This window comes from Triticum urartu, chromosome 2, assembly GCF_003073215.2.
Source record: "Triticum urartu cultivar G1812 chromosome 2, Tu2.1, whole genome shotgun sequence".
NCBI lineage: Eukaryota > Viridiplantae > Streptophyta > Magnoliopsida > Poales > Poaceae > Triticum > Triticum urartu.
Window position 1 is genome coordinate 62,565,394 of NC_053023.1, and position 72,089 is coordinate 62,637,482.

Below are 72,089 nucleotides of genomic sequence, written 5' to 3' on the forward strand. Positions count from 1 at the left end.
TTTTTGACACAGCCACCCTTCGCATTGTTCTTCTTCTCCTTGTAAGCACTCTCTCCCTCCTTCACAAAGGTTTGCATGAGAGGAGGAGGTCATTTGGTCCTGTCATTCTTCTTCTTGTCCTTGGACTCGGGCACGTACCCAATCCCTTCCTTGGCCACAACTCCCTTTTGGTTGGTCAAGAGGTCGTTGAGGTTCTTCTTGCCTTGTATGCAAGACGCAAGACCTTTCTCAAGTTGCACCTTTAGCTTAGCGTTCTCCTTAATAAGATGCACATGCTCACAACACGGGTTAGTAGCATTTGCATTATCAATTAACATCATACGAGGAAAAGTGGCTTTTTCCTTGGTTAGCTTTACTTGAAGTTGATCATGAGACTCTTTGAGGCTAGCATGAGCACCCTTCAAGACCTTGTGAGCCTGGTCAAGTAGATCAAACTCCTCTTTGAGTCTGGCAAGATCAACCTCAAGTTCGGCCTTCTCGGATTTTAGCACACGAGACACAATGATAGCATGATCAAAATATTTCTTTAACTTAGAATGATCAACGTTGTGTGACTCCTCAAGAGCCAAACGAAGACCATGCTCTTCCTCAAGAGCATTGGAAAGATCCGAGATCTCATCGGCATAGTCACGACTATGCCCTTCCATCTTAGAGATGGTATCTTCATGACCCTCGATCATGTCATTGGCTTCACCAAGTTGTTCCAAGAGAGCAACAAAGTGCTTCTTGGATTTACCCTTAAGTTTGCCCAAAAAGGCATCAAACTCATTCACCTCCACATTAGCTCCCTCATGTTCATCAATGCTATCCGTCGAAGAAGGATGATTAATGATGGTAGTTTTGATGTTGGAGGTTACCTTGTTGGTGGCTTTAGCCATGAGGCACTTGGCGGTGATGCTCTCATTGGGTGAGTCGAAGAGAGACACCCGTGGAGTCGTCACAATGGCAACCGACTCACCATCTTCATCATACTCATTGTACTCTTCTTGTACCACCAATGCCTTGGGGGGAGTCTTCTTGGTGAAGTTGCTCTTGTTGGGGAACAACTTGGCCTTGTCCTTTTGGATGAGCTTGCCACCATTGTCTTCCCTCTTCTCATACGGGCACTCCGCGACAAAATGACTCACATTGCCACAATTTTAGCAAGTCCTTACACATTGCTTGCTCTTCGTGCCACTTGAGTTGTTTTTGTTAAAGTTTGGCCTTGAGTTTTTCTTGCTCCAAAATTGCCTTGAAGCAAGTGCCATGTGTTCATGATATGCATACTTTGTATCTTCGGGGTTGCTCTCCTCTTCTTCCTCTTCTTCTTCTTCAACGCACAGCTTGGCCTTCAATGCAAGGTTGGGCTTTGTCGGTGTCAAAACCGGCAGATCTCGGGTAGGGGGTCCCGAACTGTGCGTCTAAGGCGGATGGTAACAGGAGGCAGGGGACACGATGTTTTACCCAGGTTTGGGCCCTCTTGATGGAGGTAAAACCCTAAGTCCTGCTTGATTTATTCTTGATGATATGGGTATTACAAGAGTTGACCACAAGATCGGAGAGGCTAAACCCTAGAACCTAGCCTATGGTATGATTGTATGTTATTGTGTCCTACGGACTAAAACCCTCCGGTTTATATAGACACCGGAGAGGGTTAGGGTTACACAAGGTCGGTTACAAAGGAGGAGATATCCATATCCGTACTTCCTAGCTTGCCTTCCACACCAAGTAGAGTCCCATCCGGACACGAGACGAAGTCTTCAATCTTGTATCTTCATAGTCCAACAGGCCGGCAAAAGGATATAGTCCGGCTGTCTGGAGACCCCCTAATCCAGGACTCCCTCAGTAGCCCCTGAACCAGGCTTCAATGACGATGAGTCTGGCGCGCAGTATTGTCTTCGGCATTGCAAGGCGGGTTCCTCCTCCGAATACATCATGAAAGAATTTGAATACAAGGATAGTGTGCGACCCTGCAAAATAAGTTCCACATACCACCGTAGAGAGAATAACATTTCCACAAATCTAATATGCTGACACGTTTTGGCAACATGACATTATTCCATGGCCCGGTAATTATTCGAACCGTTTCCTTTAACTAGCCCCGCACACAACGCGAGGCAGTTTCTTGACACGTCTTGTCAAAGCAGAGATCGTGTTCCCCTTATTACGTGATTCTCATCAATACGGGCGTGGGTAACCCGACTGCGCCATCGATTACGGTGCTTGGGGGATAAGCGAGTTTTACCAGGCTATGGGGGTGCATGACTTCGGCCGCCCTTATAAAGGGATAAGGTTTAACCTTTTTCTACCCACGCCTTCCTCCTCCTTGCCTATCCGTTGTTGCGCACTCGAGCTCCAACGCCCAAGTCCACATCCTTCCCCTCAACCTTCTCCAAACATGTCTGGAGCGAGGGGCAAATGGATGGCTTCCTCCGTTACGGAGGGGCGCATCAAAAAGCTGCGCGGCACCGGATACTTAGCCGCGAATATCGCGCATCGGCTGCCCGCTGCGGGGCAGATCGTTCCTACCTCGGAACCTCATGAGAGGGTAGTTTTCCTCCACCACTTCCTTCGTGGATTGGGGTTTCCCCTTCATCCATTCGTCCATGGTCTCATGTTCTACTACGGGCTGGACTTTCATGATCTGGCCCCGAAGTTCATCCTCAACGTTTCAGCGTTCATCGTCGTCTGTGAGGCTTTCCTCCGCGTCCGGCCCCACTTCGGCCTGTGGCTGAAGATTTTAACATCAAGCCGAAGGTGGTGGGAGGCCAACAAGCAGAATGCGGCGGAGCCATGGTGGGCAAGATGCCCAATGTCACATGGCTTGAGGGCTCCTTTGTGGAGACCATAAAGAGGTGGCAATCGGCCTGGTTCTACATCACCGAGCCACGCGACACCAAATGGGCGGCGGCCCCCGAGTTTCGATCCGGATTCCCTACACGGCTCACTTCCTGGAAAGAGAAGGGCTTGTCACGGGGTTCATCGATGGAGCTGGATGGACTCCAGAAATGTATCCGGAGTATGGCAAGCAAGAAGCTCAAGCTTGTCAACATAGTCCAGGTCATGCTCATCCGCCGGATCCTCCCGTGCCAATAACGGGACTTCAACTTGTGGGAGTTCGACCCGGCCCAGCACCAGACTCTGAGCGAGCTCTTCGACACGACGCACAAGGACGTCTAGAAGGTGCTGTTCAAGGGCGCCGAGGTCCCTCCCTCTCTCACCAAGGACCGCGGGCTAAGCGTGAAGCGCCGAGCGCATCCAGTGAGTTTTATACATCCGGTAGGATATTTATTTCCCCTAGCTTAACCATGTGCGGGGTCTGATCTCCATGCCTTTGACAGGACTGGGTGGAGACGTCGGGGCAGATTAACTGTCCGGCCCCTCTGCCCGAAGACACTGCCGACGCTCTCTTGACGGAGATGCTGACTCTAGCTCCTTACAATGTGCCGGAGAAGACCAAGAAGGCCAAGGGAACCCGAAAGAGCTCCCGGCGATAGGTGTTATCGGACTCATCGTCCGATAAATCCGCGACGCACTCCTCCCCCAAAGACGAGGAGGAAGATGAAGATGTTCCCCCTCCAGTCGGGGGAGACAAGAAAAGGAAGGCCGCTCCTACTAGGGGGCCGAAGGGTCCAAGAAGGGAAGGACTCTCCTTCCGGACTACTCCACCACCGCCGCCAAAGGCGAAGACGAGTGGCTGCTCAGGGCCAAGCCCCTGGCAAAGTCGTAAGTATTCGGATACCAGAGTAACTCATAGCATTCCTTTATCGCACTGCTTCTCCTAACACCGAATTATGATTGTGCAGACTGCCCCGAACCCGTATCGACGTATCCTCGTTGGACGGCTCCCTGGGCTCGTCGGATATGGATAGCGATCCACTTCCGACTGCCACCTCCCCTTGCCCTACGGACAACGCCGAGGTGTTGTCTCAAGAGGCACTGGGTTGAGGGGAGACAGTCCTGGAGGCGCCTCAAAGCGACCTTCCGGACTCCGGGAGCAGGGGGAGCAAAGCCCCCGAGGGCTATGAGTTCGGCCCTCAGCCGAACACCGCGCCGGAACCTCCAGTGGTTCCGGACTCGGGCAGGCGGCCTCCTTCCAAGAGGGGAAAGACACCTGTGCCGGTGACCTCTGCCCATCCAGAGGCACCGGACAATCTGCTCGGAGCACTTCGCAACGCTTCCATTGACGAAGGGCACCGCACTATTATGAGTACGGTGGTCCAGAAGGTTCAGTCCGCCAAGAGCGGACTGATTGAAGCCTGTGCCAGCCTTCTAACAGGCTTTGAGGTAAGTTTTTGAAATATAGGAGAAATATTACCGCATAGACAGTAGCCCCTGATGCTCTATTCAGTGTTCACAAAGAAAAGCCGAACAGAGGATCAAACAATATCGCATGAGTCTAATATAAGTATGTCTATATGCGTATGCAGGCTTCGCTGCTGGCCTCTGCCGCACTGACTACGGAGGTCGCCGCACTGAAGCAGGACCTCGGGGGGTCCAAGAAAGAGCTCGGCCTTGCCAAGAGGCAACTCGAGGAGAACAAGGGTAAGTAATACCCTGTCTATAGATATGTATATATAAAAGAAGACACGATTGCAAAATGACAGGATCATCGTAAATTTGCCAGGGGCCACGACCGTGGTGGCGACCCTGAAGCAAGCGCTATCCGAGGCCGAAGACAGAGCGGCCAAGGAGCGCACCGAGCGGGAAAGGTAGGAGGCACGGGTGGGTGAGGTGCAGCAAGAGCTCCAAGCTCTCGTGTCGAAGCATGAGGCGTTGGAGCGTGACTCAAAGACGCGAGAGTCCGAGCTTGCTGCGGCCCTCGAAAGCGCGAAAAATGCCAAGGCTGAAGCCCAAAGAGCCCTCCAGGAGATTGAGGCGATGAAGAAAATAGCGGCGGGTAAGGCATTCTATATGCAAAGCAAGCATGTGAAAGTAAATTACTTGTTACTTACACGAATCCGGAGCTCTCCAGGAGCATTCGCAGATTTGCCCCGCAGCGTGTCGGATGCCATAACGTTTGACCAGGCCGAGGAGGGAAGCTCAACGGAGAAGTTGTTCTGGGCCTAATATACTGGGACCGAACACGCGGTGCCTATGAGCGACCAGCTAAAGCAGCTGGTCGAGCTACACAAGGCGGCCGAACAAGCCATGAAGGGCTTTATAGTCCGGCTGTGGCCTGGCGACGCCCTTCCGAACAGCTACTTCGGCCTGGTGAGGCGGCTTGTGGATGCCTACCCACGGCTGGAAGTCGTTAAGCGGTCCGTCTGCATCGAAGGTGCACGTCGGGCTTTCGCCCGTGTGAAGGTGCAACGGGCCAAGCTAGACGCCGTGAAGCTGATCAAGGAAGGGCCGCCGGAGGGCAAGGAGCATCGCCACCCCGAGATGTACTATGAGGGTGTCCTGAAGGGTGCTCGTCTCGTAGCGGACGAGTGTACGAAAGATATAATATTCGAGTGAACTCGCTCGTGTAATCCTGTAGTTATGAAAACTTGTTCATATGCGCTATGCAACGCTTGTTTAAATTTAAAATATTACCTTCTATTTGGCGGTTTATCAAATCTGAGAGATGGCTAGTCGTCGGCTTCTGCCCCCATGCCACGAGTGCTGGGGTGTTCGGGATAAACCTGAGCACTCTTATTCGCATTGTTGGGTCCTTCGAGGGAGGTGCTCAACACAACGAACAAGGCAATCAGACTATAATGCGTTATCAGTCTCACTTAGCCATAGAATTCTATAATTTTAAATTTCGGCGAAGCCCCTAGTATTCGGAAGGCCGAATTCGGGGCGCGATACACGCCTTAAGCCGGATAGGGCCGACTCCTCGCTCTAAGCGGCATAAGTCTTTAGGGACTCGAAAACCTCTCGAACAGCGACCAGTCTCTCGCCTTATCATGACAGTCAGTTTTAGCTTTCTCTACTAAGGTACCAAAACATGGGAGCCAGGCAAACCCAACTATTGACCAAAGACATGATTCGGAGCTGATGCATATAATGCTATAAGTTCGGGGTGCCGCACTTGTGAAAGTGTTCGGACTTCTCACACCATATTGTGGGGTACTTAAGCCCCTGGTGTATTGGCCGTACCAGAGTGTACGGGTGTTGGATGTCACGAATGAACATATATATATATAAAGAAGAATGCAATAAAAGCCTTAATGCAGTGCATTGTTTATTAAAAAACGTGTGTTAGAGCAGAATGATACAGGAAGTGCGATAAGAAAAAAGTAGGACTATGTCCCCTCCAAGGGCAAACTGAGGAATAATATTAAAGCAAGTATTTCACTTGTTATTGTAATCCACCTGGGAGTTCCGTGGTGTGACGTAACTTTCTGCCTCCTTGGATGTTGCATCGTGTGTTCGGCAATCACGCTGCCGGACAGGGTTTCCAGAGATTGAAGTCCTGAAAGAGAAGAATAACAAAGCGGTCTTGTCCAAAATGTTCATGGCCATAAACTCATCCAACACTTCGCTTGAGGTCAAAGTGTGGAAGTCCGGCCTTTGACGAATGAAGGAGGACATGGCCTTGTGGTAGGGCATTATTTCCTTGAGGAATTTGCGCTTGATCCAATTGTCATCCGTGTACTTGCTCCCGTGATCTCGGAGTGAGACCGCGAGTTTGGTTACTCTCCGATAAATCTCATGAGGTTGTTCATCTTCTTTCATTGCAAACTCATCAGCCTCATCTTGCACCACTTCATAGTTGGAGCGTTGAATGCTTGCGCTTCCCCGGTAGAGTGAGACAACACAAAGCCATGCGTCTTTGGCCAAGGCGAAGGGCCGAAGATGAGGTAGATCTTTGGGTGGAATTGCATCTTGAATGATGAAGAGGGCATTCTCATTGAATTGATTATCTGCGGCTTCTCAAGGAGTGAAGTTGCTTGGATCATGTGGATAGAAACCTTCTTCAATGATTCTCCAAAGATTAGTGTTCACATGATTTAAATGACATTTAAAGCGGTAAACCCAAGAATCAAAGTCCTCATTTTTCACAATCTTAGGGGGAGGACCGGCATGATTCAAATGAGTGGAAGGAACCGGTCCACCATAAACAAGTGGTGGTTCCACATGAGCAAAGATGCCGGTGCCATTCTTACCACTAGAAGAAGGAGCCTTTTCGCTACTAGCTTCCCCCTTATCGGAGGTAGCATCCGTCACCTTGTCGGTGGGATTACCCACTTTCAACGGTGCGGTGGATAGTTTAAGCCCTTCAAGGAATTTAGTAAACATGCTTTCAACCTCGGTCGTCATGGAGGTTTTCAGTGTCTCCAAGGCCACATTGAACTCCTCACGAGAGACCGAGGTTCCCTCATCGCCCGTAGACGAGATCGGATTCACACCGGAGTGTTCCTCCACACCGTCTACGGTATCAACCATACTCTTCGGATGGTGAAGTCCTTAATAAAGAGACGAGGCTCTGATACCAATTGAAAGGATTGATATGGTTGACTAGAGGGGGGGGTGAATAGGCAACTAACAATTTTTAACCTTTCTTTACCAAATTAAACTTTGCATCAAAGTAGGTTGTCTAGATGTGTAAATAGGTGAGCAACCTATATGATGCAATGACAACAAACAAACAAGCAAGCAAGAGAAGTAACACTAAAGAGCTCGCACAAGTAAAGGTAAGAAATAACCAAGAGTGGATCCGGTGAAGACGAGGATGTGTTACCAAAGTTCCTTCCTTTTAAGGGGAAGTACGTCTCTGTTAGAGCGGTGTGGAGGCACAATGCTCCCCAAGAAGCCACTAGGGCCACCGTATTCTCCTCACGCCCTCACACAATGCGAGATGCCGTGATTCCACTATTGGTGCCCTTGAAGGCGGCGACCGGACCTTTACAAACAAGGTTGGGGCAATCTCCACAACTTAATCGGAGGCTCCCAGCAATACCACGAAGCTTCACCACAATGGACCATGGCTTGGTGGTGACCTCAACCGTCTAGGCTGCTCAAACACCCAAGAGTAACAAGATCCGCTAGGGATAGGTGGGGGAATCGAAAATCTCTTGGTGGAAGTGTAGATCGGGGCCTTCTCAACCACTCCCGAGCAAATCAACAAGTTTGATTGGCTAGAGAGATAGATCGGGCGAAAATGGAGCTTGGAGCATTAATGGAGCTTGAGAGGGAAGAGGTAGGTCAACGGGGGACCCCCTTTTATAGTGGGGGCAACAATCCAACCGTTGCCACAGTAAACAGCCCCGCAGAGGGTGGTAGTACCGCTTGGGGGGGGCGGTACTACCGCTGAGCCAGCGGTACTGCCGCTCCAACTAGCGGTACTACCGCGTAGAGGAGAGAAGCGGGGACCTGGACCCAGAGCGGTACTTTCGCAGTGGTAAGGGCGGTACTACCGCTGCGAAGCGGTACTACTACCTCTACTGCCGCAACTAGTGCCGCAAAACACGACACGAGAAAAAGAGCCCTCGAGTCGAGGCGGTAGGAGCCAGACAGGCCAGCGGTAGTACGGCTGCGGAGTCACCGGCGGTACTACCGCTGCGGAGCGGTACTGCCGCTTGTGACCCCTCAGCGGTACTACCGCTAGGTAGCACGGTACTACCACTAGGACCCAGACAAGAGAGAAAAGATATCTCCATCGAAGCTGAAGTCGAGGCGGTAGGGCCAGGCAGGCCAGCGGTAGTACAGCTACGGAGTTACCGGCGGTAGTACCGCTGCGGAGCGGTACTGCCGCTTGTGACCCCTCAGCGGTACTACCGCTGGGTAGCACGGTACTACCGCTGGGACCCAGACAAGACACACAAGAGAGAAAAGATTTCTCCATCAAAGCGGAAGAGCTCTGAGGGTGAGAAGCGGATGTGTACGTGTTGATTCCACCCAAGAAATACCCCAGCGGACCCCCTCTTGATAGTACGGTGCCCTCTACGGAACTAGTCCACCGAAAGAGAAACGAAAGAGCTACACCGTCTTGAATGACACTCTGAGGGGAAGAAATCGTCTCGTGCCAAGGATGAAACTCTGAAATATCCAAAGCACATGATTAGTCCACAAACACGTTGTCATCAATCACCAAAACCACATCGAGAGAGATATGCCTCAACAACGTGTGTTCCTTTTGGCTAGTAAGAGATAATCATACTTAGGAGGGGGGGGAGTACTTGTGCCTATGATGGATTGAGGGATTATGGTACTTACAGGGGTGCATGTCACACGGAGAGAGAACAAGGGCGGAGAGTGTTGGATGGGTCTATATGTATAGCGCGAGCGAGACATGTGTCTCTGTGAACCAGGGAGATATAAGGCCAGTTTGGCTTGCGTCCTGAGCATCTTTTGCCTGGCTTGGGGTTGTGGCTGGATTTCATGCACGCTTGTTTGGTTGCTACCCTGTAAAAAAGAAAGCCCACCTGGCCTGGGTTCCCTTGCACTTTAATTAGCCTGGCTGAACTCCAGACACTGCAAGTAGCCTGGCCCAGGCGACCGATTTCGAACGCCTGGTCGTGCCTGGTCGTGTGGCCACGAGGCTAACAACAACATGGATGGATATTAGCATTAAATAATTGATGCATGGATTGATTGATGGGACGTTGATGCTTTGCGTGGCCCAATCATGAACCAAACGCTTAAGCACCACACAAGCCTGGCCAGGCAGAAATATTTTACATCTCACGTCCACACCAGGCAGTACCAGCCATCAAGGCATGAGGGTCAGGTCATGAACCAAACTGACCAATAAAGTTTGAGAGAGATTGAGGAGCCCCGATAAGGCTGAGTGGTGCATCAGATAGCTGAGAGGGGGAAAGAGATATTCCATCCGCTCGATAATGCAGTGCATGTAAATTTTTTAGAAGTCAAACTTTGGAAACTTTGATCAGGTTTACGCAAATGTTATTTATATCTACAATACCAAAGATACATCATACAAAACTACATCTCATGGTGAATCTAATGGCATATGTTTGCCATACTAGATGTAATTCTTTTTCTCCACGTACATGGTCAAACTTTGTGATGTTTGACTTTTCAATAAATCTATATGCTATGGACCGAGGAGAGTGCCTCAGTCGAGACAGATCAAGTGCGTGTGAAGGAGAATGAGTAAGTGTGCAAAAAGAGTATGTGTGTGAAAGAGAAAGTGACAACAAATGATAAATTAGAGAGAGAGAGTGTGTTTTTTCGTTTCTTATGCGAACATATCACGCATGCATCTCCGAGATGGAAAAGCGTGGCGAGGAGATACACGAAGATAGCTAGTGTGTGATTGTTTGCAACGGAGAGAGACACCCCTGTAGCACATGTCCAATAGAGGTGTGGCCAACAAGCAACAAAGGTCGAGAGGGACACATGGATGGCATGGACGCATGAGGAGGGAGAGAGGGTGTGTTTGTGATAGAGAGATCCCGCCGAGATCGTGAGGGGACTATATGGGTGGGAGATCGAGGGAGTGCGTGAGCGATAGAAAGATGCCCCGAGAGAAATCGAGATAGACCATGCACATGTTTGTGATGCAGACTAAGATTAGCTAGTCATATACATATCGGGGGGACTGCGTGTGCCTACAATTGAGTGAGAGACCATCATACTTGGCTAGCTGGGCATGAGATTGTGTGTGTGCGCGTGTGAGATGGAGAGAGAACGAGGGGGAGAGATAGATTTTTAGATGGTCCTATCGAGTGCGAGTGAGATATGCATGTGTATGTGTGACCCAGGTGGATGGAGTGTTTGAGAGAGGGGGGGGGGGAAGAGCTCCGAGACGACATAGTGGTGCGTGAGAGAGTTACAGGCAAAGAGCCAAGGAATCTCTGTGTGTACGATGAGTGCACCCAAGATATCTAGCTTGGACTAGCTAGAGTATCATACATAGTGTGCGAGAGAGACCTATAGATGGTGTATATATGCATGCGAACTAGAAAGACCCCCGCACACACACACAAAGAGAGAGAGAGAGATGGAGAGAAAGGGAGAGGGATGAACAAGGTTTTTGTGTTGGATGCGTGCGACAGAATTGAAGATTTTCGGCGAGAGAGAGAGAGAGAGAGAGCAGGAGTCCGGGAGAGGGGGAGGTCGCGTTTTATGCATCAAAGACTGATATAAACCATGTTTCGATATAAACTTGCATTCAAATATTTAAATTGGAGAACATGTTGTCTGCAATCCACACATGAACAGATACATGCGTATATCAAACAAGTTCATTAATTTGACTTTCAACATGTTCATGGAGTACTATAATACTGTACAACATGCTACTCGATTGAGGTGTTCAATTTTGGATTTAGTTCACTATTTTGACCTACTGAACGAGCTATTTCATTGAATCGAGATATTTCATTTTGGGTTTGATTCACGTTTTTGAGTGTGTCAACTATTTGTCATATAGTAAATCGCTAGCAACGAGCATGTAAAAACACATTACTCCCGAGCATCATCTCTCCATCTAAAAAAGAAGTGGCAAGCTAATATTTCAAAATTTGATCCGAATCGACTTGGTAAGGTAGACGTGGATGCTCGTTCTCCCAAAATTTGAATGAACTGTTAAAGATCCTCTCTGCTTGGTGGAATTCGCCCGAGCAAATAAATGGGAGACGCGAAATTACCGTCCTATGTGGGACACACATCAATTGGCCCATTGTACATCGAGGGTAGGTTCGTAACTTCATCCAAGCGCGCCTTCTCCTCGGCTGAAATGACATGTGCCGAATAATTCATAAACCATGGTCGGCAAAACATGCTCTCCTCGCCCGAAATAGCTTGCGCCCACTATTTCAAAGCACGCTCTCCTCGCCCGAAATCGCTCATGCCCACTATAGTTCAAAACACGCCCTCCTCGCCCGAAATCGCTCCCGCCCAGAGAAGCAAGGTTACTCTACTATCCCGACCCTCAGTACACAGACCCAAGCCGAGAAGCCTATAGGCAAGGGTAGAACTGTAACCCCCCCTCACATTTCAGACAAATGCGTCCGTAAGACATGGTTCTACTCCCCTCCCAATTTCCCCCGCCCGCCCCCATTCATACCTCGTGGGCGCCAAATCACCTTCTCCCCGGGAAGCTCCCTTCTCCCGAGCCGCGAAACCTCAGCCCCACCTCCATGGCGCCCCCACCGCACCAATTTCACAGCCGCCCTCCTCCCTAATGCCGGAGACGCTGTCCATTTGCCGTCATGCACTGGGCCGTGTGCCTCTTACTCCGTGCTGCTGGTGCTGCCTCGACGACGGCCGCGTGAACCGTACCGGAGCCGATTCACCCCCGCCGTTGTTCACGGCGCCGGAGCGGCTCCAACTTCGAATCCGTCTAGAGTCCTGGCGCTGCTTCGGCGTAGTCGTCGACCGTCAGGACATCGCTCTTTCCTTGCCGCCGGTCGCCACCGCAACCGCGCCGGCCTCACCGACTCGGCAGCTGGACCTGCCTACTTCACGATGCCGCCAGATAGGTCGCACCCTCATCTCAAATCACTTTATTTAGGCGTCATTTGTCTGAATTTTTATTCTGGGCTAATCGATTTGCAATGAGAAGCAGCACCCCTCGAGGCGGCGGAGCTCTTAGGCTGCCGGTTGGCTGGTGTCTAATGTAAGGGCGCGGGGCCGCAAAGTTCGCCGCCGAAGCAGCGCTTAGATGGCTATCTTTTAGAGTTGCGTGGGTTGAAGGTACTGCCGTCGCCGGATCTGGATGAGGGGAGTCTTTGTGGATTGGCCCGGGGGTGGTGCAACCACAACAGTGCGGTGGGGCGGGGAGGGGGGTTTTGGCCGGGGCCACAGACGGCGGAGGAAGGCTGCTCTACCGTTGGTCGCTGGCTCTTTGGGGAAGATTCTGAACAGTGTCAGCCGGGAGGCAGAAGACGGCCAGCCATCCGGCATAGATCAGACAGTACCAAAATAAAATAAAATCGTGTGACCCCAATTTAGTCTTCAGTCAACAGACGTGTGACCACTCTCGTACCTTGCTGTTGATCTCTTAGTGTATTTCTTTAGATCAAAGAGATATGTCGTTCTTAACATTATGCGTTATCTGCATCTTCAGACACACCATCTTCCGACTCACCGCAGCTACTCCAACAAGGGAAGCATACACCAGAAGGGAGCTATAGTCTCCACTCAACAGTTCCCTGCATCGAATGCGCGTGCCCGACATGCACAGCCACAACAACTACAGGGCCATCCACAAGTCAGCACATGATGCTCACTCCTATGGATGGCAGCCAGATAGGTTGTACCCTCATCTTACTTGTGTGCAACATTTATGGCATTCTTATTCATCTAAGCATGGAAAATAGATCATCACATTTCACTGTATATTCATGCTAATCTCTTACGGGTCTTGTTCAGGAGTAAACACTGTTCCATAGTTCAGCTAAGATACTTGTTCTTTAGGTAACACTGTTCCATAGTTATCATCCATCAGCCAATGCTATCCCACAGGCTGGTGATTATAGTATTATACCACTTCTAGTATTTCCTATGTTGTTCTTTAATACTTTTGTGTGCCATCTAGTTAATCTCGAGTACAAATGATACATATTCTGTAGCTTTCATCTGTGTTCTTCCTTTAGTTTATGAGACCTGTTGCTGCTAGTTAACCCCAGTCCTACTATTTATGTCGTCTCCTACAGGCACTCATTACATAAATCTAACTACTAGTTGTCTTCCATGCATGTCAGATGTAATTGCACACACTGATATACCCACAAGAACCTCATAGAGCAATGTAAAGGCCAATAAACTTGATGTCAATGATACCCAATATGATGGAACATGTAAAGGCAGTTCTTCAGAAGACTTGCAGAAAGATGATGAATCCTCTTCACCCCACAAGGTCCTTGCTCTAACTTGGCCTGTGATATGGGTACAACATGCATATAATGTCCTGGAGTGTATCTACTCTGTTGCAATGCCATGTGCTTAGCATGCTGATCATGCATGTAAATATGTCATGCCTTCCTGTTTTTCAGTACCTATTCCATTCATGATAACATGTTTTCAAATTTAAGTACTGTCATTCTACTCTATCGCAATGACATCTGCTTAATTTGGACATCATGCTTCTGAATATCTTATGCATGTTATTCATCAGTATGTACTTCATCCGTCTACCATACCATGTTTTTTACATTGAAGTGTTGTTCTAGTGCTCTGTTGCAATGCCATGTTATTTTCCCAATCATACATGTGTATGTTGCCTTAGTTACTTCTGTATGTATTCCACTAGCATACAGTTTTACTTTCAACTAGTGTTTTTTTGCTGTGTTGTCTTGTCGTATCCCTAGCTCTTACACCATACCCCCCCGTCCGGATTACATGTTGCCGAAATGGAAAAAAGGATGTATCTAGAACTGAAATACGCCTAGACCCATCCATTTTTTCCGGATGGAGGGAATACATGTCAATATGTCATGCCTTTCTATTCTTCAGTACCTATTCCATCTCTCTGCTGTCGCATGTTTTATAATTAAAGCACCATTCTTCTATACACGGCATCAAAGGGGAAGACGACTATGTTAGAATCTGAAGGGTTACAAACAAGGCCTTTGCAAAAGATCCAAATGCCAGTAGATATTAAACCAACTCCAGTTTTTAAAGATACTGCTCCAGCACAGAGAAACCCAACTCCTACTGATAATAAGCAGATTCCAGTGGCCAAAGAACTAGTCCGCTCCAGTCCAGCAAAAATATGTCAACTCAATTCTAAGAAGCGTGTGTGTATCCTTGCATCATGAAATTTTATAGCATGCTGATCATATTTTCTACATGTTTCTTACCCATCTCTCTTTTAGAAAATAAGCTTAACAGCTAGAAGATTTTCTGCAGTGGTATCGTTTATGAGGAAAGATTCTTGCAGGAATTCTCTGTGCTCCAATGTAGATGTAAGTACCTGTTGTATATCACTATATTTTTACATCAGCATGTATTTTGTTAATCGGCGTGAATCCAACCTTTATCTGATCTAAATTTAGTTATAGCAAAATGTATGATTAAAGGCCACAATGCTGATTTTTGCAAGGAAAACTGCCTGGTAGTTTTGCATCCTGAGCTGCATGAGTGTACTATCTCATATCAGTGGGTTTGAATACTTTGGTTCTGCAGTGGGTTTTTCAGTGTTTTTTTACTGTGTTGTCCTGTCGTATCTCTAGCTCTTACATCATACCCCCTCCGTCCGGATTAAATGTCATAGAAATGGATAAAACTGGATGTATCTAGAACTGAAATACGCCTAGACCCATCCATTTATTTCCAGATGGAGTGAATACATGTCAATATGTCATGCCTTTCTATTCTTCAGTACCTATTCCATCTCTGCTGTAGCATGTTTTATAACTGAATCACCATTCTTCTATATAAGGCATGCAAGGGGAAGATGGCTATGTTAGAATCTGAAGGGTTACAAACCAGGTCTTTGCAAAATATCCAAACGCCAGGAGATAATAAACCAACTCCATTTTTCATAGATACTGCTCCAGCACAGAGAAACCCAACTCCCACTGATAATAAGCAGATTCCAGTGGCCAAAGAACTAGTCCGCTCTAGTCCAGCAAAAGAATGTCAACTCCATTCTAAGAAGCGTGTGTGTATCCTCGCATCATGAAATTTTATAGCATTCTGATCATATTTTCTACATGTTTCTTACCCGTCTCTCTTTTAGAAAATAAGGTTAAACGATACAAGACTTCCTCCATTGGGATCGTATTCGAGGAAAATATCTTGCGGGAATTCTCTGTGCTCCAGTGCTGATGTAAGTACCTGTTGTATATCACTATATTTTTACATCAGCATGTATTTTGTTAATCGGCCTGAATCTAACCTTTATCTGATCTAAAATTAGTTGTAGCAAAATGTTAAAGGCGCGAATGTTGATTTTTGTAAGGAAAACTACCTGGTAGTTTTGCGTACTGAGCTGCATGAATGTGCTATCTCATATCACGCACATTACTAAATTGTAGTGCTTCTCTGGTTGCCCATTCATTCATTGTGTCAATGTTGCTTTCGTATTACCTTACCTGGCTGATGATAGCTGTGCCATATTGTGTTAATTTGGTGTAGGCTAGTTCCCAAACGTTCATTGTGTCAATGTTGCTTTCCTATTATCTAACTTGGCCAATGATAGCAATGCTAGTGTGTTAATTTTGTGCAGGCTGCTGAAGATAAGAAGACAAACTCTGAAAACAGCAAGGCAACCCCATTGTTTCTTTCCAGTAAATCTAGGCCAGGTAATATGGCAATAACTCATGATTAATCTGTTTGGTTCCTGTCCTAATTTTTGTTATGATGCAGTGGTCAAGACACTCTCCACTATCAATAATACAAGCCTGCCAAAATCGCCATCTGAATCTGTTCAGTATCCTCTGTCTCGAATGCGACGGAATAAATGTATGTTTGTGAACCAATTAATGGTTGAAGCAATGATGGAAATGGTGGATGAATCAGAGGTGCAGAGTCATGCGACACAACAACTGATCAATGTTTTCAGAGACAGTGTGGCAAAGCAGCAAGAACTTGCCCACATGCTTATGGGCGTCATCTGTGCTGAGGTTGCAGATTGTGACGTTGTAGATGGTTAGGTTTTGCTCATTTATTTGCACTGGCATCAATCTTGGATTACCCAGTGGATGTAATTTCCTGTAATATATTCTGGATGTGCAACATTATTCCCTGTATGCCGTACCTTTGCTCGTCGTAATGGGCTCAAATTATCTAATTTGGCCTAAAGACATGAACCTACTTTAGTGGGCCCATTAAGTTAATGGGCCGTTACTAGGCCGAAAGTTAATTGTCGGCCCTCTTACCTCCCGGGTCGTTAACAGGCTGACATCGAAGCGGGCAACAGGTGGCCCCAATTTATTTCATGGGCCGTTAACAGGCCGTTACTAAGTTTGGGCTACATATGGCCCAACTATACTATAGGCCTTTAGCAGGCCGAAAGAGACAACAGGCTTGTATTTGACCATGAAGAGCATGGGCCGCTAAGAGGCCGAAAGTCAGGGCGTATTGTAAACGGCCCAACTGTGTTGTGGGCCTTTAGCAGGCCAAAAGAGAAACCGGGCTGGTATTGGACCATGAAGGGCATGGGCCGTTAAGAGGCCAAAACTAAGGTCCAACTACAAATGGCCCAACTCATTTATGGTTCGTTAACAGGCCAAAAGGCACACAGAGCCGAGAATTGGCCCAACACTTAAATGGATCACTAAAAGGCCAAAACTCAGGTCCGACTACAATGGGCCCAACTGATTTACAGGCCGTCAACAGGCTGAAAGTGACACCAGACCAGAAATTGGCCCAACACTTAAATGGGCCGCTAAAAGGCTGAAACTCAGGTCCGACTACAAATGGCCCATCAGATTTATGGGCCGTCAATAGGCTGAAAGACACACCAGGACGGAAATTAGCCCAACATTTAAATAGGTCGCTAAAAGGCCGAAAGATGTACATCCTGAAAATTGGCACATCCATTAAATGGGTCATTAACAGGCCGAAATCTCACCGGGCCGATATTGAGCCCAAATATATAGCGGGCTATTAACGGGCTTGAACTGACGATGGGCTGCAATGTTGTCAAATCTTTAACGGGCCGAATTGGCACATCTCGTATGGGTCGTGGGCTTAAATGGACCTGACACAAGTAGGCCTTATATGGGCCGGCCTGCTAATTTTTACTGGGCCGGCCTTTTTCACCCGAATGGGCCACTGTTGGGCCGTGCCACATGTCAACCTATCATAGGCGCCTCCTGTCCAATGAGTGGATGACATCTGTCCCAACGATGAGTCAACATGTGTTTCCTCTATCCAATGATGATTTTACACGTGGAAAATCCCCATTGGTCCGTGCTGTTAACGGGTTATCGGATCCAAAACCCGACCCGATAGCTTAACGGCGTTCCGTTATGGTGGATGCCACGTGTCGGTCACCCTTGAGGAAAGCACTTCTGTGAGACGCAATTTATTGTCATGGAAGTGGACACTTCCTTGATGATAATTTTGGTAATGTCATGGAACCCTTCTACGACAGCACAGGTATGACTATCTTGATTCTGCCATAAATTTGTCATGGATGTACATGCATGACAAAAAAATCGACCTACTGTGACAAACACGTATCATCACGGAAGTGTATTTTTTTGTAGTGCATACGAAGGTAAAACAAGCATAACTTCAAAACTTTAAGCACATATAGAGGAAACTTGATATTGTTGCAATTCCTACAAGCATATATTCCTCCCTCATAATAATTTTCAGCAGCATCATGAATGAATTCAACAATATAACCAACACCTAAAGCATTCTTTTCATGATCTACAAGCATAGAAATTTTATTACTCTCCACATAAGCAAAATTCTTCTCATGAATAATAGTGGGAGCAAACTCAACAAAATAACTATCATGTGAGGCATAATCCAATTCAAAACTAAAATCATGATGGAAAGTTTCATGGATATCATTATTCTTTATAGCGTACAAGTCATCACAATAATCATCATAGATAGCAACTTTGTTCTCATAATCAATTGGAACCTCTTCCGAAATAGTGAATTCATCACAAAATAAAGTCATGACCTCTCCAAATCCACTTTCATCAATATAATCATCATAAATAGGAGGCATGCTTTCATCATAATAAATTTTCTCATCACAACTTGGGGGACAAAAAAATATCATGTTCATCAAACATAGCTTCCCCAAGCTTGTGGCTTTGCATATCATTAGCATCATGGATATTCAAGGAGTTCATACTAACAACATTGCAATGATGCTCATCATTCAAATATTTAGTGCCAAACATTTTAATGCATTCTTCTTCTAACACTTTGGCACAATTTTCCTTTACATCATACTCAGGAAATATATTAAAAAGATGAAGCATATGAGGCAAACTTAATTCCATTTTTTTGTAATTTTCTTTTATAAACTAAACTAGTGATAAAACAAGAAACTAAAAGACTCGATTGCAAGATCTAAAGATATACCTTCAAGCACTCACCTCCCCGGCAACGGCGCCAGAAAAGAGCTTGATGTCTACTACACAACCTTCTTCTTGTAGACGTTGTTGGGCCTCCAAGTGCAGAGGTTTGTAGGACAGTAGCAAATTTCCCTCAAGTGGATGACCTAAGGTTTATCAATCCATAGGAGACGTAGGATGAAGATGGTATCTCTCAAGCAACCCTGAAACCAAATAACAAAGAGTATCTTGTGTCCCCAAGACACCCAATACAACGGTAAATTGTATAGGTGCACTAGTTCGGCGAAGAGATGGTGATACAAGTGGTATATGGATAGTAGATATGGGCATTTGTAATCTGAAATTATAAAAACAGCAAGGTAACTAATGATAAAAGTGAGCACAAACGGTATTGCAATGCGTGGAAATAAGGCTTAGGGTTCATACTTTCATTAGTGCAAGTTCCCTCAACAATACTAACATAATTGGATCACATAACTATCCCTCAACATGCAACAAAGAGTCACTCCAAAGTCACTAATAGCGGAGAACGAACGAAGAGATTATGGTAGGGTACGAAACCACCTCAAAGTTATTCTTTCCAATCAATCCGTTGGGCTATTCCTATAGGTGTCACAAACAGCCCTAGAGTTCGTACTAAAATAACACCTTAAGACACAAATCAACCAAAACCCTAATGTCACCTAGATACTCCAATGTAACCTCAGGTATCCGTGGGTATGATTATACGATATGCATCACACAATCTCAGATTCATCTATTTAACCAACACATAGAACCTCAAAGAGTGCCCCAAAGTTTCTACCGGAGAATCACGACGAAAACGTGTTCCAACCCCTATGCATAGGTTCATGGGCGGAACCCGCAAGTTGATCACCAAAACATACATCAAGTGAATCACGTGATATCCCATTGTCACCATAGATACGCACGGCAAGACATACATCAAGTGTTCTCAAATCTATAAAGACTCAGTCCGATAAGATAACATCAAAGGGGAAACTCAATCCATTACAAGAGAGTAGAGGGGGGAGAAAACATCATAGGATCCAACTATAATAGCAAAGCTCACGATACATCAAGATCGTATCACCTCAAGAACACGAGAGAGAGAGAGAGAGATCAAACACATAGCTACTGGTACATACCCTCAGCCCCAAGGGAGAACTACTCCCTCCTCGTCATGGAGAGCACCGGGATGATGAAGATGGCCACCGGAGAGGGGTTGCCCCCTCCGGCAGGGTGCCAGAACGGGTCTAGATGGGTTTTCGGTGGCTACCGAGGCTTTTGGCAGCGGAACTCCGGATCTATTGTGCTCCTCGGTAGTTTTAGGGTATATGGAGATATATAGGCGGAAGAAGTACGGCAGGGGGGCCACGAGGGGCCCACGAGGATGGAGGGCGCGCCCTAGGGGGGTGGGCGTGCCCACTTCCTCGTGGCTCCCTCGTTTCTTTCCTGACGTGCACTCCAAGTCCATCAGGTTGCTTTCCTTCCAAAAATGAGTTCCATGAAGTTTCAGGTCAATTGGACTCCGTTTGATTTTCCTTTTCTATGAAACCCTAAAATAGGCAAAAAACAGAAACTGGCACTTGGCTCTGGGTTAATAGGTTAGTCCCAAAAATAATATAAAAGTGTATAATAAAGCCCTTAAGCATCCAAAACAGAGGATAATATAGCATGGAGCAATCAAAAATTATAGATGCGTTGGAGACGTATCAACACTCAGCTGGATCTAGAGTTCGTGGGACGTCACCGAGCTGAACGTGTGCAGATCGCGGAGGTGCCGTACCTTTGGTGCTAGGATCGGTCAGATCGTGAAGACATACGACTACATCAAGCGCGTTGTCATAACGCTTCCGCTTATGGTCTACGAGGGTACGTAGACAACACTCTCCCCTCTTGTTGCTATGCATCTCCTAGATGGATCTTGGGTGTGCGTAGGATTTTTTTGAAATTACTGTGTTCCCCAACATGATTTCCAATAAGTTGGTTGCTCACTCCATTATTCCGGAGATTAGAGTCTTGGTCATTTTGCCCATGAGGCATGGTTCACACGTGTCAAATGATTCATAATCAAGAGACTCCAAAAGTCCATCTGGATGAAGTTTCTTCATGCGTTTGACACCAATGTGACCAAGGCGGCAGTGCCACAAGTATGTGGGACTATCATTATCAACCTTACATCTTTTGGCATTCACACTATGAATATGTGTAACATCACGTTTGAGATTCAATAAAAATAAACCATTGACCAGTGGGGCATGACCATAAAACATATTTCTCATATAAAAAGAACAACCATTATTCTCATATTTAAATGGGTAGCCATCTCGCATTAAATGAGATCCAGATACAATGTTCATGCTCAAAGCTGGCACTAAATAACAATTATTGAGGTTTAAAACTAATACCGAAGGTAGATGTAGAGGTAGCATGACGACGGCGATCACATCGACCTTGGAACCATTCCTGACGCGCATCGTCACCTCGTCCTTCACCAGTCTCCGCTTATTCCGCAGCTCCTGTTTTGAGTTACAAATATGAGTAACCGCACCGGTATCAAATACCCAGGAGCTACTACGAGCGCTGGTAAGGTACACATCAATAACATGTATATCACATATACCTTTGGCGTTTCCGGCCTTCTTATCCGCTAAGTACTTGGAGCAGTTCCATTTCTAGTGACCATTTCCCTTGCAATAAAAGCACCGAGTCTCGGGCTTGGGTCCATTCTTTGGCTTCTTCCTAACAACTGATTTACCGGGCGCATCAACTGATTTACCGGGCGCGGCAACTCCCTTGTCATCCTTCTTGAAATTCTTTTTACCCTTGCCTTTCTTGAAACTAGTGGTTTTATTCACCATCAACACTTGATGTTCCTTTTTGATTCCCACCTCCGCTGATTTCAGCATTGAATATAACTTAGGAATGGACTTCTCCATCCCTTGCATATTGTAGTTCATCACAAAGCTCTTGTAGCTTGGTGGAAGCGACTGGAGGATCCTGTTAATGACCAAGTCATCTGGAATATTAACTCCCAGCTGAGACAAGCGGTTGTGCAACCCAGCCATTTTCAGTATATGCTCGCCGATAGAACTGTTTTCCTCCATCTTGCAACTGTAGAACTTGTCGGAAACTTCATATATCTCGACCCGAGCATGAGCTTGGAAAGCCATTTTCAGCTCTTGGAACACCTCATATGCTCCATGCTGCTCAAAACGCTTTGGGAGCCCCGGTTCTAAGCCGTAAATCATGCCGCACTGAACCAGGGAGTAATCATCACTACACGACTGCCACGTGTTCATAACGTCTTGAGTTGCTGGGAAAATGGGTGCGTCACCTAGCGGTGCTTCAAGGACATATGCTTTCTTGGCAGCTATGAGGATGATCCTCAAGTTACGGACCCAATCCGTATAGTTTCTACCATCGTATTTCAGCTTGGTTTTCTCTAGGAACGCATTGAAGTTGAGGGCAACATTAGCATGGGCCATTTGATCTACAAGACATATTGTAAAGATATTTTAGACTAAGTTCATGATAATTAAGTTCATCTAATCAAATTATTTAATGAACTCCCACTCAGATAGACATCCCTCTAGTCATCTAAGTGATACATGATCCGAATCGACTAGGCCGCGTCCGATCATCACATGAGATGGACTAGTCATAAACGGTGAACATCTCCATGTTGATCGTATCTTCTATACGACTCATGTTTGACCTTTTGGTCTCTCGTGTTCTGAGGCCATGTCTGTACATGCTAGGCTCATCAAGTCAACCTAAGTATTTCACGTGTGTAAATCTGGCTTACACCCATTGTATGTGAATGTTAGAATCTATCACACCCGATCATCACGTGGTGCTTCAAAACAACGAACCTTCGCAATGGTGCACGGTTAGGGGGAACACTTTTCTTGAAATTTTAGTGAGGGATCATCTTATTTATGCTACCGTCGGTCTAAGCAAATAAGATGTAAACATGACAAACATCACATGCAAATCATAAAGTGACATGATATGGCCAATATCATCTTGCGCCTTTGATCTCCATCTTCGAGGCGCGACATGATGACCTTCATCACCGGCATGACACCATGATCTCCATCATCGTGTCTTCATGAAGTTTTCTCGCCAACTATTACTTCTACTACTATGGCTAACGGTTAGCAATAAAGTAAAGTAATTACATGGCGTTTTCATTGACACGCATGTCAATAAATTAAGACAACTCCTATGGCTCCTGCTGGTTGTCATACTCATCGACATGCAAGTCGTGATTCCTATTACAAGAACATGATCAATCTCATACATCACATTTATCATTCATCACATCCTTTTGGCCATATCACATCACATAGCATACCCTGCAAAAACAAGTTAGACGTCCTCTAATTGTTGTTGCATGTTTTACGTGGCTGCTAAGGGTTTCTAGCAAGAACATTTCTTACCTACGCAAAAGCCACAACGGTGATATGCCAATTGCTATTTACCCTTAGTAAGGACCCTCTTCATCGAATCCAATCTGACTAAAGTGGGAAAGACAGACACCCGCTAGCCACCTTATGCATCAAGTGCATGTCAGCAGGTGGAACCAGTCTCACGTAAGTGTCCGTGTAAGGTCGGTCCGGGCCGCTTCATCCCACAATGCCGCCGAATCAAGATAAGACTAGTAACGGTAAGCGAATTGAACAAATCATCACCCACAACTACTTCGTGTTCTACTTGTGCATAGAATCTACACATAGACCTAGCTCATGATGCCACTGTTGGGGAACGTAGTAATAATTCAAAATTTTCCTACGTGTCACCAAGATCAATATAGGAGATGCTAGCAATGAGAGAGAGGGAGTGCATCTGCATACCCTTGAAGATTGCTAAGCGGAAGCGTTACAGAATGCAGTTGATGGAGTCGTACTCGCAGCGATTCAAATCGCGAAAGATCCGATCAAGCGCCGAACAGATGACGCCTCCATGTTCAACACACATATAGACCGGGGACGTCTCCTCCTTCTTGATCCAACAATCAGAGAGGAGAAGTTGATGGTGAACTTCGGCAGCATGATGGCCTGGTGGTGGTGGAGCTCGTGGTTCTCTGGCAGAGCTTCGCTAAGCACTACGGAGGAGGAGGTGTTGGAGGAGGGAGGGGCTGCATCAGGGAAGGGGTGCGGCTGCCCTCCCCCCCCTCTATTTATAGGGTGAAGGGGAGAGGGGGCCGGCCCCCCTAGATTCGTCTAGAGGGGGGGGCGGCGGGGGCCAAGGGGGGAGACTTGCCCCCCAAGCAAGGTGGGAGGCGCCCCCTCCCCCTAGGGTTTCCAACCCTAGGCGCCTTGGGCCCTTGGGGGGGGGGGGCACACCAGCCCACCAGGGGCTGGTTCCCTCCCATGTTCAGCCCACTAAGTCCCCGGGGGCAGGTGGACCCCCGAACACCTTTCGGTGGTTCCGGTACAATACTGATAACCCCTGAAACTATTCTGGCGACTGAAACTGGACTTCCCATATATAAATATTCACCTCCGGACCATTCCGGAACTCCTCGTGACGTCCGGGATCTCATCAGGGATTCCGAACAACCTTCGATAAGCACATACAATTTCCCATAACAACTCTAGCGTCACTGAACCTTAAGTGTGTAGACCCTACGGGTTCGGGAACCATGTAGACATGACTGAGACATCTCTCCGGCCAATAACCAATAGCGGGATCTGGATACCCATGTTGGTTCCCACATGTTCCACGATGATCTCATCGGATGAACCACGATGTCGAGGATTCAATCAATCCCGTATACAATTCCTCTTGTCCATCGGTATGTTACTTGCCCGAGATTCGATCGTCGGTATCCCCATACCTCGTTCAATCTCATTACCGGCAAGTCTCTTTACTTGTTCTGTAATGCATGATCCCGTGACCAACTCCTTAGTCACATTGAGCTCGTTATGATGATGCATTACCGAGTGGGCCCAGAGATACCTCTCCGTAATACAGAGTGACAAATCCTACTCTCGATTCGTGCCAACCCAATAGACACTTCGGAGATATCTGTAGTGCAACTTTATAGTCACCCAGTTACGTTGTGACGTTTGATACACCCAAAGCACTCCTACGGTATCCGAGAGTTGCACAATCTCATGGTCTAAGGAAACGATACTTGACATTAGAAAAGCTCTAGCAAACGAACTACACGATCTTGTGCTATGCTTAGGATTGGGTCTTGTCCATCACATCATTCTCCTAATGACGTGATCCCATTATCAACGACATCCAATGTCCATGGTTAGGAAACCACAACCATCTATTGATCAATGACCTAGTCAACTAGAGACTCACTAGGGACATGTTGTGATCTATGTATTCACACATGTATTACGGTTTACGGTTAATACAATTATAGCATGAACAATAGACAATTATCATGAACAAGGAAATATAATAATAACCATTTTATTGTTGCCTCTAGGGCATATTTCCAACAGCATCATCAGAGAGTAACAACCATGACAACAAAAGCACATCTCCTTTGAAATGGCCATTGCAACCGGCTCGAAAAGATCCAACTTGCACGAGCATATGAGTGTCACCGCCAGGACAACCAAAGACAACTCCACTTCCACAATGAAGGACGCCATCACTACAGGCAACGAGGCCAAAGCCCAACGAAACCAGAACGACTATCACCCAGGCCATAGTAGGAATGCCATTGGGGCGCGAACGCGGATACAGGGGAGTATGTAATGCGCACAAGCAACGAGGATGACTTCAGTCACAACCAATGGTCAAGCATGGCAAATGAGCGAGGAAGAGATGGGCAATGCTCTCTAAGGCAACCCGACTAGGGAAGGCGAGGGCGAACTGCCATGAAACCAAAGTCACTCACGCAAAACCCAGCCACCAAGGACCAACGACCATAAAACGACCAACATCAAACCATATCTTGACCACAACTCAACGCCCATCACCCCATGCATAGGAATCGACGCGAGGTAGGAGGTTAGATGGTGGGAGGGTTGCCCGAGTCAAGATTGACCAAGAGGAGAAGCAGGGCAGCAAAATCGGCAGCAAGTCGCTTGACTCTAGATGGACATGGCTGAAGAAAGGTAGGAGCTAGCCCACCAATAACAACTAGATCTAACTCGAGAACCGTGGGAGGAATCATACGACAAGAGTTTATTTTAATTGAGACTCTGTTCCTCTTTCCCTTGAAATTATGGGTCAAGTAGTGTTCGAGTCCAAGCCTCCATTTTATTCACATTACCATCTCCTCACATTGCCTTGTTTCACACAAGAAGACGACAATGAGTATTCACTAAGCACACCAACTCTTGAACTGTCTCAGGTTGTCTAAGCCCCGATAGTTCCAACTTATACATATTAAATACATGACAATATACATTGATCCTCAGTTAATTCGGCTTAACTGGTACATATTAGAAATGTGTGGTCCCGTGCTAGGAAAAGTGAATAAATGCCAGGAATGTTAGACCAAGTGACTACAAATCAGAATTAATATCTCGTAAACATATATCATTGCTAGACTGCGTGAATGCAAGCGAGAAATAATATCTACCAACATGTGTACTAGGATAAACTTGTTCTGACTGTAATGATTAAGTGCACCTTTTGTGACATTAGGCTCCTAGAATTAAATAATGAAATTGTGGGTTTTCTTGGAAGGGTATGTTTCATGAGGTTAGTATCATGAAATTCCAAGAGTAGTTACCATGAACTTCTCTCTTTTTCACTTAAAATGATAAAGGCACAAAATATCTAGGGAATTCACTCAAATTATTTTTACATAATTTTCCAGGAATTAGTACCATTAATTTATTGTTTTATATAAAAGACACATAACTTGTTTGAATTAATATCGTAAGTTTATAGCAATCTTTTCTCTTATGGAAAACATATCTTGTAAACAAAACACGATAGCACCAAAATAAATATTCACTTTTGAGAGAAAGGGTAAAAGTATAACTCTCATCCACGTTCAAACCAAAAGGTATACTCCAAATGGCAATCAACATATATTCAAGATCAGACGAATGGTGGACACGATTCCTGAATCCATATCTAGGCTAATTTCATAGAAATCTCAGTGCATGGGATTTGGTCTATGGTCTACAAGGGGGTGTTCAATAGACATAATATAAAATTTGATGCACGTTTTCGAATTGGGTAGTTTTAAGCACAAGAGGCTAGTTGAACAATCAAGTAATCACAGTGAGTAGAGAAGTGAAAATAGAGTAACTTGCATGGAAGTAAGGGAGTAGAGTAGAGAATGCAAACACTGGTGGACACAAGGATGCTTGTGGTTCGAATAGTTGGCACTATCTTACATCCACGTTGATGGAGGCTTCGAGCCAAATGATTCTAAGATTCAATTGTCCTGTTTGTGATGCCCATCAAGTGTCCTACGGAGCATGACTGACCTATTGATGACCCACAAATATAGGGGATCAATTATAGCTCTTTTCGATAAGTAAGAGTGTTGAACCCAACGAGGAGCAGAAGGAAATGACAAGTTGTTTTCAGTAAGGTAATGTCTGCAAGTGCTAAAATTGTAAGTAGCAGGGTAGTTTGATAGCAAGATAATTTGTAACGAGCAAGTAACAATATAGTAGCAAAAGTGCAGCAAGGTAGCCCAATCCTTTTGAGGCAAAGGATAGGCCAAAACGGTCTCTTATGATAAGCAAAGCGTTCTTGAGGGCACACGGGAATTTCATCTAGTCACTTTCATCATGTTGGTTTGATTCGTGTTCGCTACTTTGATAATTTGATATGTGGGTGAACTGGTGCTTAGGTGTTCTTCTTACTTGAACAAACCTCCTACTTATGATTAACCCTCCCTCAAGCATCCGCAACTACGAGAAAAGTATTAAGAATAAATTCTAACCATAGATTAAACTTTTGGATCCAATCCCCTTATGGAATAGCGCATAAACTGGGGTTTAAGATTCTGTCACTCTCGCAACCCATCATCTAATTTCTACTCCACAATGCATTCCCTTAGGCCCAAATATGGTGAAGTGTCATGTAGTCAACATTCACATGACACCACTAAGGGAATCACAACGTACATACTATCAAAATATCGAACACACACTACTACAGGATGCTGCTAACACGACACTTCGATCAGACACCCTTCGAGAAACTGTGTGCGATGCCATAATCACAAACGGTGCTGTATGAAAACCGTCAAAAACGTATAAAATGTTTGCGATGACGGATGCATCAAACACGGTTCAGGTTTTAGTTGCGTGTGCGATGAAGGGCATATGGTTCAGTTCAATTAACTGTTTGTGATGAGGAGGAACAAAAGAAACGGGCAGCCAGATGAAGGTGTGTGCGATACACAACATACCGTTCACTCGGATGAACTGTTTGTGATTAGGCCACACAAAAGAAACAGGCAGCCAGATGAAGGAGTGTGCGATATACAACATACGGTTCACTCAGATGAACTGTTTGTGATTAGGCAACACAAAAGAAATGGTCAGCCAGATCAAGGTGTGTGGGATATACGACATGCGGTTCACTCGGATGAACTGTTTGCGTTGACACAAGAGTACAGAAACGGTTCAACTTAACAAGACGTGTGTGTTGTGCGATGGGATTGCATGCGGTTCACTCATCCCTTGTCGTCAGTGTGTGACCTCTGTGGCAACCGTTCGCTCCACAGGCACCTCTTCGTGTACCGTGGCAACCGTCCATCGACTCTTCGCCTTTCCCCCTCAATTTGGAACTGCTGTCACCCGCTAGCTCTTCCTCCCTCCTCCATTTTCCTTCACCCTTCCTTCTTCCATTGTTTGATCGTCTTCTCCATGGAGGGAACAAGCCGGAAACGACCCCGTTATTCTTGCCCCGATCTGAATGATGATGCGGTGGAGGAACTCATTGATCGGTGTGACGTCATCACCTCGGCTCGCACGACAGGTTTGTTCAAGACCATTCTCGACTCAACTAATAACATCATTACAAGGAACCCAATGGTCCAGGAGTGGTTTGATCTCCCCTATATCCTCTTCGCCATGACCCTGCTGACTGGCGCGGGGACGAGGGAAGCCTCACCTTGTGTAAGTTGATGCCGCTTGATAATGATATGTATGATGTTAAGATGCCATCGCTTGAGGGCAAGGCTTGGGCAGGCGCAAATGGAGATTGGGTTGTTTATATTGGGTATAACTACGAGTGGGAACTTGTGAATGTGTACACTTGTCACCGGGTTCCACTTCCAAAAATCTCAGACTGCCCAGAGGTTGAGCACACATATGGTCTACGTGAGTTCAAATACGATCATGGTAACTGCCGTCCATGAAAGATAGCAATTTGTCGAGTTCCCAACCGCTCTTGGGATTACACGAACTATGAAGTTGTTGCTATCTTCAACAAGCTTGTTGCCTTCCTTACTTCCACGCCTCAATGGATATTTCTCAAAAACCAGTTTCTATACACAGATGAGTACTGTGATGCAATTCAATACGAGGATCTTGTGTTTGCTACCACCACTCGTGGCATTGTTTTTGCATGGAATCCTCATGATTTCAGTCTTCCACCGTAATTATAATTGTTTCATCCACATGCATGCGGGTTAGCTAGTTTCCCTTTACTAATTAACCTTATTGTGTTTCCAAGGTCCTGTGGACATTCCACCACCTATACTTGAAAATTTTATTCACGAGCAGGACCCATATACTCAGTGGCACCTGGCAACTTATTCCGATGGACCACCTCTTCTTGTCTGTATACGGGGCACTGCTGATGTTACTAAGGAAGCAGGTGTTGTCTCGTATGGTCGCACTCTCCGGACCTATTCCAACATCCGTTGCAGGGTATTCGAGATGGATACTTGTGTACTAGCGCCAACGCCTTCTCCCTGGTTCAGTATTGAAAGTCTTGGAGGAAACTCGTTCTTTCTTGGACAAAACTATCCAATGATGGTGGAAGGCGATCCGGCTGCTGTTGACACAACGTTACTACCATTTATGAGAATCAACTATATCTATACCTCGGACATTACTATGCTTCCCTACCGTCCCAATATGGGTACTGAAATAGGCTGCTTTAGCCTGGATGATCAGTCATGCGTTGGTCTCGAGATTGACAGTAGCTGGCCCTTCCCAGAGAATCACTTCTGGTTCAAATCAAGCGTTTCCAACACCGACGAGTGGTTGAGCTGAAGTTCATTTCATCGCTTTGTTATTTGTTGTGTGAGAAAAACTTTACTAGAATGTTTTGTTGGAAATGATCTATAATCCAACGTGTATCCTCGTTGTCGTTGTGGGTTGATGACTTTTTGTATGTAATCAATGGTACATTTGCATATGCGTCCATGAACTCACACCTGCTAGTGGTGTCCATATGAACAGCGCTAGTGATTTTAGTTGCAAAAACTAGATAGTGCTAGTGATTTGTAGCTGCATATTTTGACAAATCGCAGTGTTACAAGGTTGACAAATGGCAATGTTACTAGATAAACAAATGTCAATCTTTCCAGTTTGAGAAATGGCAACATACCCAAAATGACAGATATGCAAATCTTACCCAATTGTTTGTACGTGGTTGCACACGGGTCATGCAAAACAACCGTTTGCGTTGAAGGGATGCAGAAATCCTGCTCGGCACATTTTCCCTTGGCTTCCTGGGGAAGCTGTCGGTTTGCATACGGGTGTTCTAACTAAAACGTTTGCGATGAGTGTTTTATATTTAAAAACCGTTGATGTTTTTTCAAAAGAAAATAGTTTGATAAGTCTGTACATTAAGAGAGAAAAACGCAAGTTCGTTCAAACCATATCTTTCATTCAGTCACACTGCGAATTTATATTCATATGATCGAGAATCCGAGATACAGTATTAAACCCCCAAAAAACTATTTCCGGCGGCGGCGGAGGCGGCGTGCCGTGCCGTCGTTGTTGTTGTCATCCTCCAGGACGCCGTTGTTGAAGTCTTCAAGGCAGCACAAAATGTTCTTCACTTGTAAATCAAACATCATGTCGTCGCGTGATCAACGGGCGGGGCGCGGGAGGACGGCAACAGGCGCCGCTGAGAGGTAGCGGTCAATGGCAGCATCCCATGCCACTGGGGGGGTGCACGGGCACGGGCGCGGCAGGTTCAACCAAACGCATGGGGATCGGTGCCGCGGTGGGTGGAGGGGCGCGCATGGGCGCGGTCGATGCAGCCAAACGCACGGGGGCCGGCGACACGATGGGTGGAGGGGCGCGCATGGGCATGGGCGCTGGCGCTGGCATGTACACGAGCTTGCGTGGGTCCGCGGATACCTCGCTGACGCCCATGGCTTCCAGCTCAGCGATAGTGCTCGGTGACCAGCCCGTCACTACTACGGGGATGGTCGCTGGCGCGAGTGCGTGGATGGGAGTTGGGATGGGAACGGGGGCAGCAACCGCTGCGGCCATCTCGTTTCGGGCCATGTCCATGAGGCCCCATTCCTCCTTATTTTCTATCTCCTCCAGCTCGGAGTCGACTTCACCAAACTAGAAGACTAGTGGCAGATGATCATTCTGCGCCATGGCGGTGGAGCTCTGCCGGGGGGAGGGGAATGGGAGGCGGATAGTAAGGCCGCCCGTATTAAACAACGGCTCAGGTGCCATTAATAGAGAGGAAGGCAGGCGGCCATGGAAGTCAAAGGGATTGCTTCCCAGTGAGCCTACGCAGCGTAATGCTCGCACGCTTCCCGGTGAGCCTGCACATTGGAGGACAGCTTGCATGCCTCTCGGTCAGCCTGCGCACCGGACTACGCTCGCACGCCTCCCGTTCAGTCAAGGTCAGGCAGTTGTCTACACGGCACCTCCTGCAGCCATTAAAATGAAGACACGCGGCGTCACGTGAATGGTTAACAGAACACACACGTTTTGAATTATACAAACGTTTGAGATATTAAGTGGCAGCTATTTTTTCAAAATGCCTTTGTTGGCTGTCATTATTTGAGTGCGCCTTCTCTCAAAATGGACATGAAAAATACCACATCATGTCAGGCGCCATTCCATGATAGCATGCCAAGTTTCATGAATTTCAAACGAGTTTTGGATTTACTAGAATTTAAAAACCAGGCATCTCAATGTTTTGTCGGCAATCAATGGTGCCCTGGTGTTTGAAATTCATTCCCATTTATTGCATGGGACCTAAGCATGCACCCAAGGACACAAATTTGATTTTTCAACCAATTTATATGCACTGGAGCATGTGCATGTAGTTCAAATTTGAATTATGCACATAAATGCATTGAAAACTCAGTTAATGCATAAAAATGTCCAAAAGAACCCCGAAAAATCACAAAATTGACACAACACTCCTATTGTTCTATGTTGACACGAGAAAATTTTTGGAAGCAATAAGAGGTAGTGGATATCATTTCGTCCCCAAAGGTGGGACGTTCCCTACCGAAACCATGATGCTTATTGTGAGAAGCTCTGGTTTGTGAGAAGCATATACCCAAACCTGCCCCAAACGGGACAAAATTTTTACCACGGCATGTTGATGCCGCTCCATGAAAGCATGCCAAGTTTCGTGAATTTCAGACGAGTTTTGGATTTACTAGACTTTAAAAACGAGGCATCTCAATGTTTTTCCGGCAATCAACGGTGCCCTGATGTTTGAAATTCATTCCCATTTCTTGCCTGGGACCTAAGCATGCACCCAAGGACACAAATTTGATTTTTCAACCAATTTATATGCACTGGAGCATGTGCATGTAGTTCAAATTTGAATTATGCACACAAATGCATTGAAAACTCAGTTAATGCATACAAATGTCCAAACAAACCCCGAAAAATCCCAAAAATTAACACAACACTCCTGTTGTTCTATGTTGACACGAGAAATTTTTTGAACAATAAGAGGCAATGTATATCGTTTCGTCCCCAAAGGTGGGACATTCCCTACCAAACCATCATGCTTGTTGTGAGAAGCATATACCCGAACCTACCCCAAATGGGACAATTTTTTTAACACGGCATGTTGATGCCGCTCCATGATAGCATGCCAAGTTCCATGAATTTCAGACGAGTTTTGGATTTACTAGAATTTAAAAACGAGGCATCTCAATGTTTTGCCGGCAATCAACGGTGCCCTGATGTTTGAAATTCATTCCCATTTCTTGCATGGGACCTAAGCATGCACCCAAGGACACATATTTGATTTTTCAACCAATTTATATGCACTGGAGCATGTGCATGTAGTTCAAATTTGAATTATGCACATAAATGCATTGAAAACTCAGTTAATGCATAAAAATGTCCAAAAGAACCCCGAAAAATCCCAAAAATTGACACAACACTCCTGTTGTTCTATGTTGACACGAGAATTTTTTTGAAAGCAATAAGAGGCAATGGATATCGTCCCGTCACCAAAGGTGGTACGTTCCCTATCGAAACCATCATGCTTGTTGTGAGAAGCTTATACCCGAACCTGACCCAAATGGGACAAAAATTTCACGGCATGTTCATGCCGCTCCATGATAGCATGCTAAGTTTCATGAATTTCAGACGAGTTTTGGATTTACTAGAATTTAAAAACCATGCATATCAACGTTTTGCCGGCAATCGACAGTGCCATGTTGGTTGAATTTCATTCCCATCTCTTGCATGGGACCTAGAAATTCACCCAAGGACAGACATGTGATTTTTCAACCAACTTTGGTGCATTGGAGCATGTGCTTGTAGTTCAAATTTGAATTATGCACATAAAATGCCTAGAAAACCCAGTTAATGCATAAAAATGTCCAAACGAACCCTGAAAAATCCCAAAAATTGAAACAACACTGTTGTTGTTCTATGTTGACACGAGAATTTTTTTGAAAGCAATAAGGGGCAACAGATATCGTTTCGTCCCCAAAGGTGGGACGTTCCCTACCGAAACCATCATGCTTGTTGTGAGAAGCTCTGGTTTGTTAGAAGCATATACCCGAACCTGCCCCAAATGGGACAAATTTTTTTAACACGACATGTTGATGCCGCTCCGTGATAGCATGCCAAGTTTCATGAATTTCAAACGAGTTTTGGATTTACTAGAATTTAAAAACTAGGCATCTCAACGTTTTGTCGGCAATCAACAGTGCCATGGTGTTTGAAATTCATTCCCATCTTTTGCATGGGACCTAGAAATTCACCCAAGGACACACATGTGATTTTTCAACCAACTTTGGTGCATTGGAGCATGTGCTTGTAGTTCAAATTTGAATTATGCACATAAAATGCCTAGAGAACCCAGTTAATGTATAAAAAGGCCAAATGAACCCCGAAAATTCCAAGATTGAACACAACACTCCTTTTGTTCTATGTTGACACTAGAAATTTTTTGAAAGTAATAAGAGGCAACGGATATCGTCTCGTCCCCAAAGGTGGTACGTTCCCTATCGAAACCATCATGCTTGTTGTGAGAAGCTCTTATTTGTGAGAAGCTTATACCCAAACCTGCCCCAAATGGGGTAAAATTTTCACCATGGCATGTTGATGCCGCTCCATGATAGCATGCCAAGTTTCATGAATTTCACACGAGTTTTGGATTTACTAGAATTTAAGAACCAGGCATCTCAACGTTTTTCCGGCAATCAACAGTGCCCTGGTGTTTGAAATTCATTCCCATCTCTTGCATGGGACCTAGAAATTCACCCAAGGACACACATGTGATTTTTCAACCAACTTTGGTGCATTGGAGCATGTGCTTGTAGTTCAAATTTGAATTATGCACATAAAATGCCTAGAGAACCCAGTTAATGTATAAAAAGGCCAAATGAACCCCGAAAATTCCAAGATTGAACACAACACTCCTTTTGTTCTATGTTGACACTAGAAATTTTTTGAAAGTAATAAGAGGCAACGGATATCGTCTCGTCCCCAAAGGTGGTACGTTCCCTATCGAAACCATCATGCTTGTTGTGAGAAGCTCTTATTTGTGAGAAGCTTATACCCAAACCTGCCCCAAATGGGGTAAAATTTTCACCATGGCATGTTGATGCCGCTCCATGATAGCATGCCAAGTTTCATGAATTTCACACGAGTTTTGGATTTACTAGAATTTAAGAACCAGGCATCTCAACGTTTTTCGGCAATCAACAGTGCCCTGGTGTTTGAAATTCATTCCCATCTCTTGCATGGGACCTAGAAATTCACCCAAGGACACACATGTGATTTTTCAACCAACTTTGGTGCATTGGAGCATGTGCTTGTAGTTTAAATTTGAATTATGCACATAAAATGCCTAGAAAACCCAGTTAATGTATAAAAAAGGCCAAACAAACCCCTAAAAATTCATTCCCATTTCTTCCATGGGACCTAAGCATGCACTAAAGGACACAGATTTGATTTTTCAACCAATTTGTATGCACCGGAGCATGTGCATGTACTTTAATTTTTAATTGTGCACCTGAAATGGCTAGAAAACCATTTTAATGTATGAAATGTCCAAACGAACCCTGAATAATTTCAATTCTTTTACGACACACATACAGTTGCATGTTCACTGCAGATAAAAGGTCTAGCAATTCAAACACCATCCATTGCCACTGTGACCCCATTATGTAATTCAAATCAAGATGAAAAATCAAGTATATCGCACAAAATTTATTATCAACAACGTGTGAGATGTAGTACAAAATATCTTGGAGCACCGTCGGTGTATAGTACGCCTATGGCTGACACGAGAAGGTGCGTCAGCTACAGTCCACAGCTGGCGTGTCAAGCACACTAGCTCTCTCCCCCAAAACTCCCACCTCTACATCCCTCTCTGCTTCAGTCCGTTGATTCAAAATTTCAGTAGCCTTGACATTCTACTCCCGCCTCTGCATCCCTCGCAATGTCAAAAATATCTGCTCGCCCTTGATCCAAATTTTCAGTAGCCTCGCGTTGTTACTCCCGCCTAGTAAAATTTTCAGTTGCCGCAGTATTTCCTCAAACACAACCTCCGCTCACACAGACACACAACCCGAGAAACCATTGGAGGGTCGCCGCCATCGCTGGCGCCTCCATCCTCAACCTCTGCCAGTGTGCCGGGGAGCTCGAGTAGCCAATGGCCAAAAAGAGGTTTATCGCGGCCTTTTTGCCCGATGCCGGCGAGGTGGCAGCCGAGGTGTCCCCGTCATCCTCCATGGGCCCGATCTGCTGTCGTCGGTCCCCTGATCCGCCCCTACGCCGGTTCGAGGACTTCCCCGTCCTCCCCCGGACCCGGCAACCGACGAAGTCCTACCTTGGGGTCTGGCAGCGGCGATGGGGGACGTGGGTCGCCGAGATTACATATAGAGAGACCCACACCCGCCAACAGCTCGGTAGCTTCCACACGGCCGAGCTCGCGGCCATGGTGTACGATCGCTGGCAGGTCTGCTACCACGGCGCGGCAGCTAGGCTCAATTTCCCCTTCGGCACATGTCCGGTCCACCTCGTTCTACCGGAGCCAGGGGTGGTGAGCTCAGCTATGGCGCGGGAGGACCGCGAGGCATGGGAGCATCTCGAGGCCAAGGCCGCCGACAAGGCCTACATGCAAGAGCTCCGCCGGCAGCACCTAGAGCTCATGGAGGCGGAGCAGGCAATCTTTGCCGGTGCGGAGGGCGGCGAGGTTATCGCGCTCTCCTATGATGGCGAGGTCAAAGGCAGCTGCGACGGCAGTGCGGAGGGCGTCGAGGTGGGCCCCCAGGACGAGGATCTCAACATCGACGAGTGGAGGAGTGCTTTCCCCAATGACCCCGATGACGGTACTGGCCCGGACCCGGCTCACGGCACACCGTACATGACGAGGAAGGATTGGCTCGACCTCTACTTCGACCGAAAGTAGTTTAGCTTAGTTTAAATTTATGTTTTATGTTCAGTTATGCAAAACTATCTATGTTTATGTTTGAATGCATGCTACTTTTGGTTGAACCTGCTTTGAAATTGATCAAATTGAAGTTTACAACCTTAAGTTTAGGGGATCGACTAGAAAAGCTAAAAATTGCTGGAGTATATATATATATATATCCACTAAGGGTTTTAGTCCTTTAACTTTTTAAGGATCGCCTATATGTGCAACTATTTGCTGTGTAGTTCAATTTCATCAATAACTGTTTCAACAATACCACTATGAATTACGATATTTGGTTGTTGTTAAGGATATTGCAGTTAACATGCCTTTCATTTTTCAATTGTTGTTTAGCAACATGCATTGTACTGAATGACTAAATTTGCAATCCCAGGCTACATAGCAATAAGGAAGAGTGTTACCTTAATGTTCTGATGATGTCTAGATATACATGTAATAAAATCTTGTATAATGGGATGGATGGAATGTTGTACTACATCATTTTTCAATTGTTGTTTAGCTTCTAATATTAACTTGGTGCTTTTAGGTACATATATCGTTGCCAAAGATCCACACTTCGACCCTTTCTACGCATGGGGCAATGAGATATTCATGAACCAGCATCAAGTGAGGAAACTGATAAAGATTGTTACTAAAATGGGTCAAAAGATGTCAATCAAACTATTTGTTTACACTTTATGCAAGACAACAGTGAACTGCAGGATGGTAAGTAAGAACCCTGTAGCCTTCTTTTTACTACCCGTAATGAGTTGTGTTAGATGACAATATCTGAATCTTTTTTCTTTTGCAGTGCATCCTGAAGCATTTTGCTCAAGATTACCTCTCAAACTACATGATTGGCGGCCGGCCATCACAAGGGGTTGGACTAGAGTCCTGCATGCCTTCTGCATCCAGGAGAGCACAATAGGGCCATTCCGCTTCACCTTGTTCAGCAATTGGAATGTCTGTCGCCCCTTTCTTTACCATCTGTAATAGTACAAGTATAGAACCCTGGTACATCATTCTTTATTTGGTGCTTCTGTAATTCTTAAACATATGTACCTATGAATCGAATAATGCATTGGTTGTTTGAACCTGATGGATATGAATAAATCTATAGCCTACTTTCAAGTTTAAATTAGGTACAATTTTAAATAGCAGCAGTTAAATTAGGGCAAAATTACATTGTGCAGGTCATTACGACACACACGGTTGGTAAAACACAAACGTTTGCGATATACACCATAATCCGAGACGGTCCACAAAGAGGAAACGTGTGCAAGCATGCACACAGTTGCCATTCGCAAAGCGTGTGTGATGTCAGACACTATCACATACGGTGCCGGAAAACTAAATGTGTGTGATTGCCTACCTATCGTACACGGTTTATAATCATGATCTGTTTGTGATGTGCCAGGCATCGTAAATCTCCCGTGCTTGGAATCTGCCTGGAAAGCTCCCGTGCCTAGAATCTGCCTGGTTTTAGGCAAAACCACAAAACTCCAACTACGATGGCAATGCGAGCACAAACGAGTAGCAAGGATGAAGCGTTTGGGATATTTGAGATATCAGAAACGGTTATACAGGGACAACTGTATGCATCAAGGCTCCCAATCCGCGACGGTTTCTGAGCCATGTGGGAAGGATGCCCTATCGCCCACACTCACTTGGAGACGGTTCCATATGCCGTCGCGGAAAGGGGTTAAAAACCATTTATTTCGGACCGACGCACACCAGTGACATATCAAATTCACATGATTACTTGCAACATGATTTCTCCCGTGACCTCAAGAACAAAGGTAACTACTCACAAATAATAATCATGCTCAAGATCATAGGGGTATTAAGTAGCATATTGGACCTCAACATATAATCTTCCACCAAATAAACCATATAGTAATCAACTACAAGATGTAATCAACACTATAGTTCCGGTAACAAGATTGAACACAAGAGATGAACTAGGGTTTGAGAGGAGATGGTGCTGTTGAACATGTTGATGGAGATTTCCCTCCCCAAGATGGGAGAGTTGTTGGTGATGATGATGACAATGATTTCCCCCTCCGGGAGGGAAGTTCCCCCGGTGGAATCGCTTTGCCGGAGGGCAAAAGTGCTCCTGCCCAAGTTCCTCCTCGAGGCAGCGGCGCTTCGTCCCGAAAGTCCTCCTCTTATTTGTTCTAGGTCAAAAGGACTTATATACCAAAAGATGGGCACCGGAGGTGGGCCGAGGAGGCCACAACCCCCCAGGGCGCGCCAGGGGGCCCTGGCGTGCCCAGGTGAGTTGTGCCCACCTGGTGGCCCCCCTCTGGTAGTTATTTGTTCCAATAATTCTTATATATTCCATAAAAATTCCCCGTGAAGTTTCAGCTTGTTTGGAGTTGTGCAGAATAGGTGGCCTGACGTAGCTTTTGCAGGTCCAGATTTCCAGCTGCCAGAATTCTCCCCCTTGGTGTATACCTTGAAAATTATGAGAGAAAAGGCATTAGAATTACTCCAAAAAGCATTATTATGGATAAAACATTATAAATAACAGTAAGAACACATGATGAAAAATGGACGTATCAACTCTCCCAAGCTTAGACCTCGCTTGTCCTCAAGCGAAAACTGAAATCGAAAAACATGCCCACATGCTTTGAGAGAGAGGTGTCGATAAGAACAAAATACGGACATAGAAGCATCATGTTGATTATTATAATAGCAATAAAATTAAACATAGGACTTTTATCATATAATTCTCATGAATAAGTAATAGTTCATCACACAATCGAAGTATAAAGCAAAAACTCTATTGGAAGCGAACAAACTATGTTCTCAGTCAACTTTGCAACTACAATTCATCATCTTTTCAGGAAGAGTCACGTGTCGGAGCCTTTAGGCAAGTCCACATACTCATCCATCTTATAGTCTTCTATGAGTGCTAACACTCATCTCATACCCATGAGCAAAACGTTTCAACCAGACACATAGAAAGATAGTGGCTTATGATTTTGCCTCCCAACATACTCACCTCAAGGGTGATGTCAACAATAATAACTCATGCAACCCATATTCAACTGGACATATGTGCCTAGATCTTTCCTCACCACATGATGCTTGCCAAAAGAGAAAAACAAAAGGAATAGAGAGAAAAACTTTGACTCTTGCATAAAAGTAAAAGATAGGCCCTTCGCAGAGGTTGCCATGCGCTTATTTGTTTGTATGCTCAATCCCTTAGTGCAAAAGAACGTCACGTTACATTACCCCTTGTGATAGCAACCTTTATTATACAGTCTGTCACTTTTATTCTTCACCATCACAAGTTCGTGCAACGCTCAATTTTCTCTTACACTAAATGATCTCACACTTTTAGAAGCAATTTTTATTGCCTTTTTGCACTGATGACACCTTATTTGAGGGATCTTGCGCAATCCCTAGGTAGGTATGGTGGACACTTGAAAATAAGATTTGAGTTTAAGGGTTTTTGGATGAAAAAGTAGTATCTCTACTTACTGTAGAATTTTTGGCTAGCAAAGATAGGGGGCAAGCACCACAAGTTAAAGGATCTATCACAATATGACTTCTATGTGAATATGAATAAACATAAATCATTAGGCTGTCTTCCTTCTCCAACGTCAAAAATTTTGGCATATAATATTTTGTTGAGGGCTCACAATCACAAAAGATTTCTAGGATAGTATATTTATATGTGAATCTTCTCTTCCCTTATTAATTCTTTCATGAGTTGCATCATTGACTAATGCTATGTTTGTCAATCTCTAATAAAATTTTCTACTCATACTTTTCCTTATGTGGTGCCATCACCTACCAGAGGATTAGTATATAATCTTTTCTTTATTTATTTCCTTTCTTTTATTTGCAACATGAAAGTAAAGAAAGCAAAGCTCATACTAAACTTTATTGTATAACTTGCACAAGATTACAAGGATACATCACTAAGCAAGCTCTCAAAGAAGAAAGGATCGAACTAAACTTTTATTCAACTAAAGAAAAAGGATCAAACTAATGAAATAAGTAAAAGCAAAAAGATAGTGGGATGATACGATACCGGGGCACCTCCCCCAAGCTTGGCGGAAGCCAAGGGGAGTGCCCATACCCGATACTCAGTTCTCCTTTGGTGGTGAAAAAGAAGGTAATGGTGGTGGTGAGAAGGTAGAAGGTTTGCCCTTCGCTTCCTCCAGCTTCTGACGGAGAATAAAGTTTTCCATCATCAACTCGCAATTATCCATCTCGAGTTTTATTATCCTCTTGCATAACGCCTCCATGCTCTCGTTTTTGAATAGGGGAGGAACCGATTCATCTTCTTCTTCTTCGGAGGTCCAGCTACAATGCCCCTCATCCCCGTAGGACTTGGGGTTTGCGATGAGATCAACAACGTAGCTCTCACCCTCTGAGTCTTAGGAAGACATATTTTCAGATGTAAGCAGAAAACAGCAAGAAAACAAAACAGAGGATTTCTCCGTGATATGGTGATCAACAGGTTCGGGAAGTATATATAGATTTTTTTTATCTTGGAGAACAAGCATATGGTAGAAAAATGGAGTACGGAAGGTGTCCCAGGTGGGAACAACCCACCTGGGCGTGCCAGGCAAGCCTGGCGTGCCCTGGTGTCTTGTGCCCACCAGGGGACGCTTCCTGGAAGTTTCTTTATTCTCAAAATTCTAAAATATTCCAAAACTGATAAAAAATATTTCTGTGGATTTTTCGGAGTCCGTTTACTTACGGTATCACGTACCTCCTTATTTTCATGATTTTGGAGTGTTCCGGAAGGTCTCTTTTATGTGTTCTTCTGGTGTCATTGTTTGGATATTGTTGACACACGAACACATCACGTGTACCCTCGACGCCGGGGATGATACACCGCAGCTCACGTCGAAGGAGACCCGACCGACAGCGCGATACGCAAGACAGTCGGCGGGCGCTTTTGCAGACCCGAAACCCCGCGCACCCGGGAGGGACCCCGTCAGGGATTCCGGTGGCTATGGGCTGCCCGAGGTCGATTCGCTCGCCCCTAGAGCCTCGTGGATCCGCAGCCCTCCAGCATGAAGAACTAGCGAAGAACGAGAAGAAAGATACAAGGGAGAGATAAAAAGTAGATGAACACCAAAAAGTAGTAGATGTGTTTGTTCGATTGTGTGTTGTTTAATCGGCCGACACCCCTTAGGTATATAAGAGGAGGCTGGACTTCCCGTGCAAGTAAAAGGTTTGGATTCACGTCCAAAACCCTAGTCAAATTCGGATTGGTTTTGTCCGAACTTTCCAAAACAGTTCGGTTTAAACTGGCTGCACCTTGCGGGTCCTTTTTGTGGTGGTAAACGATCTCGGATGGAAACGAGCCGAAAAGCAATCTTGACCGTTTCGACGAGACGAAAAACTTTCATGTTGATCATTTTTTGATTTGAGGCCATCTTCTAGGCCAAAACGGTCACGCAGAACACCTGTTCGATCGCGCTACCCATCAGACCTATGTCTGGTGGGGCGCGCCAATGTCGCCTCGTGACAGGGCTGCACTCCGATAGCTCTAACTTTTGCATACGAACTTGGATTGGGACAATTTTTATATCAAAATCGACTGTTTCGACGAGACGCACAACTTCCGTGTAGAACATTTTTCCATCCGAGATCAGCTGAATAACCTTTTGAGCCCATCTTCAACTTCTCGTCCGATTGACTATCACAGCCTCCAACCCGGCAAGTTTTCCATCTGAGTAAGCTTTCCACACCGGCAATGTTTGTAACGCCAGGGTTTTCCCAGTCACGACGTTGTAAAACGACGGCCAGTGAATTGTAATACGACTCACTATAGGGCGAATTCGAGCTCGGTACCCGGGGATCCTCTAGAGTCGACCTGCAGGCATGCAAGCTTCACACCAGCGATCTTTCCGTGCCGGCAAGCTTTCCACGCCGGCAAGCCTTCACACCGGCAAGCTTTCACACCGGCAATATTTTATCCCGGCATGCTGCTTTATGATCGTGCCACTTTTGAGCGTCAACACATGCCCCCTGTTTTTCGGTAAAGCTAGTGTGCCGAAAAATACTTGTACCAAGTTTGTTCTAAGGACGATGTCAACACTCCATCGGCCATTTATATGTTCTTAGGACGATAAGTATATATCGGCCATGTCTTGTGTGAACTTTCTGATGCAAACTTGGGTGAAACCTTCTCAGCTTCATTAATAATCCGGTGATAAAGTTCCATAGATATGTATCTCAATGTCATCCTTCGAACCATATTGTTCACCCTTTTGCTAGGATTTTGTAGACAATCAACAATAAACTTTCTCCAATCCTTACTTTCGCCTGCATAAAAATTTCATTAGTGGTCGAAGCTGTGGACTCCAATTCGGCCTTACCTATGTTGGCAAGAATAAGCATCGGCTATTGATAGATGTGCAATACACCATGACCAACATGGTAGCCATATGCTTGCTATGCCAACTCTCTCCAATTATCATGTCTAGATATATGAAGAATCTTAAAATAAACATGGTAAATTTTACATCTAGACATACCTCAAGATAAACTAAAAGTGATTCATCAAAACATTGATAACCATTGGATATTTGTTGCACTACTAGTAACGAATCACCGGAAGCCTTAATATGTATAGCACCTATGGCAAGGCAAAGCTCCAATCCGAATGACAATGCATATTCGGCTTTGATCATTGTGCAAAAATATTTTAAGCGGCATGAGGCTTCACAAAATAGCACCATAAGGATATATATAAACAACGCCAACACCTTGGCCATTGCTACAAATTTAACCATCAATATATAATCTCCATGGTTCTAGAGAGATCAAGCTGAAATCAATATTATGCATGATGTCAATATGATGCTCAATAATAAAATCAACCATGATCTGGCCTTACATAAATTCTGAATACTAATAAGCCAAAGCACACCCAATCAAAACATAAGTTCACTTTGCAATTTTGGTGAATTGGTCTATGCATAATATCTTCAAGGGCATCAATTTGACAAATTCCTTTGCAAGCACTTATCTCAAACTAAGGACGATGTTAGAATACCACACCGGCCATTCTTAGATACATTCTTAGGGCGATAGATAAATATCGGCCATTACAATGAGGTCCATGTAGTATTCACCCACCAAGGTATGTATAGCCGAAATAAACAAATGAAATAGCAATAAGATATTTCGGCCCCTTTGTATTAGCAACAAAAATGTAACTAACCAAATGTATAGTGATTTGGTAATACTCTGTCATGATATAGAAAATTATGTTGCATCCATGGATCAAAATAAGTCCATGGAGGGTAACTGATCATACCTGTGGATGAATTCCATGGCAAAGGCTTCAATGGCATTGTTGAAGAAAATGGATGATGTGCTAACCAAAGATTTTGATGTTGTGATCCACACCTTTGGCTTAATTGTTTGTTGCTTCCATTTTCTCTTTCTTCACTTTTATTGTACTTGTTGCAATAGAAGCATGCACATCATTTTTGTTATGAATGATCCTCTTGGGAACCCATGCCATGTTCTTTTGTCTCAGCTCTTGTGCACTAAGATTTTGTAATTCCTTCTTTTGCCAATACGTTAAGCCGAGTGGGCATCTCAGCTGTAATTCTGTTTTGACCAATGGCAATTCCTTTTTGGCCTTACGCACTCTCAACTTCTTTTCTTCAGATTTGGCACTTTGACTCCATTGGCTTTTGGTATCCAATGTTAACACTTTAATTGGCTCTTTTTTATTTGAGATCAAATCTGAAGTTGCACTCTTACGACCATCTCTTTTAACACGGTAAACTTGCTTGACCACCTCTTTCTTCATCCTTGAGCTCTGGATCGATTCCTTATGATTGAAACGGTCTTTAACATGTGATTGTTCAGATATTGATCTTCTCGGAGCTGCATAATATTGGTGAGATGGTCTAAAATAAGATGGAGAATGTGCCCTTGTATCATACCTGTCCCATGATGGATATGGATCTATATGAGCATAGGGAGGGATCCACGGCATTGGCATCGGCGGCCCAAAATAAGGAAATGAATATGTTGCATTAAAATTCTCACTTTGCCAATATCGATCCTCATATTTGTGCCTTGGGGGTGATCTTGGTTTCTTTGCATGATTGGGCCGATAAGCATTCTTCTCTTCACTCTTCTTTTGATATTTATCCAATAGTTCAGCGAAGGTGATTTTTGATCTCTTACACTTGCGCTTATTTTGGCCTTTGTTTCCTTTTGGTTTGCTTTCATCGATCATTGGATTTTCTTGCTGCCCCCCAGTCCTTGGCGTCTCCATTGTAGCTTCGATGGAATTCTTGCCCTCAAGATTATGTTCATTATGCTCTTCGACAACTTCTTTACTTGAAAGCTTGATCCCATCACCTGCAGTTTTTACCTTCTCTCCAAATGGATCGGCTTGAAGCAGCCGATGCAAAAACTTTCTACCATCGGGACCAATCGGAATAGACTGGTCATCTCTTAGTGTCTCAACAAATTTCAATCATCCTTTATCAATGGCCGATTTAACTATTTGACGAAACATGTTACAATCCTCAAAATTATGCTTGGACGAATCATGCAACTTACAATACATTCGTCCCTGGACAGATGGCTCAACATGGTGATCAAGAATTCTAATATAATTATTCCTCAACAACAAATCAAAGATTTTATCACACATGTTTGAATTAAAGATAAACCTTTTATTTTCTAGCCTATCTTGATGTGAGAACGACTTTGGAATTAAGCAAACGAATGGTTCAGATTTTGCACCACACCATTAGGCTATGCATTGTGTTTTGCACTCTATTTCCGATGTCTTTGGGTAAGATATTATACTAGCATCGGTTTTCTCAATAGAATTTAACCTTGGCTTTAAATTTCTAAAACGAAAATAGTTAGAACATACATGTCTCAATTGATACCAAGTGCAAGCCAAGTATGAAATAAGAAAAGCTACCCAAATAGATATGAACTTTAGATAAAGCAATGGGGAAAGCTTTGGCTGTAAAAATAAGTCACTATCGGTCTTTATAAATGGCGTAATGGGTTGACCGATATGCTCAATAACAAATTTATTGCTAGCAAGTAAATTATGCTTCTTCATTGGTCTTTCAAAATTACTTATGAGGATTTTTCTAATAGATGCATCAACAATAAAGTCCTGACCAAATCTGAAAATAGGTAAATTACTTGCTAAACATACCTCTTCAAATATGTTGGGAGAGCACGATGGTGGTGTGACTTGAACAATATCTTGCTCCGCCTTTGGATGGCTCCCCAACGCCTCTTCATCATCTTTTTCTTGATTCCGTGCATCATTACATTGAAAATTTTTGTTGGCCGAACTTTGTTCGGCTACTTGTTCTTGTCCTTGAAGTTCATCAATTTCTCTGGCAGGAAACTCATAGGGCAGGAAGTAGGTTCCATTAACTTTAGAAAAATCAAGTATGGTCGCTTTGCTATGCTTGCCATGCCCTTTCTCAATAATGCTTGCCTCTTTGCATTTGATGGATTCAGAATATATACTTCTTGATTCGGCTCTTTTAACCGGAGCACTTTCATGTTCTGAATCATCTTTCTTTACATTGCTTCTACCAATTGGCAATGCTTCTTTCACTTGAGCCAATTCTGTTTCTTTTTGTTTCTGGCGGCGAGCGGCGAAATTGGCTTTAATATTTTTCTCAATTTCAGCCCACTTCAGATACGATTGCCCCCCAATGCTTTTAGATTCTTTCGGCAATGGCACATGGGTGTTGCCGAAACTTTGCAATTGTGTAGGGGCTGTATAATATGATGTAGTATTAGGTGAAGGCATATGCATTGTTGTAAAACCATATTTTTGCTCGCCAATTTTATCAATTGGCAAAGATTCATCTTCTTGTAAAACTCTAGCTTTTATTGCAGCATAATCAGGAAACAACCCCTTTTCATATTGTTCAAGGCAAAGAGCACTAATCCTCTTGTTTTGTGCCAAGCTCTTTTTAAATGCAGCCACAACCGCTTCTGGAAGGGATTGCTCCGCAACGCTTTCAGATTCTTTCGGCAATGATTCGTGAGTGTTGCCGAAATTCTTGAATTGCGTAGAGTATGCATTATATGATATAGTATTTGATGACAGCACATGTGTTCCTGTAAAATTTTCACTTATTCGGCTGTGACCATGAAGATGCGGGGCCGAATTATGAACATCTACAGTTGCATACGGTGCTGAAAAATTACTAACATGATGTGTAGCATATGATGGTTGAGAGTAACTAGCCGAATAGCTAGTAGTAGAATGGCCAATTCTCCCATCCATTGGCAAGGTTGGATTCACATATTGCAAATCAGTTGCCGATGAATAAAAAGGTGAAACACTTTCTTGTATGCTATTGGAAATTTTAACATGAGGTGTTTCAAATTGATTAACCAAACTCATCATGTTGTTCATCGGCATATGGATTTGTGGGGTTGCCGATGCATGAGAGTTTGGATACATATGTTGTACGTTGCTAAAATCATAAGAATTTGAAGCATGAAAATTGTTTTGCATCGGCCCTTGCGCATAATTAGATGCATGATTGATAAAACTAGGACTAGCTGATACATTATGCTCATTAGGTGATCCAGCAACAACATATGAATTATTTGCATCTACAAAGGGGAATTCGGTATTCATATTACCTTTGTAGATTTCAGCAACTTGATGACGATCTCTTCGTAGCAAGAACGGGCCAGAGACCGTTCGAAACTTCGTCCCCATCGGAGTCGCCAAAAAGTGTGTTGACACACGAACACGTCACGTGTACCCTCGACGCCGGGGTGATGCACCGCAGCTCACGTCGAAGGAGACCCGACCGACAGCGCGATACGCAAGACAGTCGGCGGGCGCTTTTGCAGACCCGAAACCCCGCGTACCCGGGAGGGACCCCGTTAGGGATTGCGGTGGCTATGGGCTGCCCTAGGTCGATTCGCTCGCCCCTAGAGCCTCGTGGATCCGCAGCCCTCCAGCATGAAGAAATAGCGAAGAACGAGAAGAAAGATACAAGGGAGAGATAAAAAGTAGATGAACACCAAAAAGTAGTAGATGTGTTTGTTCGATTGTGTGTTGTTTAATCGGCCGTCACCACTTAGGTATATAAGAGGAGGCTGGACTTCCCGTGCAAGGAAAAGGTTTGGGTTCACGTCCAAAACCCTAGTCAAATTCGGATTGGTTTTGTCCGAACTTTCCAAAACTGTTCGGTTTAAACTGGCTGCACCTTGCGGGTCCTTTTTGTGGTGGTAAACGATCTCGGATGGAAACGAGCCGAAAAGCAATCTTGACCATTTCGACGAGACGAAAAACTTTCATGTTGGTCGTTTTTTGATCTGAGGCCATCTTCTAGGCCAAAACGGTCACGCAGAACACCTGTTCGCTCGCGCTACCCATCAGACCTATGTCTGGTGGGGGGCGCCACATGTCGCCTCGTGACAGGGCTGCACTCCGATAGCTCTAACTTTTGCATACAAACTTGGATTGGGACGATTTTTATATCAAAATCGACCGTTTCGATGAGATGCACAACTTCTGTGTCGAACATTTTTCCATCCGAGATCATATGAATAACCTTTTGAACCCATCTTCAACTTCTCGTCCGATTGACTATCACAGCCTCCAACCCGGCAAGTTTTCCATCCTAGTAAGCTTTCCACACCGGCAATGTTTCTACCCGGCAAGCATTCACACCGGCAAGGTTTCACTCCGGCAAGGTTTGTACTCCGGCAAGGGTTCCTCCCTGGCAAGGTTTCTCCCCCGGCAAGATTTCACACCGGCAAGCTTCACACCGGCGATCTTTCTGTGCCGGCAAGCTTTCCACGCCGGCAAGCCTTCACACCGGCAAGCTTTCACACTGGCAAGATTTTATCCCGGCAAGGTTTTCGCCCCGGCATGCTGCTTTATGATCGTGCCACGTTTGAGCGTCAACAGATAATATTACTTTCAATATTAATGGGTGTACCTGAGATATAATGCTTTATTCGTTGCCCATTGACAAACTTCGGGTTAGTACCTTCGGAATTATTTATTTTGATGGCTCCAGACCGGTAAACCTCCTCGATGACGTATGGGCCTTCCCATTTTGAGAGGAGTTTTCCTGCAAAGAATCTCAAACGAGAGTTGTACAAAAGAACATATTCTCCAACTTTAAACTCACGCTTTTGAATTCTTTTGTCATGCCATCTTTTTTCTTTTTCTTTAAATAATTTTGCATTTTCATAAGCTTGGGTTCTCCATTCATCTAATGAGCTAATATCAAATAACCTCTTTTCGCCAGCAAGTTTGAAGTCATAATTGAGTTCTTTGATTGACCAAAATGCTTTATGTTCTAACTCAAGAGGCAAATGCCATGCTTTTCCATAAACCATTTTATAAGGAGACATACCCATAGGATTTTTATATGCTGTTATATAAGCCCAAAGTGCATCATCTAATTTCTTAGACCAATTCTTCCTGGACCTATTGTCAGTCTTTTGCAAAATTAATTTTATTTCTCTATTGCTAAGTTCAACTTGGCCACTAGATTGAGGATGATAGGGTGATGCAATTCTATGGTTAACATCATACTTGGCAAGCATTTTACGGAAAGCACCATAAATAAAGTGTGAACCACCATTAGTCATTAAATATCTAGGGACTCCAAACCTTGGGAAAATAACTTCCTTAAGCATTTTAATAGAGGTGTTGTGATCAGCACTACTAGTTGGAATAGCTTCTACCCATTTAGTAACATAATCAACAACAACTAAAATATGTGTATACCCATTAGAAGAAAGGATCGAAGTAAACTTTTATTCAACTAAAGAAAAAGGATCAAACTAATAAAATAAGTAAAAGCAAAAAGATAATGGGATGATACGATACCGGGGCACCTCCCCCAAGCTTGGCGGAAGCCAAGAGGGGTGCCCATACCCGATACTCAGTTCTCCTTTGGTGGTGAAGAAGAAGGTAATGGTGGTGGTGAGAAGGTAGAAGGTTTGCCCTTCGCTTCCTCCAGCTTCTGACGGAGAATAATGTTTTCCATCATCAACTCGCAATTATCTATCTCGAGTTTTATTATCCTCTTGCATAACGCCTCCATGCTCTCGTTTTTGAATAGGGGAGGAACCGATTCATCTTCTTCTTCTTCGGAGATCCAGCTACAATGCCCCTCATCCCTATAGGACTTGGGGTTTGCAATGAGATCAACAATGTAGATCTCACCCTCCGAGTCTTGGGATGACATATTTTCAGATCTAAGCAGAAAACAGCAAGAAAACAAAACAGAGGATTTCTTCGTGATATGTTGATCAATAGGTTTAGGAAGTATATATAGATTTTTTATCTTGGAGAACAAGTATATGTTACAAAAATGGAGTACGGAAGGTGTCCCAGGTGGGCACAACCCACCTGGGCGTGCCAGGCAAGCCTGGCTTGCCCTGGTGTCTTGTGCCCACCAGGGGACGCTTCCTGGAAGTTTCTTTATTCCCAAAATTCTAAAATATTCCAAAACTGATAAAAAATATTTCTGTGGATTTTCGGAGTTCGTTTACTTACCGTATCACGTACCTCCTTATTTTCACGATTCTGGAGTGTTCCGGAAGGACTCTTTTATGTGTTCTTCCTGGGTCATGGTTTGGATAATATTACTTTCAATATTAATGGGTGTACCTGAGTGTCACACCCTAGGTAGTTCATGCATTAGAGTGACAGCATCATGTTTAAATTTCCCAGAAAAATGAAACGGGGATGATAGATCCCCCAGCACCCCCCTTAAGCCAACTAGGGTTTACTAAAATCTTTTTCAATGAACCTGAAATGCCCTTCTAAAAAGTCCACCCTTTTTGTTTTGGGTTAAAACCTTTGACAAAAATGGTGCACACTTTTCTAGGACATCTTAAGGTCATTGGATTAACTCATATAGTATTTGCATTTGGGCATTTAAATGCTATAAAATATTTTAAATGCTCAAATAATTCTGAAAATAAGTGTGGGCTGTTGGAAATAATTAAACAGAGCCTATGATTATTTTCAGGATTTTTGTAAGTGCCTAACTATTTTTATTAAAGCCCTAAAGTTACAGAAAAATAGAAAAAGAGTAACAAACAGAAAAGAGAGAGAGAGAAAGTCCAGAGGCCACTTACCTGGCTGGCCCGGCCCATCTGGACTGTGCCAGTCATCACCTACCTCTGCCAGTAGGCAGAGGAGGGACACCGCGATGCCGCCGAGCTCGCCACGCCACCTCCCTGCCTGCCTGCCATCGCCCGCGCCAGCACGGCGCCTCGAAGCGCCTCTGCGGCACCGCCTCGACCCCCTGGTCACCTCACTCCTCCCTCCTGCTCTCTCCCTTGCTCCCCCGAAGCCATGGCCGACGCAGCCGCCGCCGTCTTGCCACCGTAGCCGTAGCCACCGTCGTCCCCATGCCGTGCCACCGTGTCCGTTCGCTCCGCCGTCGTCGACTACATCGAGCAGGCCGAGCCCCGAGCGCCCGCACGCCCTGCACCGCCTCCACTGACCCCGTCTTCGTCGACCACCGCCGGAGATCCCCTCCGCCGTCACCGTCGCAACAGGCCGTCCCCGACCTCGTCGTCAGCTCCGTTGCATCCACCGTGAGCCTAGCCACCTCCCTATCCTCTCCGCCCTCCCTCTCGAGCCCTGTAGCAACCGCATGTAGCTCACCCGCACGCGCCGCCACGGAGCTCGTCACCGACGATGCTCCGGCCACCCACTGGCCACACCACTGTGTCCAACGTGCTCACCGCGTCCCCAGGAACCCAACGCATGAACCCACATGCCTCGCCGTGCCCCGTAGCCTCGGGTTCATCTTCACCCGACTCCGGCCGCCGCCAAACTCATCGCCGGCGTCGTTTCCGGCAACCCCGAGCCCAACTACTGCCACCAAATGCTGCGGCTTGCTCCCAGCAACGCGTAGAGCCTCTCCGCCGCGCAAATGGTCGCCTGTGGGCGTTTTCCGAAGCCTCCGCCGCGTCTGGCCTCGCCGGCGGCTAAACGCCGATGGTTTTGACCCATTGACTTTGACTTGGTGGGCCCAGGTTGACTCACCCTGAGTCTATGACAAGTGGGCCCCCCTCTGCTAATTAACCAAGGGTTAGCGTTAACTAATTTTAGTTAGTTTTGGTCACTGACATGCGGGTCCAGGGCCCACTGACAGTTTAGTTAGTGTTAACCTAACCCTGTTAATTAGTTGTTTCACTAACGTGTGGGTCCCAGCCATCAGGTTTGACCTGGGCTGGCGCCTTTGACTCACTGACATCACAGTTACACAGTGCTAACGCAGTTATTTATTTTCTGGATTTATTTTTATATAGGAAATTCTAGAAAATAGCCAAAACTTCTAAAAATCATAAAAAAATCAACCATAGCTCCAAATCAAACAAATTATATATGAAAAATGATGAGAAAAATTCAATTTTTCCATCTATAATGGTTTCATGCATGACAAAAGACTTTAACCTTGCTGTTTAGGTGAAACAAGCTAACACACTTATAAAGCATAAGAACATAAGCTTCCATTTGAATCTTTGATTCAAATGGACCCATTTCAACTTGTTTCACATTGCATTAGGCAGGGCACCTCATTTTTCCATGACATAGCATGCATCATATTGTAGCATATTGCCATGTGTTGATTATATTCTGTGTGTCTTTCGTGGTAGGTTCTGCCTCCGAGGATATCTCCGAGTATCCAACTGAAGGGCAGTACCCTACTACCACTCCATCACGCAAGCAGCCCCATTGATCATATCGATACAATCCCATGTTCTCGCCTCGGCTCTCATTTACTGCATTAACACAACAACATTTCAAACTGCTGTGTGCTGCGGTAGTTGAACCCTTATCCTCTACATGACCTGTCATTGCCACAGTAACAAGATGAAACCCACTAGCATGTGTAGGAGTTGATTGAGCCATGTATGTGTTTCCTACCTTGCTATGCTTGCTATGCTTAGAGTTGTGTCAGGTCTGGTTCATCTGGGTGATGGGCTAGAGTGAAATGATTATGTCGGTAATGTGAGGGATGTGTCGAACATGATTTGGTAAAGGTATCGATGAGAGGCCATGTAGGAGTACATGGTGGGTTGTTTCATTGAGGACGTCCCTAAGACTGAGATCTGTATGTTTGATTTAAGAATCAGCTACTACCATGCATTGGGATCCTTAATTGACCCTCTCGGCTTCTTAATCACCCTAGTACTCTGTCCAGGAGTTGCAATTAGTTTCTGGTGTTCGTAGGTTATGTGTTGGCGGCCGTGCGTAGCGCTGACCCTAGGGGTGGGCTATGTTGCGGTAGATACACCGTGGCACGGTGTACCGAGTCACCCGTTTGGTGTCTCGGGAACCCTATTCACATCGTTCAGGGTCGTATGTGGAAACCTCGGCCGGACTCCCTGCGGATTGAACCTGGATAGGCGATAAACCTGGACTAGAGACTTGAGTGTTTAGGTAGGCCGTGGCCGACACCCTCGTTGGGCTTCCGCTTGAAGGTTGCCGAGTACATGTCATGTAAACGACGGTAAGTGGTGAGAGCATGTATGAGGAAGTACACCCCTGCAGGGTTAACATCATCTATTCGAATAGCCATGTCCGCGGTAAAGGACTACTTGGTTGCCAATACAGTTCATAGACAAGTTAATGGTTACTACTAAAAGACTCAAGATAAGTGTGAGTACCGAGGACGGCTCTCTCGTAGGATGACGAGGGAGGATCCCCAGTGGAGTATTGTGTTGGTGATTAGTGGACTCGTGTGAGAAAACTATTTTACTAGTGGTGTCTCGTAGGATAGCTTAGCCAAGAGTCAAAGCTGGCTTGCTGCAATAACTCCACCACCTTCTTGAGAATGAGCATGTATAGTAGGTTCTGATGTAAGACTTGTTGAGTACCTTTGTACTCATGTTTGCTTTAATTACTGTTTTGAGACGACAACACCGCCCCCTCCGATGGGTTTTATGTAGACCTCGACGTCGATGAGTAACTTGCCACCCAGGTGGTGATCCTAGCCATGGAGGGCCCTATGTAGATAGACGGGCTTCGAGAAGCCTTCTTTCTTTCTAGTGTCTGTACTCAGACTATTTGCTTCCGCATGTGCTTGTATGCTTGTATGACTTGAGTGTCGGGTCATGTGGCCCATACCTGTATGAACATGTTATGTATGGCTCTCTGGAGCCTTTAAATAAAGTACTTGAGTTGTAGAGTTTTGTTGTGATGCCATGTTGTATTTGCACATATCGAGCATATTGTGTGTATGATTGAAATGCTTGGTATGTGTGGGATCCGACAATCTGGTTGTTTATCCTTGGCAGCCTCTCTTATGGAGAAATGTAGCCTAGTGCTCCTTGAGCCATAGTAGTCCGCTACAGCCCGGTTCACCGGAGTCCTGCTAGCCCAGCACTACTGCTCAGGACACTTGACTGGCCGGCATGTGTTTCACTTCGTTCCTATGTCTGTCCCTTCGGGGAAATGTCACGCGGTGACATCCGGAGTCCTGCCTAGCCTGCTATAGCCCGGGATCCCCGGAGTCCTATTAGCCCAGTGCTACAGCCCGGATTCACACGCTGTTGACCGACATGCTCGATGTGATTCATGTATGCCTGTCTCCATAGGTCTGTGCCGCTTTGGGTTCACGACTAGCCATGTCGGCCCAGGTTCTCTATCATATGGATGCTAGAGACACTATCATATACGTGAGCCAAAAGGCGCAAACGGTCCCGGGCCATGGTAAGGCGACACCCGTGGGGATACCGTGCATGAGGCCGCAATGTGATATGAGGTGTTACCGGCTAAATTGATGTGACTTGGAATCGAGGTCTTGACAGTGTTGGCATGAGAGCCGGACTGCCTGTAGGTTCGTTGAGCCAAACTGGTCGATGTCGAGTCTAGAAATGCTTTAGTTATATGTAGGGGAATTGATTGTGGGAGGGAACGTAAGGCTCTTTTACTCCTTTACCTTATGCCCTCTGATCTGAGTCATTCTCTTCTCATTCAACGTGGGTTAAGGACTAGGCTCTCTTCTTCTATCAGGTTCACGTGTTACTAATCCGTAGTAGCTTATAGGATTGTTGTTACCAGCCACTACTACTTTTAGTATGTTGTCAATTGAATCAGAACCTTGATATGATGTTGTTGAGTGGTATTTCAAACTGTTGTGGATGTCTCAAATCTTTTTCTGAGCATTTACAGCCGTTATGCTGTTCGATTTCCCCTAGAAAATTCTAATGCTTTTGCATTATTCTGTGCTTTCAGATGGCCACCCGTTCGCAGAACCAAGTGGTTCGTCTGACCCGGTGCCTCGATGTGCCCGGCCACACGGCCATGTTGGTTCGAGTGATGGTCGAGTCAGGCTATTGGTGGTATCTGGAATATACCATCGAGGAGCAGTTCAGAGACTTCAACCAGAGCCAGTACCTTTGTACCGTCAGGATATATCCCTCTTATCCTGGAGCCACCGAGCCCCTTCACTGTTCCTATGGACTTGGGGTCACTATTGAGATGTCTATGCAGGATGCAGCCTATTCAATGATGACTATCATTCGACCAGGACCGCCTTGCTATAGAAAATCGATTTCCGTTACATGCCAGCCTCACTTCCTGGAGCACAGGGGTATTATCAGGCTTTGTACTATGACTCTACACATGAGGAGTCACTACTCCGCACCACTGCCGAGATGCTCGAGGATAAGGACCGCGAAAATCGGGCCTTGCGTATGGAGCTTTTTGTTGGGGAACGTAGTAATTTCAAAAAAATTCCTACGCACACGTAAGATTATGGTGATGCATAGCAACAAGAGGGGAGAGTGTGATCTACGTACCCTTGTAGACCGACAGCGGAAGCGTTATGACAACGCGGTTGATGTAGTCGTACGTCTTCACGGCCCGACCGATCAAGCATCGAACTACGGCACCTCCGAGTTCTAGCACACGTTCATCTCGATGACGATCCCCGGACTCCGATCCAACAAAGTGTCGGGGAAGAGTTCCGTCAGCACGACGGCGTGGTGACAATCTTGATGTTCTACTGTCGCAGGGCTTCGCCTAAGCACCACTACAATATTATTGAGGACTATGGTGAAAGGGGGCACCACACACAGCTAAGAGAACGATCTTAGAGATCAACTTGTGTGTCTAGGGGTGCCCCCTGCCCCCGTATATAAAGGAGCCAAGGGGGGGGGTGCGGCCGGCCCTAGGAGGAGGCGCGCAGGAGGAGTCCTACTCCTACCGGGAGTAGGACTCCCCTCCCTTTCCCTAGTTGGATTAGGACTTGGGGGGGAAGGAGGAGAGGGAAGAAAGGAAAGGGGGGGGGGCGCCCCCTCCTTGTCCAATTCGGACTTGGGGGGGGGGGGAGGGGCGCGCGGCAGCCCCTAGGCCTCCTCTCCTCTTTCTCCACTAGGCCCATTAAGGCCCATTAGGTTACCGGGGGGTTCCGGTAACCTCCCGGTACTCTGGTAAAATGCCGATTTCACCCGGAACACTTCCGATGTCCAAACATAGGCTTCCAATATATCAATCTTTATGTCTCGATCATTTCGAGACTCCCCGTCATGTCCGTGATCACATCCGGGACTCCGAACTAACTTCGGTACATCAAAACTCATAAACTCATAATATAACTGTCATCGAAACCTTAAGCGTGCAGACCCTACGGGTTCGAGAACAATGTAGACATGACCGAGACACGTCTCCGGTCAATAACCAATAGCAGAACCTGGATGCTCATATTGACTCCCACATATTCTACGAAGATCTTTATCGGTCAGACCGCATAACAACATACGTTGTTCCCTTTGTCATCGGTATGTTACTTGCCCGAGATTCGATCGTCAGTATCTCAATACCTAGTTCAATCTCGTTACCGGCAAGTATCTTTACTCGTTTCATAATACATCATCTCGCAACTAACTCATTAGTTGCAATGCTTGCAAGGCTTATGTGATGTGCATTACCGAGAGGGGCCAGAGATACCTCTCCGACAATCGGAATGACAAATCCTAATCTCGAAATACGCCAACCCAACATGTTCCTTTGGAGACACCTGTAGAGCTCCTTTATAATCACCCAGTTATGTTGTGACGTTTGGTAGCACACAAAGTGTTCCTCCGGCAAACAGGAGTTGCATAATCTCATAGTCATAGGAACATGTATAAGTCATGAAGAAAGCAATAGCAACATACGAAACGATCGGGTGCTAAGCTAATGGAATGGGTCATTGGGGGAGTCCTGGATTAGGGGGTGTTCGGGTAGCCGGACTATACCTTCAGCCGGACTCCAGGACTATGAAGATACAAGATTGAAGACTTTGTCCCGTGTCAAGATGGGACTTTCCTTGGCGTGGAAGGCAAGGTTGGCGATGCGGATATTCAAGATCTCCTACCATTGTAACCGACTCTGTGTAACCCTAACCCTATCCGGTGTCTATATAAACCGGAGGGTTGTAGTCTGTAGGACATCAACTACATATACAACAATCATACCATAGGCTAGCTTCTAGGGTTTAGCCTCCTTGATCTCGTGGTAGATCTACTCTTATACTACCCATATCATCAATATTAATCAAGCAGGAGTAGGGTATTACCTCCATCGAGAGGGCCCGAACCTGGGTAAAAACATCGTGTCCCTTGTCTCCTATTACCATCTGGCCTTGACGCACAGTTCGGGACCCCCTACCCGAGATCCGCCGGTTTTGACACCGACATTGGTTCTTTCATTGAGAGTTCCTCTTTGTCGTCGCCTTTAGGCGCGATGGCTCCTTTGATCATCAACAACGATGCGGTCCAGGGTGAGACTTTTCTCCCTGGACAGATCTTCATCTTCGGCGGCTTCACACTGCGGGCCAATCCGCTTGGCCACCTGGAGCAGTTCAAAAGCTACGCCCCTGGCCATCAAGTCAGGTTTGGAAGCCTAAATTACAGGGCAGACATCCGCGGAGATTTGATCTTCGACGGATTCAAGCCACAACCAAGTGCGCCGCACTATCTCGAGGGGCATGATCTAGCTCTGCCTCCAGACAGTGTCCTGGAGGCCGCACACGCACCGGTTCCGACCCCTAACTCGGAGCCTATTGCGCCAATCGAGGATGAGCGGTTGGACGTCACCTCGGGGGCTGCGATCTCAAAGGCGATCAAGCCGAACGCCAGCCCCGTACTCTGCATGACCCGTGACTCCGAGGATCCGGACTCCTCCCCAGACTCCGAACCCCCCGCACCCCTGCCAATCGAATCCGATTGGGCGCCGATAATGGAGTTCACCGCCGCGGACATCTTTCAGCACTCGCCTTTTGGCGACATCCTAGATTCTCTCAAGTCTCTCTCTTTATCAGGAGAGCCCTGGCCGGATTACGGTTAGCGAGGATGGGATACAGATGATGAAGAAGTTCAAAGCCCACCCACCACCCACTTTGTAGCAACTGTCGACGATTTAACCGACATGCTTGACTTCGGCTCCGGAGACATCGACGGTATGGACGACGATGTAGGAGACGAACAGGAACCAGCACCTATAGGGCGCTGGAAGGCCACCTCGTCATATGACATATATATGGTGGATACTCCAAAAGATGGAGATGGCGATGGAACAGCGGGGGATGACACCTCCAATAAACAGCCAAAGCGCCGGCGTCAGCGGCGCCGCTCTAAATCCCGCCAAAGCAAAAATGGTGATTCCGGCACGGGAGATAATACTACCCCGGATAGCGCCGAAGAACACCCACCCCAGCAAGATTCGGCACAGGAAGATGGAGAAGCCAGCCCTCATGAGAGAGCGGCAGACCGAGAGGTCGAGGATGATAACTATATGCCTCCCTCCAAAGACGAGGCAAGCCTCGATGATGACGAATTCGTCGTACCATCAGACCCCGCCGAACAAGAGCGTTTCAAACACAGGCTTTTAGCCACGGCAAGCAGCCTCAAGAAAAAGCAGCAACAGCTTAGAGCTGACCAAGATTTGCTAGCTGACAGATGGACTGAAGTCCTTGCAGCTGAAGAGTATGAACTCGAACGCCCCTCCAAGAGTTACCCAAAGCGCAGGCCACTATGCCGATCAGAGGAGGAAGCACCTACATCACCAGCGCACGACATGACAGACCGGCCACCTCGCGGCCACGATAGAGAGGCCTCTCGGCCCTCCACCCAAGCCATGTCCCGACGCCGCTCAACTAAGGCACGGGAAAATGCGCCAGACCTGCGAGACGTACTGGAGGATAAGGCAAGACAAACAAGATCGATCTATGGATCGCGCAGGCACCCTACGGCACGTGACGATGATCTTCACTCCGGATACAAAAAATCCGGCCGGGCCGAACACAACAGACATAGCTCTTCCGAGCTGCGTCGTGATATAGCCCAGTACAGAGGCGTCGCACACCCGCTATGCTTCATGGATGAAGTAATGGATCATAAAATCCCAGAGGGTTTCAAACCCGTAAACATCGAATCATACGATGGCACAATAGATCCGGTGGTATGGATCGAGGATTATCTCCTTCACATCCACATGGCACATGGCGATGATCTACACGCATCAAATACCTCCCGCTCAAACTTAAAGGACCGGCCCGGCATTGGCTTAATAGCTTGCCAGCAGACTTAATCGGTTCTTGGGAGGACCTGGAAGCCGCATTCCTCGACAACTTCCAGGGCACTTACGTGCGACCACCGGATGCCGACGACTTAAGCCACATAATTCAGCAGCCAGAGGAATCGGCCAGGCAATTCTAGACACGGTTCCTAACAAAGAAAAACCAGATAGGCGACTGTCCGGACGCAGAGGCCCTAGCAGCCTTCAAGCATAACATCCGCGACGAGTGGCTTGCCCGGCACCTGGGACAAGAAAAGCCGAAATCTATGGCAGCCCTCACGACACTCATGACCCGCTTTTGCGCGGGAGAAGACAGCTGGCTAGCTCGCAGTAACAACTTATCAAAGAACCCTGGTAATTCGGATACCAAGGACAAAAGTGGCAGGACACGTCGGAATAAGCAAAAACGCCGCGTTAGCAGCGACAGCAATGAAGACACGGCAGTCAATGCCGGATTCAGAGGCTATAAATCCGGTCAGCGGAAAAAGCCATCCAAAAAGAATACTCAGGGCCCGTCCAGTTTGGACCGAATACTCGACCGCTTGTGCCAGATACATGGCACCCCCAAAAGGCCAGCCAATCACACTAACAGGGATTGTTGGATGTTCAAGTAGGCATGAAAGTTAAGAGCCGAAAACAAAGACAAGGGGCTGCACAGCGACGACGAGGAGGATCCTAGGCCGCCGAACAACAATGGACAGAAGGACTTTCCCCCACAAGTGCGGACGGTGAACATGATATACGCAACCCACATTCCCAAGAGGGAGCGGAAGCGTGCGCTACGGGACGTATACGCGATGGAGCCAGTCGCCCCAAAGTTCAACCCATGGTCCTCCTGCCCGATCACTTTTGATCGAAGGGACCATCCCACTAGCATCCGTCATGGCGGCTTCACCGCATTGGTTCTCGACCCAATCATCGACGGATTTCATCTCACAAGAGTCCTCATGGACGGCAGCAGTAGCCTGAACCTGCTTTACCAGGATACAGTGCGGAAAATGGGCATAGATCCCTCAAGGATTAGGCCCACAAAAACGACCTTTAAAGGCGTTATACCAGGTGTAGAAGCCAACTGCACAGGCTCAGTAACACTTGACGTGGTCTTCGGATCCCCGGACAATTTCCGAAGCGAAGAGTTAATCTTCGACATAGTCCTGTTTTGCAGTGGCTATCACACCCTGCTCGGACGAACCGCATTCGCAAAGTTTAATGCGGTGCCACACTACGCATATCTCAAGCTCAAGATGCCAGGCCCTCGAGGAGTAATCACGGTCAATGGAAACACCGAACGCTCCCTCCGTACGGAGGAGCACACGGCGGCTCTCGCAGCGGAAGTACAAAGTAGCCTTCTTAGGCAATTCTCTAGTCCGGCCGTTAAAAAGCCAGACACTGCCAAGCGCGCTCGGAGTAACCCACAGCAGGACCGCCTGGCACGCTCTGAGCAAGCGTAGCAATGCGGCCCCAACCCCAGCTCTCGCAACATAGAAAAACCAGTGCCTCGCGTACATAACTATGCCCTTGAAATACCATGGGCACAGGGGAAGGGGCACAATAACGGCACGCCCAAAATACGAATTAAAACATACTACGGGCTGCCGGAGTCTTTTTTTAATTTTTCTTACTTTTAGGACTCCATACTTCGGACGACCTCTTCGGCAATTCAACTGCCGCACAAACGATGCAAGATCCAGGGAGGCAGACAAGCCATGCCGCATTATGGAACTCCCAGGTGGTCTCTGTTACGAGCGGTATACCTATTTCGAATACAATTCCGCGGCCTGCCCCTGGTCAGGACATGTTAAATAGTCCAATATCTTCTTGCTTATCGCACTATTTGTATCGTTCGGCTTTGATAAATAGCCTCTCTATAAAAAATGCATAGCTTTTTGTCTATTTTTTGCATTATCCTCTTTTCACATATATGTTTATTAAATGACATGATTGCACCCGTACACCATGGTACGGCAAACATGCCAGGGGCTTCAGTACCCCTCATTACGGTGTGAGAAGTCCGTACACTTTCACAAGTGCGGCACCCCGAACTTATAGCACTATATGCATCGGCTCCGAATCATGATTTGGGTCAATAGTTGGGTTTGCCCGGCTCCTATGTTTTGGTGCCTTACGTTCCGCTATATCGGCTAAGGTAGCACTAGGAGAACCACTGCGATTGTGCCCCGGTTCAACTGGGTTAAGAACCTCAGTGGAGAAAGCTAAAACTGACTGTCATGATGAGGCGAGAGACCGGTCGCTGTTCAAGAGGTTTTTTGAGTCCCTAAAGACTTATGCCGCTTCGACCGAGGAGCTGGCTTTGTCCGGCCAAGGCGTGGATAGTGCCCCGAACTCGGTTTTCTGAACTAGGGGCTTCGCCAAAATTTAAAATTATAGAGTTCTATGGCTAAGTGAGAGTGTTCAAGCATTATAGTCCGATTGCCTGGTTCGTTGTGCTGAGCGCCTCCCTCGAACGACCCAACTATGGGAAAAAGAGCGATCAGGTTTATCCCGAACACCCCAGTACTAGTGGCATGGGAGCAGAAGCCGACGATTGGCCATCTCTCATTTTTTTGATAAACGGCCGCACAGAAAGTAATATTTTAAATTCAATAAGCATTTCTTAGCGCATATGAACAAGTTTTCAGCGCACAGGATAAACACGAGTGAGTACATTCAAAAATCACAAGGCGGGCACCTGCAAGAACATCCTTGTAGTAGTTCTCGGGCTTGCGATGCTCCTTCCCTGGCGGCGGCCCGTCCTTCACAAGCTTCTCACCGTCCAGCTTACCCCAGTGCACCTTTGCACGGGCAAGGGCCCGACGGGCACCTTCGATGCAGACGGAGCGCTTGATGACCTCGAGCCTCGGACAGGCCTCCACCAGCCGCCGCACCAGTCCGAAATAGCTCCCAGGCAGGGCCTCTCCGGGCCACAGCCGAACTATGAAGCCCTTCATGGCGTGTTCGGCCGCCTTGTGGAGCTCGACCAGCTGTTTTAGCTGGTCGCTCAAAGGCACAGGGTGTCCGGCCTCAGAATACTGAGACCAGAACACCTTCTCCGTCGAGCTGCCCTCTTCAGCTCGGTAGAATGCGGCGGCGTCGGATACGCTGCGGGGAAGATCTACGAATGCCCCTGGAGAGCTCCAGATTCGGGTAAGTAACAAGTAGTTTACTTTTATATTTCTGCTTTGCATAAAGAATGCCTTACCCGCTGCTATCTTCCTCATCTCCTCCAACTCTTGGAGGGCCTTTTGGGCTTCGGTCTTGGCAGACTTGGCAGTCTCAAGGGCCGTCGCGAGCTCGGATGCTTGCGCCTTTGACTCAAGCTCCAAACTCTCATGTTTTTTCATGAGAGCCTAAAGCTCTTGCTGCACCTCGCCGACCTGAGCCCCAACTCTGTCTCGCTCGGTGCGCTCCGCGGCCATTTTCTTTTCAGCCTCAGACAACACCTGCTTAAGGGTCGCCACCTCAGTCGTGGCCCCTACAATAAGCAGTACAATCCTGTTATTTTTTTTGCAATCACGCCTTTTTATAGGCACTTTTTCTGTAAGGTATTTCTTACCTTATCTCTCCTCGAGCCGCCGCTTGGCAAGGCCGAGCTCTTTCTCGGTCCGCTCGAGGTCCTGCTTCAGGACACCCACCTCCGCAGTCAGTGCGGCGGTGGATAGCAGCGAAGCCTGCATACGCATATTGACTCTTTTTTGTTAGACTCCTGTGATATTTAATAGATCCTCTATTTGGCTTTTCTTTCTGAACGCCAAATAGAGCATCAGGGGCTACTGTCTATGCGGTAATATTTTTACATATTTTTACTTACCTCGAAGCCTGTTAGAAGGCTTGCGCAAGCTTCAGTCAGTCCGCTCTTGGCGGACTGAACCTTCTGGATCACCGTACTCATAATAGTACGGTGCCCCTTGTCGATGGAGGCGCCGTCAAGCACCTCCAGCAGATTGTCCGGCACCCCCGGTTGGACGGAGGCTGCCGGCTCAGAAGGCTTGCTCCTCTTGGAAGGAGTTCGCCTACCACGGTCCGGAACTATGGAAGATTCCGGCGCGGTGTCCGGCACAAAGCCGGACTTGGAGCCCTGGGGGGCCTTATCCCCTTCACTCCTGGAGTCCGGGAGGTTTCCTTGCGGCTCCTCCGGGACCACCTCCTCCTGCCCCGGAGCTTGTCGCGACGCCACTTCGGCGTCGTCTGCAGTGTGGGGGGAGATAGCGGGCAGAACTGAGTTCACGTCCGATGAGTCCAGGGAGCCGCCTGACGATTCGTTGAATTCGGCCCGGGGCGGGCTGCATAATTACGTTCGACATTAGGGAAAGCTGTGCAACAAAGGAACATCATGAGTTACTCTGATATCCGAACTTACGATTTCGCCGGACGCTTGGCCCTGTTTGGCCACTCCTCTCTGCCCTCTTCGGCGTCGGGGGACTAGTCTGGCGGAGGGGTCTTCCTTTTCCTAGACCCCTCGGCCTCCCCCGTTGGGGCGGCCTTCCTCTTCTCTCCTCCCTCCGCTGGGGGGAGAGTTTTCTTCTTCCTCCTCCTCGTTTTCACGGGAAGAGGGCGTCTCGGACTCATCGGATGACAAGTCCGACACCATCACGTTACGGGCACTCTTTCGAGTCCCCATGGTCTTCTTCTTGGCCTTCTTCTCTGGCACCACATAAGGTGCCGGAACCAGCAGCTTCACTAGTAGAGCTGGGGTTGGGTCTTCGGGCAGCGGAGCCGGACAATTAATCGGTCCGGATATCGCTCGCCAAGCTTGTCAAAGGTAAGGGAGTTTAGATCCCGCATAGAGTCAAACTATGAAAAAAGCTTAACATCCTGTAAAAGGTGAAGATATCTTCCCTCACTAGCGTGACGCTGCGAGCTGTATCCGCGGTCCTCAGAAGCGGATGCAGGAGCCTCGGCGCCCTTGAATAGCACCTTCCAGGCATCTTTGTACGTCGTGTCGAAGAGCCTGCTAAGGGTTTGGTGCTGCGCCGGGTCGAACTCCCACAGATTAAAATCCCGTTGTTGGCACGGGAGGATCCGGCGGACGAGCATAACCTGGATTACATTAACAAGCCGGATTGGCTTGTTCACTAGGGACTGGATGCATGTTTGGAATCCGGTCACCTCTTTTTCGTCACCCCACGACAGGCCCATCTCTTTCCAGGACATAAGCCGTGTGGGGGGTCCGGATCGGAACTCGGGGGCTGCGATCCAGTTCAGATTGCGTGGCTTGGTGATGTAAAACCACCCGGATTGCCACCCCTTTAGGGTATCCACAAAAGAGCCCTCGAACCACAGGAAGTTGTCCATCTTGCCCGCCATGGCGCCTCCGCACTCCGCCTGGCTGCCGCGCACCACCTTGGGCTTGACGTTGAAGGTCTTGAGCAGAGGCCGAAATGAGGGCGGATGCGGAGGAAAGCCTCGCACACGACGATAAACGCCGAGATGTTGAGGATGAAGTTCGGGGCCCGATCGTGGAAATCCAGGCCGTAGTAGAACATGAGCCCCCGGACAAATGGGTGGAGTGGAAAACCCAGTCCGTGGAGGAAGTGGGGAAGAAATACTACCCTCTCATGGGGCCTTGGGGTGGGGAGAAGCTGCCCCTTTTCGGGAAGCCGGTGCGCGATGTCCTTAGACAGGTATCCGGCCTTCCTTAGCTTCTTGACTTGGCCCTCCATAGCGGAGGAGACCATCCACTTGCCTCCCGCTCCAGACATTGCTGGAGAAGGTTGAGGTGGGAAGTGCGGGCTTGGGCGCTGGAGCTCGAGTGCGCAGGAGATGGATAGGGAAAGGAGGAAGAAGGCGTAGGTAAAAAGGTGGATCCTTATCCCCTTATATGGGCGGATGCAGTTGTGCGTCCCCACCAGCCTAGTAAAACTCACTTGCCTCCCAAGCGCCGTGATAATTGGCGCAGTTGGGTTACCCACGTCCGTATTGATGAGAATCCCGTAAAGGGGGTACACGATCTCTGCTTTGACAAGTCGTGCCAAGGAAACCGCCTCGCAAAACGTGCTGAGGTGGCAAAGTAAAAACGATTTGAGTAAAGGACTTGGCCGTAGTGTGATGACGCACTGCGGAATACGTCAGCAGATTTGATTTGTGTTTATATTATTCTCTCTATGGCGATATGTGGAAACTTATTTTGCAGAGCCGGACACTACTCTTGGTGTTTACAATATTCTATGAAGGACTTGGAGGAGGAACCCGCCTTGCAATGCCGAGGACAATCTGCGCGCCGGACTCGTCGTCATTGAAGCCTGGTTCAGGGGCTACTGAGGGAGTCCTAGATTAGGGGGTGTTCGGGTAGCCGGACTATACCTTCAGCCGGACTCCAGGACTATGAAGATACAAGATTGAAGACTTCGTCCCGTGTCCGGATGGGACTTTCCTTGGCGTGGAAGGCAAGGTTGGCGATGCGGATATTCAAGATCTCCTACCATTGTAACCGACTCTGTGTAACCCTAACCGTATCTGGTGTCTATATAAACCGGAGGGTTGTAGTCCATAGGACTTCAACTCCATATACAACAATCATACCATAGGCTAGCTTCTAGGGTTTAGCCTCCTTGATCTCGTGGTAGATCTACTCTTGTACTACCCATATCATCAATATTAATCAAGCAGGAGTAGGGTATTACCTCCATCGAGAGGGCCTGAACCTGGGTAAAAACATCGTGTCCCTTGTCTCCTATTACCATCCGGCCTTGACGCACAGTTCGGCACCCCCTGCCCGAGATCCGCCGGTTTTGACACCGACAGTCATGTCAATCACATCATTCTCCTAATGATGTGATCCCGTTAATCAAATGACAACACATGTTTATGGTTAGGAAACATAACCATCTTTGATTAACGAGCTAGTCAAGTAGAGGCACACTAGTGACGTTTAGTTTGTCTATGTATTCACACAAGTATTATGTTTCCGGATAATACAATTCTAGCATGAATAATAAACATTTATCATGATATAAGGAAATAAATAATAACTTTATTATTGCCTCTAGGGCATATTTCCTTCAGTCTCCCACTTGCACTAGAGTCAATAATCTAGATCACATTGCCATGTGATTTAACATCAATAGTTCACATCACCATGTGATTAACACCCATAGTTCACATCGTCATGTGACCAACACTCAAAGGGTTTACTAGAGTCAGTAATCTAGTTCACATCTATATGTGATTAATACCCAAAGAGTACTAAGGTGTGATCATGTTTTGCTTGTGAGAGAAGCTTAGTCAACGAGTCTGCCATAATTTAGATCCGTATGCATTTTGCAAATTTCTATGTCTATAATGCTCTGCATGGAGCTACTTTAACTAATTGCTCCCACTTTCAATATGTATCCAGATGAAGACTTAGAGTCATCCGGATCAGTGCCAAAAACTTGTATCAACGTAATCCTTTTACGACGAACCTTTTGTCACCTCCCTAATCGAGAAACATATCCTTATTCCACTAAGGATAATTTTGACCGATGTCCAGTGATCTACTCCTAGATCACTATTGTACTCCCTTGCCAAAATCAGTGTAGGGTATACAATAGTTCTGGTACATTGCATGGCATACTTTATAGAACCTATGGCTGAGGCACAGGGAATGACTTTCATTCTCTTTCTATCTTCTGCCGTGGTCGGGCTTTGAGTCTTACTCAATTTCACACCTTGTAACACAGCCAAGAACTCTTTCTTTAACTGTTCCATTTTGAACTACTTCAAAATATTGTCAAGGTATGTACTCATTGAAAAAACTTATCAAGCGTCTTGATCTATCTCTATAGATCTTGATGCTTAATATGTAAGCAGCTTCACCGAGGTCTTTCTTTGAAAAACTTCTTTCAAAACATTCCTTTATGCTTTGCAGAATAATTCTACATTATTTCCGATCAACAACATGTCATTCACATATACTTATCAGAAATGCTGTAGTGCTCCCACTCACTTTCTTGTAAATACAGGCTTCACCGCAAGTCCGTATAAAACTATATGCTTTGATCATCTCATCAAAGCGCATATTCCAACTCCGAGATGCTTGCACCAGTCCATAGATGGATCGCTGGAGCTTGCACATTTTGTTAGCACCTTTAGGATTGAAAAAACCTTCTGATTGTATCATATACAACTCTTCTTTAATAAATCCATTAAGGAATGCAGTTTCGTTTATCCATTTCCTGGATTTCATAAAATGCGGCAATTGCTAACATGATTCGGACAGACTTAAGCATAAATACGAGTGAGAAACTCTCATCGTAGTTAACACCTTGAACTTGTCGAAAACCTTTTGCGACAATTCTAGCTTTGTAGATAGTAACACTACTATCAGCGTCCGTCTTCCTCTTGAAGATCCATTTATTTTCTATGGCTTGCCGATCATCAGGCAAATCCATCAAAGTCCATACTTTGTTCTCATACATGGATCATATCTCAGATTTCATGGCCTCAAACCATTTCGTGGAATCTGGGCTCATCATCGCTTCCTCATAGTTCGCAAGTTCATCATGGTCTAGTAACATGACTTCCAGAACAGGATTACCGTACCACTCTAGTGCGGATCTCACTCTGGTTTACCAACGAGATTCGGTAGCAACTTGATCTGAAGTTATATGATCATCATCATTAGCTTCCTCACTAATTGGTGTAGTAGTCACAAGAACAGATTTCTGTGATGAACTACTTTCCAATAAGGGAGAAGGTACAATTACCTTATCAAGTTTTGTACTTTCCTCCCACTCACTTCTTTCGAGAGAAACTCCTTCTCTAGAAAGGATCCATTCTCAGCAACGAATATCTTGCCTTCGAATCTGTGATAGAAGGTGTACCCAACATTTTCTTTTGGGTATCCTATGAAGACGCACTTCTCCGATTTGAGTTTGAGCTTATCAGGATGAAACGTTTTCATATAAGCATCGCAACCCCAAACTTTAAGAAACGACAACTTTGGTTTCTTGCCAAACCACAGTTCATAAGGTGTCGTCTCAACGGATTTAGATGGTGCCCTTTTTAATGTGAATGTAGCTGTCTCTAATGCATAACCCCAAAACGATAGTGGTAAATCGGTAAGAGACATCATAGATTGCACTATATAAAATAAAGTACGGTTATGACGTTCGGACACACCATTACGCTATGGTGTTCCAGGTGGCATGAGTTTGTGAAACTATTCCACATTGTTTTAATTGAAGGCCAAACTCGTAACTCAAATATTTTACTTCTGCGATCATATCGTAGAAACTTTCATTTTTGTTACGATGATTCTCCACTTCACTATGAAATTCTTTGAACTTTTCAAATGTTTCAGACTTGTGTTTCATCAAGTAAATATACTCATATCTGCTCAAATCATCTGTGAAGATCAGAAAATATTGATACCTTCCACGAGCCTCAATATTCATCGGACCACATTCATCAGTATGTATGATTTCCAACAAATCTGTTGCTCGCTCCATTGTTCTGGAGAATGGAGTCTTAGTCATCTTGCCCATTAGGCATGGTTCGCAAGCATCAAGTGATTCATAATCAAGTGATTCCAAAAACCCATCAGCATGGAGTTTCTTCATGCGCTTTACACCATTATGACCTAAACGGCAGTGCCACAAATAAGTTGCACTATCGTTATTAACTTTGCATCTTTTGGTTTCAATATTATGATTATGTGTATCACTACGATCGAGATCCAACGAACTATTTTCATTGGGTGTGTAACCATATAAGGTTTTATTCATTTAAACAGAACAACAATTTATTCTCTTACTTAAATGAATAACCGTATTACAATAAACATGATCAAATCATATTCATGCTCAATGCAAACACCAAATAACACTTATTTAGGTTCAACACTAATCCCGAAAGTATAGGGAGTGTGCGATGATGATCATATCAATCTTGGAACCACTTCCAACACACATCGTCACTTCACCCTTAACTAGTCTCTGTTTATTCTGCAACTCCTGTTTCGAGTTACTAATCTTAGCAACTGAACTAGTATCAAATACTGAGGGGTTGCTATAAACACTAGTAAAGTACACATCAATAACATGTATATCATATATACTTATGTTTACTTTGCCATCCTTCTTATCCGCCAATCACTTGCGGTAGTTCCGCTTCCAGTGACCAGTCCCTTTGCAGTAGAAGCACTTAGTCTCAGGCTTAGGACCAGAATTGGGCTTCTTCACTTGAGCAACAACTTGCTTGCTGTTCTTCTTGAAGTTCCTCTTCTTCCCTCTGCCCTTTTCTTGAAACTAGTGGTCTTGTCTACCATCAACACTTGATGGTTTTCTTGATTTCTACCTTCGTCAATTTCAGCATTACGAAGAGCTTGGGAATCGTTTCCATTATCCCTTGCATATCATAGTTCATCACGAAGTTCTACTAACTTGGTGATGGTGACTAGAGAATTCTGTCAATCACTATTTTATCTGGAAGATTAACTCCCACTTGATTCAAGCAATTGTAGTACCCAGACAATCTGAGCACATGCTCACTAGTTGAGCGATTCTCCTCCATCTTTTAGCTATAGAACTTGTTGGAGACTTCATATCTCTCAACTCGGGTATTTGCTTGAAATATTAACTTCAACTCCTGGAACATCTCATATGGTCCGTGACGTTCAAAACGTCTTTGAAGTCCCGATTCTAAGCCGTTAAGCATGGTGCACTAAACTATTAAGTAGTCATCATATTGAGCTAGCCAAACGTTCATAACGTCTGCATTTGTTCCTGCAATAGGTCTGTCACCTAGCGGTGCATCAAGGACATAATTCTTTTGTGCAGCAATGAGGATAAACCTCAGATCACGGATCCCATCCGCATCATTGCTACTAACATATTTCAACACAATTTTCTCTAGAACATATCAAAATAAACACAGGGAAGCAACAACGCGAGCTATTGATCTACAACATGATTTGCAAAATACTAGCAAGACTAAGTTCATGATAAATTTAAGTTCAATTAATCATATTACTTAAGAACTCCCACTTAGAAAGACATCCCTCTAATCCTCTAAGTGATCACGTGATCCATATCAACTAAACCATGTCCGATCATCACGTGAGATGGAGTAGTTTCATTGGTGAACATCACTATGTTGATCATATCTACTATATGATTCACGCTTGACTTTTCGGTCTCCGTGTTCCGAGGCCATATCTGTATATGCTTGGCTCGTCAAGTATAACCTGAGTATTCCGTGTGTGCAACTGTTTTGCACCCGTTGTATTTGAACGTAGAGCCTATCACACCCGGTCATCACGTGGTGTCTCAGCACGAAGAACTTTCGCAACGGTGCATACTCAGGGAGAACACTTCTTGATAATTAGTGAGAGATCATCTTAAAATGCTACCGTCAAACTAAGCAAAATAAGATGTATAAAAGATAAACATCATATGCAAAAATATGTGACATGATATGGCCATCATCATCTTGCGCCTTTGATCTCCATCTCCAAAGTACTGTCATGATCTATATCGTCACCGGCATGACACCATGATCTCCATCATCTTGATCTATATCAATGGGTCGTCACATGGTCGTCTCGCCAACAATTGCTCTTGCAACTATTGCTATCGCATAGCGATAAAGTAAAGCAATTATTGGGCACTTGCATCTTATGCAATAGACAGAAAACCATAAGGATTTTGCCAGTTGCCGATAACTTCAACAAAACATGATCATCTTATACAACAACTTATATCTGATCACGTCTTGACCATATCACATCACAACATGCCCTGCAAAAACAAGTCAGACGTCCTCTACTTTGTTGTTGCAAGTTTTACGTGGCTGCTACTGGGCTTAGCAAGAACCGTTCTTACCTACGCATCAAAACCACAACGATAGTTTGTCAAGTTGGTGCTGTTTTAACCTTCGCAAGGATCGGGCGTAGCCACACTAGGTTCAACTAAAGTTGGAGAAACTGACACCCGCCAGCCACCTGTGTGCAAAGCACGTCGGTAGAACCAGTCTCGCGTAAGCGTACGCGTAATGTCGGTCTGGGCCGCTTCATCCAACAATACCGCCGAACCAAAGTATGACATGCTGGTAAGCAGTATGACTTATATCGCCCACAACTCGCTTGTGTTCTACTCGTGCATATAACATCAACACATAAAACCTTGGCTCGGATGCCACTGTTGAGGAACGTAGTAATTTCAAAAAAATTCCTACGCACACGCAAGATCATGGTGATGCATAGCAGCGAGAGGGGAGAGTGTGATCTATGTACCCTTGTAGACCGATAGTGCAAGCGTTATGACAGCGCGGTTGATGTAGTCGTACGTCTTCACGGCCCGACCGATCAAGCACCGAAACTACGACACCTCCGAGTTCTAGCACACGTTCAGCTCGATGACAATCCCCGGACTCTGATCTAGCAAAGTGTCGGGGAAGAGTTCCGTCAGCACGACGGTGTGGTGACGATCTTGATGTTCTACTGTCGCAGGGCTTCGCCTAAGCACCACTACAATATTACCGAGGACTATGGTGGAAGGGGGCACCGCACACGGCTAAGAGAATGATCTTAGAGATCAATTTGTGTGTCTAGGGGTGCCCCCTGCCCCCGTATATAAAGGAGCCAAGGGGGGCTGCGGCCGGCCCTAGGAGGAGGCGCGCAGGAGGAGTCCTACTCCTACCGGGAGTAGGACTCCCCTCCCTTTCCCTAGTTGGATTAGGACTTGGGGGGGAAGGAGGAGAGGGAAGAAAGGAAAGGGGGGCGCCGCCCCCCTCCTTGTCCAATTCGGACTTGGGGGGGGGGAGGGGTGCACTGCAGCCCCTAGGTCTCCTCTCCTCTTTCTCCACTAGGCCCATTAAGGCCCATTAGGTTACCGGGGGGTTCCAGTAACCTCCCGGTACTCCGGTAAAATGCCGATTTCACCCGGAACACTTCCGATGTC